Here is a 72,089-nt window from a genome sequence, read left to right as displayed (position 1 = left end):
CGAGAAGATCCCTTCAGTTCTTTCTTAGAAAAAGTGATATCAAACTTCAATTGTCAAAATCAAAGATGGCCGCTTTTCGGCCAAATTGTTTTCCAATCCGTCCAAAAATGCAATATGCATAACTTGGGACCTATGACCATCTGATGATTGTGGGCTAAAAACTTCAATGACCATGTCGATTGGATTAACCCTGTAGAACTTCAAATAAAGGAGACTCGCCCACATCAGCCGTTTACCTCGACCTTTATCTACAATCGTAACCAACAGGGACAACATACGATTTCCAAACTGTTCCCTTTTATAGATAGTAACATCCCTGCTTCCCCTATTTTCGTGATAGATGTCGACTGGTGACAGAAAAAAAAACCCACAAGAGCACCGTCATCGGTACAAAGTTCGCCTCATATGAAATATCACTATTCCTCACACAAGAATTAGGGGGCGAATTCACCAACTGGAATCTATATTGTATATCACTATACCTCACACCAGCATTAGGGGATGCGTTCACCAACTGGAACTATATTTTAAATCTCTATACCTCACACCAGTATTTTGGGGCGAGTTCCTCAAATGGAATCTATATCGTATATCACTATACCTCACACTTACATTAGGGGTTGGGTTCACCAACTGGAATCTATTTTGTTAATCACTTTACTTCAAACTAGTATTAGGGGTTGGGTTCACAAACTGCGATCTATATTGTTTATCAAAATACCTCACACCAGCATTAGAAGGTTGGTTTACCAACTGGAATCTATATTGCATAACACTATACTTCCCACCAGTATTTTGGGGTGAGTTCATCAACTGGAATTTATATGGTTTACCACGTTACCTCACACGTCACTACATAATTGTATAACTTCTCATCAGTCACCACAGAATTGTATAACTTCTCATCAGTCACTGCTTAATTGTTAAGCTTCTCATCAGCCACTACAGAATTGTATAACTTCTCATCAGTCACTACAGAATTGTATAACTTCTCATCAGTCACCACAGAATTGTTAAGCTTCTCATCAGCCACTACATAATTGTATAACTTCTCATCAGTCACTACAGAATTGTATAACTTCTCATCAGTCACCACAGAATTGTATAACTTCTCATCAGTCACCACATAATTGTATAACTTCTCATCAGTAACTACATAGTTGTTAAGCTTCTCATCAGTAACTACATAATTGTACAGCTTCTCATCAGTCACTACATAATTGTATAACTTCTCATCAGCCACTACATAATTGTATAACTTCTCATCAGTCACTACTTAATTGTTAAGCTTCTCATCAGCCACTACAGAATTGTATAACTTCTCATCAGTCACTACAGAATTGTATAACTTCTCATCAGTCACTACATAATTGTATAACTTCTCATCAGTCACTACATAATTGTATAACTTCTCATCAGCCACTACATAATTGTATAACTTCTCATCAGTAACTACATAGTTGTTAAGCTTCTCATCAGTAACTACATAATTGTATAACTTCTCATCAGTCACTACATAATTGTATAACTTCTCATCAGTAACTACATAGTTGTTAAGCTTCTCATCAGTAACTACATAATTGTATAACTTCTCATCAGTAACTACATAGTTGTTAAGCTTCTCATCAGTAACTACATAATTGTATAACTTCTCATCAGTAACTACATAGTTGTTAAGCTTCTCATCAGTAACTAAATAATTGTATAACTTCTCATCAGTCACTACATAATTTTTAAGCTTCTCATCAGTAACTACATAATTGTATAACTTCTCATCAGTAACTACATAGTTGTTAAGCTTCTCATCAGTAACTAAATAATTGTATAACTTCTCATCAGTGACTACATAATTTTTAAGCTTCTCATCAGTAACTACATAATTGTATAACTTCTCATCAGCCACTACATAATTGTATAACTTCTCATCAGTCACTACATAATTGTATAACTTCTCATCAAGCACTACATAATTGTATAACTTCTCATCAGTCACTACAGAATTGTATAGATTCTCATCAGTCACTACAGAATTGTAACGCTTCTCATTCAGCTGATTAACACTTGTCAATATTTAAGCACACGAATGTTATTTAACACTAGTCAATATTTCAGTACATGAATGCTATATAACACTAGACAATATTTCAGTACATGAATGCTAATTAACACTAGTCAATATTTCAGTACATGAATGTTATATAACACTAGACAATCTTTCAGAACATGAATGTTTTTTTTAACACTGGTCAATATTTAAGCACACGAATGTTATTTAGCCCTCATCAATATTTCAGTACATGAATGCTAATTAACACTTGTCACTATTTCAATACATGAATGATATTGAACACCATTCAATTTTCAGTATACATGAATGCTATTAACACTTGTCAATATTTCAGAACATGAATGATATTGAACACCATTCAATGTTCAGTATTCATGAATGCTTATTTAACACTTGTCAATATTTTAGTACATGAATGCTATTTAATATCAGTCAATATTTCAGCATAGAAATGCTTACAAATTGTCTGTGAACGTACCTGTTACGCTGTGACAGTTATCTTCTGTGTCAACATTACATGTTCTACAGCGATAAGCATTATGTGTCCTAGGACTGTCCACACACTGTTTTATCTTACCACTAACTAAATCCAGCTTACTAATGATAATACATTTTTATTGTTACTACGTTAATGCATTAAAGGATCAACTCGTATTGAATCGAGTGTATTCACATTACGTAATACAATATCATATAACACCAACAAAAAAATAAGCACAGATGTCATATAAACAGATCATGAATTGTAGAGGCTGTGTTCACTGCAGTATATCGCTGATTTTCAGGCTAAACAAATTTGCAGTATCTTTTCCATTTCAAACTGTTCTATTAATTAACAAAACTTAATTGGAATGTGTCATCAGGCTATTTGTTAATACTGTCCTCACTGCATTATATATCAATGATTAATCGTTGAATTATATCAATGATAATTGCTGCATTACCGAAGTACAAGAAATGATATATGCTTGATCAACCTAGCTCACCGTAGACCTAGTAGTTTATATACCATTACTTTATATTACCTATACAAAGTGTAAAGCGCACTTCTATAAGTAAAATATATTATGACTTACCGGGTTCAGCGTCAGATACCGTCCGGATCGTACCACAGGTGTACACGCAGTGTCTCAGTTAGATATACACCTGGAATGACATAACTTTTCATACCACATCGCTCTATCGGACAATTGCTGCACCAAAATCGGTTGCAGTGCACACAAATCTTGCACAGGTCGATTCTGGGGAACATATAGTTTACATATGAAAGCATCGTTTGTTTTCTTCGCGAGGTGTCATCTGACACTGACCAATCCTTGTATTTACAATTGGTAACCTAGACATTTCATAAAACATCTCAAACATAAATAACCTTATACACATCGTTTAAACAGCGGTGAGTGTATAAGAACAGCCAAACTTGACCGGAAACATGAGGTGGCTCTGCTTGGGTGTCGACAATAGATCGAAAAGGAAATAGTACATGTATGTAATGTAATGTATATAGCAGGTTTCTGTGTTTCCGATACCGAGTCTATTTCGAGGCGAAGTTATCGGTGTCGGTGGTACCTACATTGTAAGATGGGAAAGGTCTAGGGAAATCGACCTTTCCCAAAAAATGTTGTCTTTTAGAAGACCAAAAATATAGAGAAAATCACTTTTAAACCTTGAACGTGCAATATCTACCTATAATAATGAATATGAAAAATAAACAGTACAATCAGACCAAAAGCAATATACAGTACAGATTTTCAAACTATTTAGGTGTGGTATTATTTGAAAATATTTGTGTTATATTTTTAAATGTTGAAAATATTCATAACTAATATCAAATTTATCAGAGCAAAACGACTCTATATTTAGCGAAAAATATGGCATATGCATCGCTTATATGAAATACCAATTTTGATAAGATCAGTTTACAGATCCATCGAATGTTAGGCAGTGACAAAATCATTACCTGTATAGGGAAAATGTCCACGGTTCTGACCAACGAAAATCTTTCTGGAACAAGTTATATCCGATTATCTGATGACAGCATGAAAGTCATCATAAATGGTGCTTTCATGAAATAGATTTGAAGTTCAACATTCATTAGAACGACAAGAACAACATTGTCGAGATGAGGAGGCGGCAGGGAATGGATGCAGGCAGTTGACTACCAGGGACGACAGGTCATTATGATGCGGGACAGCGCAGACAAAAAGGGTAGTCAAAAAGACAAGAAGGATGTGGGACGCCAAACAGGCATTGAAAGAAAGAGCAGAGTCAAGACTCCAGCGATGACATTGTTGGGACCGACACCAGGGCGCCTTGTTCGGGGAACCATCAAGGTGGTACGATGCTAACCAGCGGGAACGGAGGGACATGATTCATGCAGAAATAAGAGCGATTGATGAGTAGGCTAGGTAGGTAAGGGCGTCAGCATCAGGTAGAAGGGAAGCTGCGTCCACTGGGACGGTGAAGATATCCTAGGGTGACATCTGAATTTGTCACTTTCCTGAAGTCTGCAACAGAAGAGAATTGCAGCTTGGAAGCAGACGGGATACACGTGACAGCAAAAGAAAGGGAAATGAGGGCACACATTCCTTAAAGGAGTTAAGGTGGCCTCAACGCCACTCTATCCAGACATTGTGTCTTGCACGACTTACGACTATTAGGAGCAGATCGGAGGAACTTGATAAGAGTGGCAGAAATTGCTCCCATATGGATATGGAAAAAGTGGATAGAAAGTGGGTATCTGATACAGTGCTAGCCACAAGGTGACGAGAGGTAGGTAGGCATCGCTGCCTGAGGTGGTGCAGCAGGTGGTGAAAGAAAGAGCGCAACACACTGCAGTAAAAGGAAGCGGCAGCGAAAGCCTGGTCAACTGAGCCGGCGCTATGTCATATTGGCCATAATAGAGGGAAAGGAAAAACCAAGAGATATCATTTTAACCTCATTTCCCATTAATCATAAGGACCATATTATCGTGGTTATTCATTCAAAACTATTTAACAATTGGGATAAAACAGTTTATATATACCAATCTTTGTTGTTCAGAATGATGAACTTTGACATTTTTGGCATTTAAGTCAAATTTACACAAAAGAAGCATTGTCAACCTGACATCCAGATATGGTAGCAGAATTACTATTTCTGCTTAGGAGAGCATGCAAAGAAATCGCTTTTATGAGCTTTTTTTGCCTTTCATATCATTGAAACAAGTTGCATACATCCCTTATGGACTTTTAAACAGTTTCGAATCTGCCCAATAGGTCAACATGCAAGGTAATAAATGTCCATTGCATAAAGATAAACCCTTTTATTTAAGAAAATTACACACATATGCTCTATTTCAGTGCATTTATTCTAAGCTAGTATAGATATCAATAATACAATGTAATTAGGTTTTCATTAAAATGGAATGAAAGCCAATATGTTCAACATTTTTTATCAACAATTTATTTATTTATTTTGATGCAATAATGCATATTGCTTTTATATATATAGTCATATACTCCATATCCAGCATATCATGCAAGAATTAAGTATAACATTTCAAAGTTTGTTTTACACAAAGCAATGCTATTTATTTTCTCGACCCCCACTGAAAGTTGATTTTGGTAGACTTACAACATATTCACCAATAATGAAAAACAAAATTATGTCCATGTTAAACCCTGAATTGACTGGACTTTTCTCAGTATATAATTTTTATGAAGAGTTATACCAGTTCAGTAAACATGTATTTTCTTAAAAACTCATGATCAATACATCACAGCCTATTTTCCCATGGTCGATGTTGTACAAATGTTGCAAATTGGTCTCCGTACCTGTTGAATAATGTTTAAGTGTATGTTACCTGGGGGAAAAGTGTGCAAATGTCTTTGTTTTGGCAATGCTTTTATTCTAGTAAACTGATGTAGTGTAGGACTCTAGGTAAGTATAATTGTATATACATGTACATGATCTAAGTGTACCGCCATACCTGTGTCAGTTTTAGCTTTGATCTGCGTGTAGTCTTACCTGTGTCGATTCGAGCTTTGATCTACGTGTACAGCCTTACCTGTGTCAATTCTAGCTTTGATCTACGTGTACAGCCTTACCTGTGTCAATTCTAGCTTTGATCTGCGTGTACAGCCTTACTTTGTAACATTGGCTCCAAAAAGAAGCTTCATATCGTCAGAAGGCATGCAGACGTCACCATCTTAAGGAGGGTAATCAGGGTCATAACTCTTAGTTCTTGTTTCTTACTTTCTAATTTCTAATGCTTAAATTTTAATTTAAAATTGCTATAATAATATCTTGTAATTACCCTCCATACCATCTTACATGTAGTAACATGTAGCATGTACATGTAGCACTAAGGAGGGATTTCAAAACTGGCCTACTTTTTCTATGCTTGGTATCATAGTTCAATACTGGACAATACATCTAATGTAATAGTATTTGAACTCTTGTATATCGACGGCAATCCTCTCGTGTACTGATGATAAAGGCGTCACAGTACGCCATCATCTTGGACTTAATCTGGGTATCTGTCATTGTGACACAACTACTGTTCCCTATATGCTTGTTTTGCATTTGGATGAAATAAAAACTAAAAATAACAATATCCCAAAAAGTAGATGAGAGATTCCCGATTGTTGCATATGAACACCAGTGGCGGCGAATGATACTGAAAAACGTGGTTATGAAATTTAATATCAGCGGGGTTTAGCCATTTCAGCAGAATGTCTGACAGATATGTCTGCCTATCAATTAAAATGGAAAAGATGGTTATCAGGAATTTCAGCCTATGTGAACACAGCCAAGGCGTTGTTTTATGTCGATACTCTGATTAGTTTCTTGACGCGCAAATTACATGCTACGGCCCACCTGGGCTGTTCCTTACATCCCAAAAAGCATTGCCTACTAGGCTAAACTCGTTTAAAACATTAAAGACCTGTATAACATCTTGTCCCCTATATGTTAATCACAGAATCTGCACGCCTATATTGGCGAAGCCATATTGTTACATGTATTTTTTTTTTTAATATTTCCCCTCTAAACTGAAGAGTTCATATTCTGGAAGGATTATGTTGATCACGTGGTTTTTCTTTATAGAACGACGTCATTGAAAGGATGATTTTTTTTCACCGAGTTGGTCCACGGAAGATAACCGTGGGTATCCGACGATGTGGCTATAGCTAATCGTCGGGATACCCGACATAAGTCCTCTTATCAGAAGGGACAGGATTTAACAGTATCAATAATAACAGCAGATAAGCCGACAGGTGCCCCATACAGGTAAGAAAATTTTGAATATAAACAAAACAGGCATTACACTTCTTAAATATCTAACATAACAAACCTCAGTCACCGTAACGTATAACCCTCCTGATGTTAGAAAAATCGGCTAGACTCTTGTGTTTCTGGATTGGTGTCACTTTTTATATAAGATCAAGAGGCCAGGAGCTGATTCAGAGAGAAACAAACCACTAAATAACAACGAGAGAAAATGTAGACATGATGACACATTGTTTAATATCATGTAATCAGTAGAGTTTTTATCTTATGTATTTATGTAAAGAAGAAACGTATCGCTCGCTCTAATGTTACATTACCCTACTAACCTGGTGACAGCGGAGCTTACTGGGTCAGTGATAATGATACTCAAAAATGTTTACCGAGGCCTCTCCTCAGATTTCAGCATGTTTGTCCTATAACAGAAAATATCAAAAAAACTTTACTGATCTTCATATTATTTAGCGGCCGTTTGAAATAATCCAAATGTTTTATATACCATCGAGATCACTACACTTGTTTAAATCCAAGATGGCGGCAATACATCAATTAAGAGAGACATTGATATAGGGATATTGATCTAGACAAACGAAAATCATAAATCTGTGGAAACAATCATACATCTGTCAAAACAACCATAATTCTGGGGAAACAATCATACGTCTATGGAAACAATAATAAATCTTCATATCGCTTGTCCCTAGTCTCGAATCCAGGCAGACTTCAATTAAAATGATGCAACTTCGTTGGAAACGGTGACCGGAAGATATATTTTTATCACAGGGAAGATCTCCAAACTATTCAAAGATTTTTTTTTTTTTCGAAACGAAAGCTTTTAAACCTTGTCAGCTTTAAGACAAACTTATCTGGAAAATACACAAAAATCAGGAAAATAGTCAGGTGATATACATCAGAAATTTGGAGGGGAGGAATATCAAAACATTGAGAGAATTATCAATACATCATAATCCATGGAAAATAATCACAATTTAAATGAAATACGAAGAAATAACAGGAAATAGTCATATTTTATGGAATATGTTTAGAAATAACAGAAACAATAAGTAGTCACGGTAAAAAATAAGAAACCATGGGAAACAATCGGACACTTGGAGAAATAACAAGGGAAGCAATCGGGAAATTTATCAGAGATAATGAGAAAAATGTTGGATATCAATCGGGCGGGGTAATGAAATAAAACACCATGTCCGTCCGTAGTTATACGACTCCGACTTATTATCATTTGTTCCATATCAACATTTAATAAAGCACTAATTCAAGACGTGGTTTATACCTATTGTAGCAACAGGCAAGTAATCGTCACTTTCCGTCAATCAACTGCGTGGAGGACGTAAATATGACTGTGGAGGTAGCTATCCCGACTGTGAACAACATCCTTGGGGAGGGACCACACTGGGACGATCAGGAACAGAAACTCCTTTTCGTGGACATACTGGCCAACAAAGTGTACAAATGGGATCCTGTCACAAACAAACTGGACAGCATCACTTTAGGTGAGTCATAGATGACACGTCATAGACAAAACGCCACATTCTCTGTTAGGACAAGCGGTGTAACCGGTACAATGTCCCATCCTCTGTTAGGACAAGCGGTGTAACCAGTACAATGCCACATCCTCTGTTAGGACAAGCGGTGTAACCGGTACAATGTCCGTCCTCTATTAGGACAAGCGGTGTAACCGGTTTGCCGTGCAGGAAGGGTGTAAGAATTGTACCTGCTGCCCCCATTGCATGGCCGTAAGAGGCGACTAAACTTGGGATCTTATCTTTTCTCTTCTTTCTTAACAACTTTCTCCTTCCTAATGTCTCCCTTGACAATGCCTCACTTTTGGCCTTTAGTTGAGCGTTCGCCCCTGTGAGGAAGGCTTTGGGTTCTGTCCCATGGCTGAGACATACCAGAGTCTTTAAAAATGGTAGTTGCTGCTCCTGCTTAGCGCTCAGCATATTTCGAGTGGAACGACTGGTTCGCCTGTTGTCAGTATAATGTGACCGGGTGGGGTGTGCTGCTGGTTGTCTTCGGCAGTATGCTTCAGTGAGGTAGCACTATTAATCGGCAAAAGTTCCGGCCTATCACAAGAAGACTTAACACGAACATACCGCAGCCTCCCAAAACACACATACGCACTCACCACACGCATGCATGTCGCACTCACGGGAGGTCGTCCTTAAATGACCTTAGCTGTTAATAAGACGTTAAACAAAATAAACCAAACCAAACCAAAGTGTAACCGGTACAATGTCACATCCTGTGTTGTTACACGTGGTATACCTGGTTTAATCTCACATCCTCTGTTGGTACACGTGGTATAGCTGGTATAATGTCATATCCTCTGTTGGTACACGTGGTGTACCTGGTATTATCTCACATTCTCTGTTGGTACACGTGGTATACCTGGTACAATGTCACATCCTCTGTTGGTACACGTGGTGTGTCGGGTATTATCTCACATTCTCTGTTGGTACACGTGGTGTACCCGGTATTATCTCACATTCTCTGTTGGAACACGTGGTATACCCGGTACAATGTCACATTAGAGGGCTAGCGTTAAAGTGTCGGGACACCTGAACCACTCGGCCACCGCGGCCCCCTGTTGGTACAAGAGGTGTGCCAGGTATTACCCGGGACTGTAGTGGATTGATGAGAAGCATTGTGTTTCACGTTCCCATATCGCGGATAACAACGCCATACATGAAAATGAATGATCATTTCTGTCTGTCGTGTTTCAGAGGACACAATTGGAGCCGTAGTTCCGTGTAAGAAGGGTGGCTACTTGGTGGGGCTTGGTCGGACAGTAGCCCATTTGGATTGGTCATCTCAGAAAGTGACAAAGTTACAAGAAATACCACTCAATGGTACCAAAAATAGGTTTAACGACGCCAAGTGTGACCCGGTTGGAAGGTTCTGGACAGGTAAGACCACAGTTCTGATCAGCGATAGTTTGTATCTTTTGTCTTCTTAAATATAATCATCATCATTGGATGTCCTCAAAAATATCAATTACTTTCCATCCATATAGTAATGAGAGTCCAGAATGCAGTTTGATGTAAAAAAAAAATGGCGTTATGACATAGGTGGACTATCATATAAATTGTTTTATACACTAAAATCATTTTCTAGTCTGTCTGGTGTATGCCTTCATCTTCTTCCAGTGGTTAAATTATATTTAACAGGTAGTATGGGCCACCAGATCTCACAGAACCCTAACGTGTTTGAGCCTGAGAAAGGGGAGCTATACTGCTATGACACTGACGGGACCCTCCACAAACGAGTGGAGAAAGTGGGGATCTCGAACGGCCTGGTATGGACACAGGACAATCGCACTATGTATTACATAGACACGGTACCAGCCCAGGTCTACGGCTTCGACTACGACGTCCACAATGGAACCATCAGTACGTTTATATCAAAGTTTTATAAAATCAAAGTGCGCATAATTGCATAAACCAAATTGAAAGGATGGTTCAATGTTTTCATGCTTACTATAGCTACGTTAGTCACTGGTGATGGGGAGTCACAGCGGTAAGAAGTCGACAACATTGACGGTCATTAAAATATCCCTTTTATGCTACTATCTGTCTTACATACATTGCATGATGTACATTGTATATAACAGAATATCCAAACAAGGTCACGTATATACTTCCCTGTCATTATTCAGTCATGTTACAGCTTAATTGTCTAGCGTTCTATTAGTCTGTAGGAAATGATATGTTTACCAGAGACGTATATATCACATTACTAAGGATATACGGAGTAATACATTATTGTAAAAACTTTGTCAATACTCAATATGAAGTTAAAGTTTACACTGTAGTCTTCACCTGACTGTTAACCGATTGATGAGCAAGCCAAATCTACGCCATATGAATGTACAGTATGCATGTAGATTAATTCGTTAATTTATCGAAGCACCTCAATATATCAAAGATGTTTTTTCTTGCTATAACTTTGTATGACCTAAGTGAATGTTTTCTGGACATTCTATCTAAGTATTGTATCTGTTTTTCAGCAAAGTCCAATAGTCCTGTTATATAAGACATCTTAGGTTTCTTTCGCGATTTTTAACGTTTATTATCGGATATTTACATTGTTGTTACTTGTCGTATCTCAAAGTCTTATCCATAGTTGCAAAAAACACATAGCGAATCCCTAGAGATATCCGCCGGAATTTCCATGGTGGATAATTCAAATACACATACACTGTCAGCAAATGAATGATGCCAGCAAAGATGAATCTTTTATGAACGAAACTATTAACATACCTTTATTATTTGAAGTGAATTGATGAACTTTTAATGGTTCATATAAATAGCAAATACAGAGATATTTTACAAACCTATAAATCGTTGTTCTGATGCAGTTAAGCAAAACTAGCTTGACCAATTGTTAATATGCATCATAGCTAACCAATGGTTTTGCTGTTGACATTTAACTTGTTAGGCTGCTTGTTGATTTCGGCCAAACATGCTTAAAATGCAAGTTTCATGAGAACACATCAATCTCATGTGGATCAGCCATACTGCACAAAACCACCATGCCGTTACAGTCACTTTAGCAGGTAGTGCGAGTGTTTGTTTGACTAGATTTGACCTCATAAAAGCATAAGCATAGATTATCTTTCGATCCTGATATGCAAATGGCGGCTGTGAATTATATTGCACACAAATGGCATGTAGGGAGTCATTTCAATAACTAAAAATGCCCATATTGGATATTATTATGGAATCTGAGCACTGTAAGAGGAATGTTTTCGAGACAATATTAAGTTAAACAGTGGAGTTTAGGGGCTATTTTCAGAAATATGAATATTTTACCTCAAACTATGCGGTTGACCTATTTTCCTAAAGATTGGCTTCTTGCATTTCAAAGTCAAAGGAGAATCTATGTTGATGCTTTTATAAAGTCAAAGCTAGTCAAACAAACCCTCGCACTACCTGTTATAGACAATTGTGAGCATAAAAGTATGGTTGTTTTGTTCAATATGGCTGATCCACATGAACTTTCTGTGTACTCCAGAAACATTTTACGCATGCTTAGCCGAAATTAACAAGCAGCCAAACACATCAAATGTCAACAGCAAGACCAATGGTTAGCCATGATACATAATAACAATTGGTCATGTTACTTATGTTTAACTGCACCAGAAGTGATCAACAAGCTTGTAAAATATCACTGGAATTGCTATTTACATGACCCTTAACAATTTTCGAGTGGCATGTCCTCTCGCTAGTGTATTTATATGATTTTCAAACAACATATAGTGGCACAGTGAATGCTTTTGTTTATGACTCGCACAACTAAATCAGCCAATCAGCTGCTGTTACCCCCCTTAACCAAGTCCCTTATGAAAATGTGTTTCTGAGGTGTGAAGCTGTATTTTGAGTAATTAACATATGGACAAGGTACTTCCTATATACGAGAATAAAAAGCAATGGCTGAAAGACAAAAACATGAACTCCTACTAGGAAAAGAATGACGTGGGACTACGAGTGGGAAAAGGAAGTCGGGGATTCCCCATATGGGGGTTCCCCGTCCAATGTAAAATATGTGCTCTTATGTGCCATTAAACCTATTTAATAACATCATTTTTCAAGTAGCGAAAACTTCAAGCTTTAATTTGATGTTTTCACATCATTTGAACGAATGAGGGGGATAGAGTTACTAGTAATATAGTAAAGTATTCAGTTATGTGAGTCCATTACCGAGGGTTAAGTACAGATAGATTTTACTGCTACATGCTTACAAAAGTTAGGGAATGCGCTTAAAGATACTTAGTATGTCTCCTTAAAGTGTGTTATACAGGACGAATTACCATGCGATACAGGTTATTGATTTTGAGATTTGCTCTGTGTTTTGGTAGCTATCGATAAGACTTCGAGGTTCGACAAATAACAAAAATGTGAAAACTGACTTAAACAATCCACCTTTAAACGGGGGACTTGAATAGAAATTAGTTATTTTAATTTCCAAAACTTTTCTAATGCATATTATTTTCATACTAACACGCCTGAGATCATTTAACTTAAACCCTTCTGATAAACTGGTGTTCCTGTTTATCACACTTACATTATATAAAATTACGTCTGCAGCAAACAGACGTGTTGTCATTGACTACGAGAATTATGACGACGCTGACTCTATGGGACACCCGGATGGAATGACAAGTGATGTCGATGGAAACCTTTGGATCGCCAACTGGGGATTCGGGAAAATCATTTGTTTTGATCCTAATTCAGGTAATTGAGTGTGATTATCATTAAATACCTTAACACTGCGGTTTTAACAGGTCCAGTACGACCTGCCCATTGACCTTTATAGTTCGAAAATGTATACAGTATATTTCCATAAGTTACATTTTATTGTCGATAACGATAAATAGTTACTTCGCGATACACGTGCAGTTTTTGGTGTGCCACCACGACAGTCGCAGGATGGTAAATAGAAATATATTTTGTTTACATTTCGCAGTGTCTGTCATAGCCCGAGTTTCCTCTGGCCCTGACACCATATGTATGTCTGGTATAACATCTAGGTGCTTTATTACGTCCGTATAGACCCTCGCTTTACGCTAGTGAAAATTTCATACTTGACTCAACGCCATATTGCTAACTATGTAGGTCGCGGGCGGCCTAATTACCCTAACCAGACGCGAGGCAGCGAGAGAAAAAAATACATATATTTTTCCGCTTATAATTTATAAATAATGAATTTCTGAATAAAATATAACAGCTTTGGGAATTAATAAGCTTAGTTTTCTTGATTTGAACTATGTAAGAAGAAAAACACAATCTTGTCGGTCCACTGCGTTCTGCTTCGGGTGGTTAATCACATAAAATGGCGGGTCAACAGTATGAAATTTTGACTAGCGTAAAGCGAGGGTCTCCGGGGTAAATAAACATCTCTCATTTATGCATACATGTAATGGTAGGTGTTGTGTTACACCCGATTTTATTGTATTTGCACCAAATTCTTAGTGACACCAAACGGTGTCGGATAAACGGTGTCGGATAATTCCACGTTTTCATATTTTAATAGTGCGCTCTAGCCCTACACTAGACCACAGGCGCTTGCATAGAAAATGAGGGGAAAAAAATGATATCAGTGGTATGAGTACTAGGTGCTTAACGATTACACATACCACTGTCATATAATTTTTTTTTTTGGAAAATCACGTTTTCTATGCAAGGGCCTGTGCACCAGACATGGTGTCAGGGCCAGAGGAAACTGGCAATATGCTGTCAGCTAACGTTATACGTAAATTCTCCAACACTGCTACAGAGAATTAAGGGCTTCCCATACAAAATGCCGTTGAGACGAGGGATCCGTGCATGTGTCTTGCATGTGCATGTGTATTGGGAAAATATATACGAAAACTTGTTTGGAAACTTAACAATACACAAACTTCAAACTTAACTACATGTATAGGTCTACTTACAGTTAGTTCACTGCAACCGGATATCATGCATCGTGTCTAACAAACGGGTTTGTAGGCAGAAAGTTTGTCGTTCCCATCTTCCCGGTACATTTCTACGGAAGCACAATCAAAACAAAAAGTGAAAATATTGTAATATTAATTAATGGAAACCAGAATTAATGCACATTTAAAATTAAGTATCCAGAAATATAGATATAACCTACATATATTGTTATCAATCATTTTATAGGAGAAAAGTGTGTCGTTGAACTTTTGTTTCTAAGAGGAAGATCATCAATCCTAGAAAAATCAAAAAGGGCAAAAAGATATGGGAAAACCAGTTCAGAAAGTTTCGAGAACAGTTGGGGTCGTAACCAATGTCAGCAAACGTACACAATCTGTATACAATCACAAGAAAATGAATAAAAAGTTGAGTCGAAATTGTAGCCTCAGAGTTGCCTCAATTGAAGTATGATGTACCGACTGAGTACGCCTGACATGATCTTGAGTGGTACATCCCACCACATTATTGGAGGAAACAAATAATCCTTATTGGACAAGACTTTTGTGACGAGTCATCCGAAATATTCATGACCACATAACAGCACTTTTCGACCGCCCTCTTAATTAATTTTAAATGCTCAAACGATGCTTTTCTATTCAAATACCTTTGAATTACTTAATTATACACTTCGTGTTAATTGATACTATTCCACTCAGGATTATAGAATTCTTATTACACTGGTTGTCACCCGATATCGCCATTGCTACCCGCTGCCCGTATTTGTGGCCGAATTTTGTGCAACAAAAACGTTTGCTTCATGTAGCACGCGCTGTCATCGCGCCATTTTAACGTCCACTGTTACTTTCTTAATATTATATGAGGCTATTTATTTATAACCATCTGTACACCACCTAAGATGATGTTTTCTTATTCATTTTTAACAGGCCTACGGCGAATAACTTATCGACCGAAGGGAGTTTAACACAAACTTTATATGTCTATATGTGATTGTAATTTATTTGTGTCTCGACCAATTAATGTATATATATCCTGGCGCAAGAAATCATAATGCTTCGTAAAGTGAGTATTATAAACATAAAATTATCTATTTTAGGAAAGAAACTGAGGACGGTTCAAATCCCGGCCATGCGAACAACATCATGCTGTTTTGGCGGGAAGAATTTGGATGAATTGTACGTCACGTGTGCTAAACAAGGAGCAACAGACGAAGAACTCGCAGCATATCCAATGACAGGGTCAATATTTAGGGTCACGGGTTTGGGCACCAAAGGGCTTCCAGCCAATGTATATGAAGGATAACAGTTGTGACAAACTTCCATCCACAATCAATCTCAGTTCCTGTTGTTAGAGTAAAACTGCAATCTGATTAAAATAATACTAGTAATTTCCTCTCCTCTACGATACACTACAATAAAAGCAGTGTATCGTAAAGGAGCGGAAATAAAAAAAAAAAGTCTATCTTTAATTAGATTGAGGAAAAACTGGGAAGTGTAAGAAATTTAAATACAATGTACATGTACAAGGTAATAAAAACTATTTCTCGCACACCTATATCGAATTGTTAGCGGTCCTTTCACCAAAATAAAACTTACTTATAAGATATTAGATACAGGCATACTTGTTTATTTGAAATATTTTATTGCCAAAAATGAAAATGGACTAGAGACGAGTTTTTTTTTACAACTTACGAGCTCCTCTCCATAAATACAACATATACAATTACATTCACATTCATTAACATTAACACCGTTAGAGATTTTCGCAAAGTGCAACCTCTAAATCACCCTTTTCAACGGAGTATCTGGAATCATTAGAATGGAGTAAATCATTATTCACCTAAAAAGCCCTATGCATCTGATTGATTTTAACAATTCCTTTAATAAAACGTTGATTTATTGTCGGGGAAAGGCCCAACTACGGCGTTTTTGGCTATATAATCGAACACAGCAAAATCTACATAAATGAGTTAATTTCCTATCCAAAAAGTCTCATTTCATAATTCTTAAGTTGGATACAAGGTCGCACTTTTCGAAAAAAAATACGTGATTTAAGGAGAGATAGGAACGAAAGTAGAGAGAGTACCGATTCGATGCAGAATGTAAAGGGTTCAAAACATCACATAATTATGGTCAAATTTAGGCATTCTTTATCACTCTTATTTCTTTAAAAATGGTGATAAAATGAAAATAATATATTTGAGAACTCGCCCTTCAAATCACTTGGCCGTTCGCCATCTTTGCACGGTCCCAAGATTTTTCGCCTCACAGACTACTGTACAGACTAGTGTACAAGCCCAGTTTCAAATTGGCTTTAGAAGCAAATCGTTTGTAAGTGCTTTTGGTAGCCTCTGTAGTCCTACATTTGCGAATAAGCCAAACATATCCATACACAAGAATATAGCGCCCTTTTTGTGTCAAAAATGAAAAAAAGTAAAATTTTTGGGGAAAAGGCCACAATATCATTTTTAAATCCCCATTGTTACAGAGTCAGCGAGCCCCTAATCGCGGTCAAGACACACATTAACAAACATTTACACTACCATAATTATTATTGACAGATATTTAAAAATAACACAACACTGTGTAAACCAGAAAACAAAAAGAGCAAACAGAAAAACCACGTATAGATATAGGGAATAGGAATAAATCTCCAATACAATGTCATTGTATCTTAATTCATATAAGGTCTCGTATCATTATTTTATACCAAAAATGGGGTTTCGTTCAGCTGAAACTCTTTTAAGTAAGTATTCTTAGTGGAATATATATATATATAAAAAAAGTTGTTTACCCATTTTTTACCTTAAATAATACATTTGTATTTTTAAGAAAACAAATTCTAACTTGCAATATTTATATAAATGTTATCCATACATATTGTAAGCCTATCACCAAACATTTCTAGTTTTTGATCTACATTCGTAATAATTAACTGGCCAATCAGCGGCCGCCCAAAACCATAACCTTGGCTAAATGTTACGTTAACAGGGGACGTCCCAAAAGTCTTATATTCAATTATATTTGGATATATTAAATGGTATTTGTTCCGTTCTTTGTTTCGCTCAGCACAGACAACCATGTTGCATATGATTCCCGCCATTCGACTGACTTTATTTCAGCTCATCATTGATCATGACTCATGTTTATAAACATACCAGTGACTTGGTAAGACTACATTGCAGAATATATCACATCCTTCTCTTTAAAAAAAAAAAAAGAAAAAAAAAGAACATTATTGAATATTTCTTAATGTTATGTAAATTAAAATTATCACAAAGGATCAATGATGGGATAATATGATGTAAGTAAATATCACTGCCTTATAATTTGCATATATTTCAATAATTCAAATCTTCAAAGTTGCAATGAAATAGTCATTTTACGATGTGTTCAAAGATACAAAATGTAATCTGCATTGAATAATCTGCAATTATGAAATAAATTTGGTATGGAATACTCATTATTTTAATAAACTAGGACTATGAGAAAAGTCTCTGGCTAGAAATCTTAATGTGACTTGCTTAAACACACAATTAAATGTTTATGAAATATTGTCATCAAAACAACACTACACTTTGGACAATTAACACATAACAGTTCATTTTGATTGTTTTTAACGCCGAAACAAACACATATATTTACAAGTTCATAGGGTTTCGGGATTTCACAACGCGGCCTGATTTGGTCACCACAGGTGTGCAGGTGTCTCAAGATTGGGAAGGGGTTCCGCCAAGTATGGAGGCGGTGCCACATGTGGTTCCAAATCCTGTCCATAGACTTTGGTGCATGGGACTGGATCCCTCTGGGCAGGGATGTTGGATGAGTTGGTGGGGCGGAGGTGCAATCGATTCCTCCTGAGTCTGCGACAGGACGCGGACTCTATAACATAACCTTGGCGCCACATGTTTTTTACAACCGTTGCGGGAACCCATTGTCCTTGGTGTTTCGCAACCACTTTTTCTCCTGGGAACAAATTTCGAAGATGTGGTCCAGCATGTTGGTCATGTTGTTGTTCTTGGCGAGCCTTTCGCGTCTTCAGGCGTTCGTGGATGTCAATGAATTCAATTAGATCTGCTGATACAGTAGCCCACGGACAGTTTGGGGTCTCGGTTCCTATCAGTGGCTCTTTTGGGGTTATCCTTTAGAGTAGCAGCACATTTGCTACATTTGCTGATGAACTCTTCTATTTCCACAGCCATCCCTGGCCAAAATAGTGCCTCTCTTAGGAGACTTTTGCATTTCCCAATGCCTAGATGCGAGTAGTGAATGCGATCGATCATGCTCTTTCTAAGTGTTGCTGGAACCACAACTTTGTTTCCTTTGAAGACTATTCCATCGTTACATGAGATTTTATCTCTGAATGGCCAGTACTCGTGAAGCTCCTTTAGTGTGTCCTTTTTTAAACTCTGACCAGCCTGAATTCACAACACTTTGAAGTATTGGAAGCATTTCGTCCGATTTTGGTGCATTTTGGAATTCGCTATGCCTATCTGCCGACATCGGTAGATACGTGACAGAGTTAATAGCCAGGTCAGAGATAAGGTCATCACCCGAGTCCTGTACGAATGCTCTGCTGAGTGTGTCAGCCAAATACATAGTCCTGTCTGGTTTATACTACACCACCAGGTCCTTCTGCTGCACAGACAACAGGATTCTCTGTAGACGTGCTGGGGCTTGGTACAGCGGCTTGCGGAAGATTAATTATAGGGGCTTTGGTCACTTTCTACAGTGACTGTCCTTCCAAATATATATTGATGAAACTTTATGCAACCAAATGCAATCGCTAGTGCCTCCTTCTCAATTTTGGCATAGTTCTGCTGACACTTTGTCAGAGCGCGCGACGAGTACGCAATAAGTTGGTCATTTTGAATGACCGCCATTCCCAGACCTTTCGAACTTGCATCCACTGTAAGTGTTTCCGGTTCTTTCGGATTGAAATATCTTAGTACTGGTGCTTTCGACACAAGTTGTTTGAGTTTGTTTGAAGCAAAGTTCTTGTGTTTCATCCTAGTGCCACCGTGTCCTTTGCTAGAAGCTCACGAATTGGGGCACTTATTTCTGATAGATTTGACAGGAATTTGGCCAAATATTGTATGAAACCCATGAAGGTTTGTAGTTCGGTAACATTGCTTGGACGTGCCATTTCGTCAATGGCTTGTCACTTTTTCTTTGTCAGGCTTAACGCCTTCTGATGTCAATATATGTCCAACATAGGTCACGCTTTCTTTTCTGAATTGACATTTTCCTGGGCTGAGTTTGAGGTTATACTCACACACCCTTTCCGGTACACGTTTGACGGCGTTGAGGCATATCTTTTCCCCATACAATGAGATCGTCTATTATGGCTTCGCATCCGTCAATGTCTTGTACCATGTCCGTTATTATTCGCTGGTAGACCTCTGATGCTGATTTAATGCCGAATGGTAATCGCGTGAAGCTATATCTTCCATATAGATTGTTGAACATAGCTTTGAACGTTTGCCACTCAGAGCGATTTGCCAGAATCCTGATGTGACATCAAGCTTGGAAAACACGTTCACATCAGGCATTTGCTGGATCACATCCTCAATGGTCTTCAATGGATAATATTCTCTTCGTATTGGTGTTTTGGGATCTTTAGGATATATGAATATCCTCATACCTCCATTCGGTTTCATTACAGTTACCATTGAGTTTACCCACGGTGTAGGCTCTTTTTGCTTGACAATGACGCCGTTAACAGTTCAACTGCGCCGCTATCTGAGCTGTACTCGTCATCTACCACATGAACCTTCTTTCCATTGTGACATGAAGATTTCTTCTGTTCTCTATTACGACTTTCTTTATTTCGACAAAGTTTTTTCAAAATGGTTAGGCTTACCACAGCTTCTACAGGTTTGTATATATGCTGGGCATTTTTCTGGTGGATGGTTGTACCCACATCTGCTACACAGCTGTTTTGAGGATTTCTCAGGACGGCGACTTTGGTGCGAAGGTTTCCGATTGACGCGTTTTGTTTTAATTGCGTTGACCTTTGGATCTTCATCTACGGATTGTGACATTGAGTTTACCTGTGTCGTTGCGAGTTCATTAAGTCTAACTGTTTCCACCGCTTTTGTTCCGACCCAAGATTGATCAGTTTCTAGCCGATTTTATGACATTATATTCCGATGACAATTCTGTCACGGATTATCATATCTTTCATGTTCTCACAATCTCTCACTAAAAGTTTCAGATCAGTTACAAATTAATTGAAAGTCTCTTTTTTGAGAGTTGAATTTGTATCTGTTGTAGATCGTGTTTGTGCGAGGTTTCAAATAATCACCAAATTTTGTATAATAATTTGCGAGAACTTTCTTATCTGCATCACTAAAGTTCCATGTTTGGTAGATATTTCTGTCCTTTTCGCCGACCCTGATAATTACATAGGAACATGTTTCAACTTCTGACTTACTCTTGAACGGGCCTGTGAATATGAACTCCACATGGTTTTTGAACGAAGTTTTCAACGAATTGTGATTACCTTTATATGATTAATAATTGATATTTATATGTACAAATATCATTAAATTGGAATGGCCATTGTTCATAAGGTTATATTTGTTAAATATGCACGCAATGATATGAAAAAATACAAAATAAAAATTGTTTTACCGTTATATCCCTTTAAATAGAAGGTGCTTCACAATGACATAGGGTTGTAACGACGACATATGGACTGTTGGTTAGTCGTTTACTTATATTTTTAATCAGTGTTCAGTGAGAAAACGTCTTTATACTTGTCACACTATCCAATACACAGAAGTTTTCTGAAAAGTATTGCTCAGAAACGTTGGCTTAACCATATATATATATCTATATATATATAAGGGTCAAAGAAGTAATATGAACAGTATAATCCAGATAACACTGGATCCTCACATAAATGTATGGAGGATACGAATTACTTGTAATGATTATATGGGGCAAAGAAGTAATTCAAACAGTGTAAACAATAAGGTTTGTTAAATTTTCGAGGCAATCCGCCCCTTTATCAAAACACAAAAAAATTACCAAAATACAATCACATAATATATATAAGAAGTACTGGAAATACAATAAAATACAATAAGAATAATGTTTTAGTAACTGGAGAAACCACAATGAACCCTTCGGCAAAAGTGGGCCGAAGGCGGATACTAGCGTGACTGCATCATGTTCAACACTAAAACGCTATGCGACCAACGGCAGAGATATTTTGAATTACCCCGCACGTAAAGTATATCGAAGAGTTCAAAGACGATTCGTCCCTAAATACTGCTAGTGGACGACATTGCATTCATATAAAAAATGTTGCATTATCGTCTCTACAGTGATTGATTAAATATCGTGTACAAAGTCTGAAAAACTTTAGAAAAATATGTTTTAGATCATTAGAATTATAGAGAGTGGTGTGAAAAAACTACTACAAATATTTATCAAGACTGAAAATATAAGAAATACGATGCCCTGGTAAATGGCATCTTTGTTTTAAAACCAAGTGATTCCAAATCTTGCACACCGTCCCTAAACCCTCGATGAACAATGGCATTGTCATCTTTCACTAGTCAGGAGAGACTATCCCTGATAATTCCGCTTCTGCTGGCCTTAGTCGGAGACTCTTTGGTGCATGTGATCAGAACTCTTAGGAATAAAGACATTTCGGAGAACACTGTGTTGTACTTCAAAATGTTTTCTCTTGTAAGATGTTCACGTACAAGGAACAATGGAATAATAGTTATCTATAATGTTTTTACTACAGAACGAAATGTTTTCGATATATTGGAAACTGACATGTTAAACAGTGTTTCCATGATTTGTCTGTCTCCACTTTTACCCAAAACAATTCCATGGTTGCAAAATTCCCAATGATTATTTTTTTCTATCACTGTACCTTTAAAATTCCCCAATGTTTCACAAACACAGTCATATAAAAGATAAACAGGTTATGTAGGTTAAACAGTTATTATGTGCAGGTCTTTTAGATATCGCTACAGACTAGTAGTTGTCAGGTACGCATCATAACAGTAGTGACCAGGTACGGATTATAACAGTCGTGACTAGGTACGGATCATAACAGTAGTTGTCAGGTACGGATCATAACAGTAGTGGTCAGGTACGGATCATAACAGTAGTAGACCAGGTACGGATCATAACAGTAATGGTCAGGTACGGATCATAACAGTAGTGACCAGGTACGGATCATAACAGTAGTGACCAGGTACGGATCATAACAGTAGTGACCAGGTACGGATCATAACAGTAGTGGTCAGGTACGGATCATAACAGTAGTGACCAGGTATGGATCATAAAAGTAGTTGTCAGGTACGGATCATAACAGTAGTGACCAGGTATGGATCATAACAGTAGTGAACAGGTACGGATCATAACAGTAGTGGTCAGGTACGGATCATAACAGTAGTGACCAGGTACGGATCATAACAGTAGTGACCAGGTACGGATCATAACAGTAGTGGTCAGGTACGGATCATAACAGTAGTGGTCAGGTACGGATCATAACAGTAGTGACCAGGTACGGATCGTAACAGTAGTGACCAGGTACGGATCATAACAGTAGTGACCAGGTACGGATCACAACAGTAGTGGTCAGGTACGGATTATAACAGTAGTGACCAGGTACGGATCATAACAGTAGTGGTCAGGTACGGATCATAACAGTAGTGACCAGGTACGGATCATAACAGTAGTGACCAGGTACGGATCATAACAGTAGCGGTCAGGTACGGATCATAACAGTAGTGGTCAGGTACGGATCATAACAGTAGTGGTCAGGTACGGATCATAACAGTAGTGGTCAGGTATGGATCATAACAGTAGTGACCAGGTACGGATCATAACAGTAGTGACCAGGTACGGATCATAACAGTAGTGACCAGGTACGGATCATAACAGTAGTGGTCAGGTACGGATCATAACAGTAGTGACCAGGTACGGATCATAACAGTAGTGACCAGGTACGGATCATAGCAGTAGTGGTCAGGTACGGATCACAACAGCAGTGGCCAGGTACGGACCATAACAGTAGTGGTCAGGTACGGATCATAACAGTAGTGGTCAGGTACGGATCATAACAGTAGTGACCAGGTACGGATCATAACAGTAGTGACCAGGTACGGATCATAGCAGTAGTGGTCAGGTACGGATCACAACAGCAGTGGCCAGGTACGGACCATAACAGTAGTGGTCAGGTACGGATCATAACAGCAGTGGCCAGGTACGGATCATAGCAGTAGTGGCCAGGTACAGATCATAACAGTAGTGGTCAGGTACGGATCATAACAGTAGTGGTCAGGTACGGACCATAACAGTAGTGGTCAGGTACGGATCATAACAGTAGTGACCAGGTACGGATCATGACAGTAGTGGTCAGGTACGGATCATAACAGTAGTGGTGAGGTACGGATCATGACAGTAGTGACCAGGTACGGATCATAACAGTAGTGGTCAGGTACGGATCATAACAGTAGTGACCAGGTACGGATCATAACAGTAGTGGTCAGGTACGGATTATAACAGTAGTGACCAGGTACGGATCATAACAGTAGTGACCAGGTACGGATCATGACAGTAGTGATCAGGTACGGATCCATAACAGTAGTGGTCAGGTATGGATCATAACAGTAGTGACCAGGTACGGATCATGACAGTAGTGACCAGGTACGGATCATAACAGTAGTGGTCAGGTATGGATCATAACAGTAGTGGTCAGGTATGGATCATAACAGTAGTGACCAGGTACGGATCATGACAGTAGTGGTCAGGTACGGACCATAACAGTAGTGACCAGTTACGCAAAAACCTTGCGTAACTTTACGCCATATCAACCCTGTCGTAACTTACGAAAACAATTTAAAATCGTGCGCAGGCATGCCCTTTTGAAAATGACGTCGTACTCATTTACAAATTAGCATAAGAGAACGACTATGCCTTGTGAGCGATTGTTTCGAGGTGGAAACCGGGATTTGAAAGTCGAGGAGGGATGCTGGTGTAACGTTGAAAATCTTCCCCCGTGGAAAATGGAACCCGGTTCCATTTTCAACGTTGAAAATGGAACCGGAATGCCGTGGAAACTGAACCTCCTGTTGAAAATGTACCCCATCAGGTCTCTCTTTTCCACGTGTAGCCTGTTGAAAACGGAACCCATTGAAAAGTGAGCCACATGTACATGTTGCTCTGAATAACAGCACTGTTATATAAAATACAAGTCTGTATACAATTAAACAAGCATACAATTTTGATCGATATTGATTAACAATATCGATCTTTGGTGACCCATATAATGACCTTTGGTATATCTTCAAACTGTAGTATAATATGCATATAAAATGTATACAATATTGATTAACATTGATAAAACATTTGGCCTTTGACCTTTGGTGACCCATATTATGACCTTTGGCATAACTTATCACTATGATAAATTATTCATCTAACACGTACACGATATTGATCGACACAGATTGACAATTGACCTGTGACCTTTAATGACCAATATTATGACCTTTGGCATAACGTATCACTGTTATCAGATATGCATATGACATGTAAACGATATCGATCGGCATTGGTTGATAATTTGACCTTTGACCTTTGACCTTTGACCTTTGGTGAGCCCATATAATGACCTTTGGTATATCTTCAAACTGTAATAGGATATGCATATAAAATGTACACAATATTGATCAGCATTTTAACTTTGACCTTGTGTGACCTATATTATGACCTTTGGTATAACTTATCACTATGATAAGATATTCATCTAACACGTACACGATATTGCTCGACACTGATTGACAATTTGACCTTTGACCCTTGGTGACCCATATAATGACCTTTGGTATATCTTCAAACTGTAGTATAATATGCATATAAATGTATACAATATTGATCAACATTGGTAAACAATTTAACCTTTGACCTTTGGTGACCCATATAATGACCTTTGGTATATCTTTAAACTGTAGTATAATATGCATATAAAATGTATACAATATTGATCAACATTGATTAACAATTTGACATGTGACCTTTGGTGACCGGTATAATGACATTTGGTATAAATTATGACTGATATAAGTTATGCATATATGTAACATGTACAAGATATTGATCGACATTGATTGACGATGTGACCTGTGACCTTTGGTTACCTATATAGTAGCCTTTGGTTTATCTTCAAACTGTAATAAGATATGCATATAAAATGTATACGATATTGATCGATATTTACCTTTGACCTTGGTTGACCCATATAATGACCTTTCGTACAAATTCAAACAATAATAAGATAATCATGTGTATTATATTCATCGACATGAATAAACAATTTCTCCTATTAAGCGTTCGTTTTTTTGTTTGTTTTTGTTTAGTTTTTTGTTGTTTTTAGTTGTTTTTTTTTTCATAAACCGAGATCCGCTGTAACATTTGAATATGAAGCCGGTGTCATTTTAAACATATGATATGGAAATGGGTCAGTATGTTATGAGGTCCATTTTCAACGTTTAACATGGAACCGGGGTCATTTTCAGCAAATGATATGCAAATGGGTCAGTATGTTGTGGGGTCCATTTTCAACGCTAAATATGGAACTGGGGTCATTTAAAAAAAATGATATGGAAATGGGTCAGTATGTCGTGGGGTCCATTTTTAACGTTGAATATGGCACACGTTCAATTTCCCTTCGGGCAGGTGAGCTAAAAACGTTTAATACAATGGAAATATTGAAACATACTATTGATAGTATTAAGTTTTAAACGTTTAGATGTGAATCAACATTGCATATAAAACAAAAAAATAAGAAAGAAAGACTATCATCAGGTTATATAAAAGTAAACATTGTATATAATCACATCATTGACATCACTCTATATTTCTCTATATCAAGTCTTTTCTAACCAGGAAAAATAATGTTAACTTTAAAAACTTTTAATTCAAAAGGAGTACATTTAAATGGTAAAAGACTCTTAGAAGGTGTGAACTTTAAATTACTCCCTCTGTTCCAATAGTGTGGGGACTGATAATCCATCAACTTCGCTAGCCAAGGGTGTTCAATACGATACTCTCCTTTTCAGTGAAAAGGAGAGTATCGTATTGAACACCCTTGGTTAGCGAAGTTGATAATCCATATGCCGTCAAGAACAATATGATAATGATTGAATAGAAGTAAAACCCCACTTACTCGAACCCGGTTTACTCGAATACCCTCAATCGTCGAACATTTCCTTTTGTCCCGACAGAGTTCATACGTATTAAATCTACCTCGAATTACTCGAATACTATGTATTCCCCGAACCACGATCAGGTCCGCACGAATTCGAGTAAGTGGGGGTTTACTATGGGGCGCCGTTTTACTATTTATTAACAAAACTGGATATCCATAATTCGAATTTTTGATATCCATAATTCATTTTTGGATATCCAAAATTCGAATTTATGATATCATTTAATAATTTTGGATATCCAATATTAACTTTGGATATCCAAAATTCGAATTATGGATATCCAAAAATGAATTATGGATATCCAAAATTCGAATTATGGATATCCTAAATTCAAAGCATTTTAAGATATCATAAATTCGAATTATGGATATCCAAAATTCATTTATGGATATCCAAAATATCCAAATATCATTTCTTGATATCATTAAATCGAATTTTGGATATCTTAAAATGCTTTGAATTTAGGATATCCATAATTCGAATTTTGAATATCCATAAATCGGGGAAATGTTAATATTTTACTGTCTAATGATTTCTCCCTGCTACATCCAGTTCCCGCGGGCGCGTTTTTTCGTAGGATCGGAAGTCCTCGGACTTCACTATACGAATCAATGCGAATCCAAGATGGAGCGAATGGTGTCAAGTGCTTTAAGAGCATTAGACAGTGAAATCGACAGAGAACCTATAGCTAGCAGTAGCACCCTAAGTAGTAACTTTTGGTAAATGTTGTATGTAAGGGCCTAACTGTCTGGGGAAGTTTGTCCTTTGGAACTCCTCTGCTGTATTCTATTTCGTAAACGTTGTTTCCGGTCCATTACGCGTATTTACAAGTTCGTAACAAGGGTCGGTTTTGACCGGTAGTAGTGCCGGGAGCAATCCAATTTGATAACACTGAGCATTTTTGGATATCACAAAATCGAATTATGGATATCAAAAAATGCATGGAATTTAGGATATCCATAATTCGAATTTTGGATATCCAAAAATGAATTATGGATATCCTAAATTCGAATTATGGATATATCCAAAAATGAATTAAGGATATCCAAAATTCGAATTATGGATATCCTAAATTCAAAACATTTTAAGATATCCTAAATTCGAATTATGGATATCCAGAAATGAATTATGGATATCCTAAATTCGAATTATAGATATCCAGTTTTGTTAATAAATAGTAAAACGGCGCCCCATAGTTTACTGTATATCAATGTGCATTATAGATACACTTTGCAACAGAAGCTTTCATAAACTTTTGCATCAAATAAATTTAAACTGTCATGACATTATTGCTCAATAAGAAATAACCATTTCTCTTTTTTTTTAGTCCAAGCACCAAAAAACCACAAGAAATATATAATGGGCAATATCATAGATTTAGAATATGAGACATTGCGTCAGCAGTGGCGTCATTGGTAACTACAGTATACATTGTATACATGTCTGGTAAATGAGATATGAAGTCATCGTTACATTCATTAAGTATGGAAAATGATGTCATAAGTAATTATATATATACATTGTATAACATGGGACATATCAACATCGATAACTGTGTAGCATAATTATGCTATGTTAAATCACCAGGAAACAACAATGCTCAAGAACTGGCATTGTCGTCTACGAAGATATGGCGACGGTTATCAGTAATTATGCACAATTTGAGACCTGATGTCATTGGTTACTACAAAGCATGCGAGACATGATGTCAAAAGTAATAGAAATAAACTGAGCAGGAGCTCTGATAGATATACCCCATACCCCCACAAAGTGGTCTTGAGTGATCTGTGGTCCTATAATGGACCCCACAACATATTGACCCATTTCCATATCATTTTTAAAAAGTAACCCCGGTTCCATATTCAACGTTGAAAATGGACCCTACAACAAACTGACAAATTTCCATATATATTTTTTTTAAATTGACCCCGGGTCCATATTCAACGTTGAAAATGGACCCCGCGACATACTAACCCATTTCTATATCATTTGCTGAAAATGACCCCGGTTCCATATTCAACGTTGAAAATGGACCCCACGACATACTGGCCAATTTCCATATTATTTACTGAAAATGACCCCGGTTCCATATTCAACGTTGAAAATGGACCCCACGACATACTGACCCATTTCAATATACATATATGTTTTAAATGACGCGGTTCCATATCAACGTTGAAAATGGACCCCACAACATACTGACCCATTTCCATATTATTTACTGAAAAATGACCCCGGTTCCATATTCAACGTTGAAAATGGACCCCACAATAAACTGACCCATTTCCATATCATTAGTTTAAAATGACCCCGGTTCCATATTCAACGTTGAAAGTGGACCCCACGACATACTGACCAACTTCCATATTATTCACTGAAAATGACCCCGGGTCCATATTCAACGTTGAAAATGGACCCCACGATATACTGACCCATTTCCATATCATTTCCTGAAAATTACCCCGGTTATTAGATTTTCAAAATGACACCAGTTCCATATTCAAACGTAACAGTGGATCTTGGTTAATGAATAAATTACCGAAAACATAATTGGACAAATCTATGTTGATCAATATCGTATACAGGTTTTATGTAGCTTATGATAGTTAATATTTATACAATATGTCATTATATATGTCACCAAACTTCAAAGGTCAATGTCGATTAACATCGTATACGTAAGAGTATGCATATCAAATAACGGTTTGAAGTTTATACCAAACGTCATTAAAATTGACACCAAAGGTCACAAATCAGATTCTTCAAAAATATGTACCAACGTCGTGAACATGCCATATGCGTATATAGTTAAAAATTACACAATAGGTCATTTTATGGGTCACAAAAGATCATAAGTAAAAATGTTTATCAATGTCGATCTATATCGTTTTCATGCTATGTGAATATTATATAGCAGTGATAAGTTATACCAAAGTTTATTAAATGGCTTACCGAAGGTCAAAGGTCAAATTGTGTTTCAATGTTGATCAATATCATATACATTTCATATGTATAACCTATTACAGATTGAATGTATACCAAAGGTCATTATATGGCTCACCAAAGGTCAAAGTTCAAAGTGTGTATCAATGTCGATCAATATCGTGTACATATTAAATGAATATCATATAACAGTAATGAGTTATAGCAAAGGTCATTATATGGGTCACAATAGGTCACAGGTCAAATTGTTAATCAATGTCGATCAATATCGTGTTCATGTTACATGAATATCTTATAACAGTGTTAAGTCATTTCAAAGGTCATTTTATGGGTCACCAAGGGTCAAAGGTCAAATTATTAATCAATGTCGATCGATATCGTATACATCCCATATACATATTATATTTCAGTTTGAATATATACAAAAGGTCATTATATGGGTCACCAAAGGTCACAGGTCACATGATTAATTAATTTGGACCAATGTCGTATACATTTCATATGCATAACTTATAACGGTGATGAGTTATACGAAAGGTCATTATCTGGGTCACCAAAGGTCAAAGGTTGAATTATGTACCAATGTCGATCAATATCGTGTACATGTTAAATGAATATCTTATAACAGTAATGAGTTATAGCAAAGGTCATTATATGGGTCATAAGAGGTCTCAGGTCAAATTGTTAATCAATGTCGATCAAAATCGTGTTCATGTTACATGAATATCTTGTAACAGTGTTAAATTATTTAAAAGGTCATTTTATGGGTCACCAAGGGTCAAAGGTCAAATTATAAATCAATGTCGATCAATATCGTATACATCCCATATACATATTATATTTCAGTTTGAATATATACAAAAGGTCATTATATGGGTCACCAAAGGTCACAGGTCAAATTATTAATTAATGTGGACCAATGTCGTATACATTTCATATGCATAACTTATAACCAAAGGTCAAAGGTTGAATTGTGTACCAATGTCGATCAATATCGTGTACATGTTAAATGAATATCTTATAACGGTAATGAGTTATAGCAAAGGTCATTATATGGGTCACTAGAGGTCACAGGTCAAATTGTTAATCAATGTCGATCAATATCGTATACATGCACTATGCATATCATAATTTAGTTTGAATATATACCAAAGGTCATTATATGGGTCACCAAAGGTCACAGGTAAAATTCTTAATTAAAGTGGACCAATGTCGTATACATTTCATATGCATATTTTATGACGGTGATAAGTTATACCAAAGGTCATTATCTGGGTCACCAAAGGTCACAGGTCAAATTGTTAATTAATGTCGACCAATGTCGTATACATTTTATATGCCTATTTTAAAACAGTGTAAAGTTATACGAAAGGTCATTATCAGGTTCAATTAAGGTCACGGGTCAAATTATCAATCAATGTCGATAAATGGTATACATGTATAGGGACATCTTATTTAAAGCGATGCTTATGGTCATTATCTGGGTCACCAGATGTCACGAGTTAAAGTGTTAATCAATGTACATAATTATTATATACATTTTATATACACTTCTCATAACAGCCTAATGTGATATCAAAGGTCACCTAAGGTCACGGGCCATTTTTATTTTACCATTGCCCTTCAATATCGTTTATACATTGTAGCATGTAAGCATATCTTATCGCAACGTCTATGACAATATTAACTGGTACGATATTCATCGGGGTCCATTTTCAACGGGTATGTAAAGAAAATTTAATATTTGGTTCCATTTTCCACGGCATCCCGGTTCCATTTTCCACGGGGGTCCATTTTCAACGTTACACCGGCAAAATGCACATTGTCATAAAACTAAATGTACGCATATTCGCAGACTGTGCCAACATATGGTCTATTTTAAGAACATTATGTATGACTTTGGGCATTGAGCAAAATCTGTGAAAATTGCGTTGTTACTGTTTGTTTTAACGCATGATAAACAATAAGAATTGGAATTTTATAGAAAAAATTATCTTCTCTCAATAATAGGATTGTTTTGATAGAACAAATTAAAGTTCATACTCTGCGTACGTGACCCGGGAATTGGACCGGCGTACAATTTTCACCCCAGGAGTGTCGTCCTTTTTTACTTCCAAGTTAGAGAGTGGTATATTTTTACCGGGAGAACGTACGATTTTGACGTAAGATACGAAAAAAGTTACGAACACCTTTGTGAAACGCACTTACGAAATTCGTAAGTTTTGCGTAACTTTTTCGTCAATATTTACGAACGTTCGTAAGTTACGAAGCTTTGTGAAACGATACCCAGGTACAGATCCTAACAGTAGTGACCAGGTACGGATCATAACAGTAGTGACCAGGTACGGATCATAACAGTAGTGACCAGGTACGGATCATAACAGTAGTGACCAGGTACGGATCATAACAGTAGTGACCAGGTACGGATCATAACAGTAGTGACCAGGTACGGATCATAACAGTGGTGGCCAGGTACGGATTATAACAGTAGTGACCAGGTACGGATCATAACAGTGGTGACCAGGTACGGCTCATAACAGTAGTGACCAGGTACGGATCATAACAGTAGTGATCAGGTATGGATCATAACAGTAGTGGTCAGGTATGGATCATAACAGTAGTGACCAGGTACGGATCATTACAGTAGTGACCAGGTACGGATCATAACAGTGGTGACCAGGTACGGATTATAACAGTAGTGACCAGGTACGGATCATAACAGTGGTGACCAGGTACGGCTCATAACAGTAGTGACCAGGTACGGATCATAACAGTAGTGGTCAGGTATGGATCATAACAGTAGTGGTCAGGTATGGATCATAACAGTGGTGACCAGGTACGGCTCATAACAGTAGTGACCAGGTACGGATCATAACAGTAGTGGTCAGGTATGGATCATAACAGTAGTGGTCAGGTATGGATCATAACAGTAGTGACCAGGTACGGATTATAACAGTAGTGGTCAGGTATGGATCATAACGGTAGTGACCAGGTACGGATCATAACAGTAGTGACCAGGTACGGATCATAACAGTAGTGGTCAGGTATGGATCATAACAGTAGTGACCAGGTACGGATCATAACAGTAGTGGTCAGGTACGGATCATAACAGTAGTGGTCAGGTATGGATCATAACAGTAGTGGTCAGGTACGGATCATAACAGTAGTGACCAGGTACGGATCATAACAGTAGTGGTCAGGTACGGATCATAACAGTAGTGACCAGGTACGCATCATAACAGTAGTGGTCAGGTACGGATCATAACAGTAGTGACCAGGTACGGATCATAACAGTAGTGGTCAGGTATGGATCATAACAGTAGTGACCAGGTACGGATCATAATAGTAGTGGTCAGGTACGGATCATAACAGTAGTGACCAGGTACGGATCATAACAGTAGTGGCCAGGTACGGACCATAACAGTAGTGGTCAGGTACGGATCATAACAGTAGTTGTCAGGTATGGATCATAACAGTAGTGGTCAGGTATGGATCATAACAGTAGTGACCAGGTACGGATCATAACAGTAGTGACCAGGTACGGATCATAACAGTAGTGGTCAGGTACGGATCATAACAGTAGTGACCAGGTACGGATCATAACAGTAGTGGTCAGGTACGGATCATAACAGTAGTGACCAGGTACGGATCATAACAGTAGTGGTCAGGTATGGATCATAACAGTAGTGACCAGGTACGGATCATGATAGTAGTGGTCAGGTACGGATCATAACAGTAGTGACCAGGTACGGATCATAACAGTAGTGGCCAGGTACGGACCATAACAGTAGTGGTCAGGTACGGATCATAACAGTAGTTGTCAGGTATGGATCATAACAGTAGTGGTCAGGTATGGATCATAACAGTAGTGACCAGGTACGGATTATAACAGTAGTGGTCAGGTATGGATCATAACAGTAGTGACCAGGTACGGATCATAACAGTAGTGACCGGGTACGGATTATAACAGTAGTGGTCAGGTATGGATCATAACAGTAGTGACCAGGTACGGATCATAACAGTAGTGACCAGGTACGGATCATAATAGTAGTGGTCAGGTACGGATCATAACAGTAGTGACCAGGTACGGATCATAACAGTAGTGACCGGGTATGGATCATAACAGTAGTGAACAGGTACGGATCATAACAGTAGTGACCAGGTACGGATCATAACAGTAGTGGTCAGGTACGGATCATCACAGTAGTGACCAGGTACGGATCATAACAGTAGTGACCAGGTACGGATCATAACAGTAGTGACCAGGTACGGATCATAACAGTGGTGACCAGGTACGGATGATAACAGTAGTGGTCAGGTACGGATCATAACAGTAGTGACCAGGTACGGATCATAACAGTAGTGGTCAGGTACGGATCATAACAGTGGTGACCAGGTACGGATTATAACAGTAGTGGTCAGGTATGGATCATAACAGTAGTGGTCAGGTACGGATCATAACAGTAGTGGTCAGGTACGGATCATAACAGTAGTGACCAGGTACGGATCATAACAGTAGTGGTCAGGTACGGATCATAACAGTAGTGGCCAGGTACGGACCATAACAGTAGTGGTCAGGTACGGATCATAACAGTAGTTGTCAGGTATGGATCATAACAGTAGTGGTCAGGTATGGATCATAACAGTAGTGACCAGGTACGGATTATAACAGTAGTGGTCAGGTATGGATCATAACAGTAGTGACCAGGTACGGATCATAACAGTAGTGGTCAGGTACGGATCATAACAGTAGTGGTCAGGTATGGATCATAACAGTAGTGACCAGGTACGGATCATAACAGTAGTGACAAGGTACGGATCATAACAGTAGTGGTCAGGTATGGATCATAACAGTAGTGACCAGGTACGGATCATAACAGTAGTGACCAGGTACGGATCATAACAGTAGTGGTCAGGTACGGATCATAACAGTAGTGACCAGGTACGGATCATAACAGTAGTGACCAGGTACGGACCATAACAGTAGTGGTCAGGTACGGATCATAACAGTAGTGGTCAGGTACGGATCATAACAGTAGTGACCAGGTACGGATCATAACAGTAGTGGTCAGGTACGGATCATAACAGTAGTGGTCAGGTACGGATCATAACAGTAGTGGTCAGGTACGGATCATAACAGTAGTGGTCAGGTACGGATCATAACAGTAGTGGTCAGGTACGGATCATAACAGTAGTGACCAGGTACGGATCATAACAGTAGTGGTCAGGTACGGATCATAACAGTAGTGACCAGGTACGGATCATAACAGTAGTGGCCAGGTACGGACCATAACAGTAGTGGTCAGGTACGGATCATAACAGTAGTTGTCAGGTATGGATCATAACAGTAGTGGTCAGGTATGGATCATAACAGTAGTGACCAGGTACGGATCATAACAGTAGTGACCAGGTACGGATCATAACAGTAGTGGTCAGGTACGGATCATAACAGTAGTGACCAGGTACGGATCATAACAGTAGTGGTCAGGTACGGATCATAACAGTAGTGACCAGGTACGGATCATAACAGTAGTGACCAGGTACGGATCATAACAGTAGTGACCAGGTACGGATCATAACAGTAGTGGTCAGGTATGGATCATAACAGTAGTGACCAGGTACGGATCATAACAGTAGTGGTCAGGTATGGATCATAACAGTAGTGGTCAGGTACGGATCATAACAGTAGTGGTCAGGTATGGATCATAACAGTAGTGGTCAGGTACGGATCATAACAGTAGTGGTAAGGTACGGATCATAACAGTAGTGACCAGGTACGGATCATAACAGTAGTGACCAGGTACGGATCATAACAGTAGTGGTCAGGTACGGATCATAACAGTAGTGGTCAGGTACGGATCATAACAGTAGTGGTCAGGTACGGATCAAAACAGTAGTGACCAGGTACGGATCATTACAGTAGTGGCCAGGTACGGATCATAACAGTAGTGACCAGGTACGGATCATAACAGTAGTGACCAGGTACGGATCATAACAGTAGTGGTCAGGTACGGATCATAACAGTAGTGGTCAGGTACGGATCATAACAGTAGTGGCCAGGTACGGACCATAACAGTAGTGGTCAGGTACGGATCATAACAGTAGTTGTCAGGTATGGATCATAACAGTAGTGGTCAGGTATGGATCATAACAGTAGTGACCAGGTACGGATTATAACAGTAGTGGTCAGGTATGGATCATAACAGTAGTGACCAGGTACGGATCATAACAGTAGTGGTCAGGTACGGATCATAACAGTAGTGGTCAGGTATGGATCATAACAGTAGTGACCAGGTACGGATCATAACAGTAGTGACAAGGTACGGATCATAACAGTAGTGGTCAGGTATGGATCATAACAGTAGTGACCAGGTACGGATCATAACAGTAGTGACCAGGTACGGATCATAATAGTAGTGGTCAGGTACGGATCATAACAGTAGTGACCAGGTACGGATCATAACAGTAGTGACCAGGTACGGACCATAACAGTAGTGGTCAGGTACGGATCATAACAGTAGTGGTCAGGTACGGATCATAACAGTAGTGACCAGGTACGGATCATAACAGTAGTGGTCAGGTACGGATCATAACAGTAGTGGTCAGGTACGGATCATAACAGTAGTGGTCAGGTACGGATCATAACAGTAGTGGTCAGGTACGGATCATAACAGTAGTGGTCAGGTACGGATCATAACAGTAGTGACCAGGTACGGATCATAACAGTAGTGGTCAGGTACGGATCATAACAGTAGTGACCAGGTACGGATCATAACAGTAGTGGCCAGGTACGGACCATAACAGTAGTGGTCAGGTACGGATCATAACAGTAGTTGTCAGGTATGGATCATAACAGTAGTGGTCAGGTATGGATCATAACAGTAGTGACCAGGTACGGATCATAACAGTAGTGACCAGGTACGGATCATAACAGTAGTGGTCAGGTACGGATCATAACAGTAGTGACCAGGTACGGATCATAACAGTAGTGGTCAGGTACGGATCATAACAGTAGTGACCAGGTACGGATCATAACAGTAGTGACCAGGTACGGATCATAACAGTAGTGACCAGGTACGGATCATAACAGTAGTGGTCAGGTATGGATCATAACAGTAGTGACCAGGTACGGATCATAACAGTAGTGGTCAGGTATGGATCATAACAGTAGTGGTCAGGTACGGATCATAACAGTAGTGGTCAGGTATGGATCATAACAGTAGTGGTCAGGTACGGATCATAACAGTAGTGGTAAGGTACGGATCATAACAGTAGTGACCAGGTACGGATCATAACAGTAGTGACCAGGTACGGATCATAACAGTAGTGGTCAGGTACGGATCATAACAGTAGTGGTCAGGTACGGATCATAACAGTAGTGGTCAGGTACGGATCAAAACAGTAGTGACCAGGTACGGATCATTACAGTAGTGGCCAGGTACGGATCATAACAGTAGTGACCAGGTACGGATCATAACAGTAGTGACCAGGTACGGATCATAACAGTAGTGACCAGGTACGGATCATAACAGTAGTGGTCAGGTACGGATCATAACAGTAGTGGTCAGGTATGGATCATAACAGTAGTTGTCAGGTGTGGATCATAACAGTAGTGGTCAGGTATGGATCATAACAGTAGTGACCAGGTACGGATCATGACAGTAGTGACCAGATACGGATCATAACAGTAGTGGTCAGGTATGGATCATAACAGTAGTGACCAGGTACGGATTATAACAGTAGTGGTCAGGTATGGATCATAACAGTAGTGACCAGGTACGGATCATAACAGTAGTGACCAGGTACGGATCATAACAGTAGTGGTCAGGAATGGATCATAACAGTAGTGACCAGGTACGGATCATAACAGTAGTGACCAGGTACGGATCATAACAGTAGTGACCAGGTACGGATCATAACAGTAGTGGTCAGGTACGGATCATAACAGTAGTGACCAGGTACGGATCATAACAGTAGTGGTCAGGTACGGATCATTACAGTAGTGACCAGGTACGGATTATAACAGTAGTGACCAGGTACGGATCATAACAATAGTGGTCAGGTACGGATCATAACAGTAGTGGTCAGGTACGGATTATAACAGTAGTGGTCAGGTACGGATCAAAACAGTAGTGACCAGGTACGGATCATTACAGTAGTGGCCAGGTACGGATCATAACAGTAGTGACCAGGTACGGATCATAACAGTAGTGACCAGGTACGGATCATAACAGTAGTGACCAGGTACGGATCATAACAGTAGTGGTCAGGTACGGATCATAACAGTAGTGGTCAGGTATGGATCATAACAGTAGTGACTAGGTACGGATCATAACAGTAGTGACCAGGTACGGATCATAACAGTAGTGACCAGGTACGGATCATGACAGTAGTGACCAGGTACGGATCATAACAGTAGTGGTCAGGTATGGATCATAACAGTAGTGACCAGGTACGGATTATAACAGTAGTGACCAGGTATGGATCATAACAGTAGTGACCAGGTATGGATCATAACAGTAGTGACCAGGTATGGATCATAACAGTAGTGACCAGGTATGGATCATAACAGTAGTAGTCAGGTACGGATCATAACAGTAGTGACCAGGTACGGATCATAACAGTAGTGGTCAGGTACGGATCATAACAGTAGTGACCAGGTACGGATCATAACAGTAGTGACCAGGTACGGATCATAACAGTAGTGACCAGGTACGGATCATAACAGTAGTGGTCAGGTACGGATCATAACAGTAGTGACTACGTACGGATCATAACAGTAGTGACCAGGTACGGATCATGACAGTAGTGACCAGGTACGGATCATAACAGTAGTGGTCAGGTATGGATCATAACAGTAGTGACCAGGTACGGATTATAACAGTAGTGGCCAGGTACGGATCATAACCGTAGTGACCAGGTACGGGTCATAACAGTAGTGACCAGGTACGGATCATAACAGTAGTGGTCAGGTATGGATCATAACAGTAGTGACTAGGTACGGATCATAACAGTAGTGACCAGGTACGGATCATAACAGTAGTGACCAGGTACGGATCATGACAGTAGTGACCAGGTACGGATCATAACAGTAGTGGTCAGGTATGGATCATAACAGTAGTGACCAGGTACGGATTATAACAGTAGTGACCAGGTATGGATCATAACAGTAGTGACCAGGTATGGATCATAACAGTAGTGACCAGGTATGGATCATAACAGTAGTGACCAGGTATGGATCATAACAGTAGTAGTCAGGTACGGATCATAACAGTAGTGACCAGGTACGGATCATAACAGTAGTGGTCAGGTACGGATCATAACAGTAGTGACCAGGTACGGATCCTAACAGTAGTGTTCAGGTACGGTTCATAACAGTGGTGACCAGGTACGGATCATAACAGTAGTGGTCAGGTACGGATCATAACAGTAGTGACCAGGTACGGATCATAACAGTAGTGGCCAGGTACGGATCATAACAGTAGTGACCAGGTACGGATCATAACAGTAGTGACCAGGTACGGATCATAACAGTAGTGACCAGGTACGGATCATAACAGTAGTGGTCAGGTACGGATCATAACAGTAGTGGTCAGGTATGGATCATAACAGTAGTGGTCAGGTACGGATCATAACAGTAGTGACTAGGTACGGATCATAACAGTAGTGACCAGGTACGGATCATAACAGTAGTGACCAGGTACGGATCATGACAGTAGTGACCAGGTACGGATCATAACAGTAGTGGTCAGGTATGGATCATAACAGTAGTGACCAGGTACGGATTATAACAGTAGTGACCAGGTATGGATCATAACAGTAGTGACCAGGTATGGATCATAACAGTAGTGACCAGGTATGGATCATAACAGTAGTGGTCAGGTACGGATCATAACAGTAGTGACCAGGTACGGATCATAACAGTAGTGGTCAGGTACGGATCATAACAGTAGTGACCAGGTACGGATCATAACAGTAGTGACCAGGTACGGATCATAACAGTAGTGACCAGGTACGGATCATAACAGTAGTGACCAGGTACGGATCATAACAGTAGTGACCAGGTACGGATCATAACAGTAGTGGTCAGGTACGGATCACAACAGTAGTGGTCAGGTATGGATCATAACAGTAGTGGTCAGGTACGGATCATAACAGTAGTGACTAGGTACGGATCATAACAGTAGTGACCAGGTACGGATCATAACAGTAGTGACCAGGTATGGATCATAACAGTAGTGACCAGGTATGGATCATAACAGTAGTGACCAGGTATGGATCATAACAGTAGTGACCAGGTACGGATCATAACAGTAGTGGTCAGGTACGGATCATAACAGTAGTGACCAGGTACGGATCATAACAGTAGTGGTCAGGTACGGATCAAAACAGTAGTGACCAGGTACGGATCATTACAGTAGTGGCCAGGTACGGATCATAACAGTAGTGACCAGGTACGGATCATAACAGTAGTGACCAGGTACGGATCATAACAGTAGTGACCAGGTACGGATCATAACAGTAGTGGTCAGGTACGGATCATAACAGTAGTGGTCAGGTATGGATCATAACAGTAGTGGTCAGGTACGGATCATAACAGTAGTGACTAGGTACGGATCATAACAGTAGTGACCAGGTACGGATCATAACAGTAGTGACCAGGTACGGATCATGACAGTAGTGACCAGGTACGGATCATAACAGTAGTGGTCAGGTATGGATCATAACAGTAGTGACCAGGTACGGATTATAACAGTAGTGACCAGGTATGGATCATAACAGTAGTGACCAGGTATGGATCATAACAGTAGTGACCAGGTATGGATCATAACAGTAGTGACCAGGTATGGATCATAACAGTGGTGGTCAGGTACGGATCATAACAGTAGTGACCAGGTACGGATCATAACAGTAGTGGTCAGGTACGGATCATAACAGTAGTGACCAGGTACGGATCATAACAGTAGTGGTCAGGTACGGATCATAACAGTAGTGGTCAGGTACGGATCATAACAGTAGTGACCAGGTACGGATCATAACAGTAGTGGTCAGGTACGGATTATAACAGTAGTGGTCAGGTACGGATCATAACAGTAGTGACCAGGTACGGATTATAACAGTAGTGACCAGGTACGGATCATAACAATGGTGACCAGGTACGGATCCTAACAGTAGTATTCAGGTACGGTTCATAACAGTGGTGACCAGGTACGGATCATAACAGTAGTGGTCAGGTACGGATCATAACAGTAGTGACCAGGTACGGATCATAACAGTAGTGGTCAGGTACGGATCATAACAGTAGTGACCAGGTACGGATCATAACAGTAGTGGTCAGGTACGGATCATAACAGTAGTGACCAGGTACGGATCATAACAGTAGTGGTCAGGTACGGATCATAACAGTAGTGGTCAGGTACGGATCATAACAGTAGTGGCCAGGTACGGATCATAACAGTAGTGGTCAGGTACGGATCATAACAGTAGTGACCAGGTACGGATCATAACAGTAGTGACCAGGTACGGATCATAACAGTAGTGGTCAGGTACGGATCATAACAGTAGTGACCAGGTACGGATCATAACAGTAGTGACCAGGTACGGATCATAACAGTAGTGGTCAGGTACGGATCATAACAGTAGTGGCCAGGTAGGGAACACAGACTAGAAGCGACCAGGTAAGGTTCGAAGCTGTGACAGCTGACCTTGTCATCTCCTGAGGTCAAGGACATTGATAAAGGTACTTGTATACATAAGAGAACTCAGCTTTAGTCTATTTGTGCTGATTAAAGACATCAAAACCCAATGCATTACAATCGCTATACAAAGTAGTCTCCCTATAAATCTCACATAAGTAAAAATAATAGATTTTCTTTTTTTTTGTGAGATTATAAAATTAATGATTCGGCATGAATGGCCAAAAATGTCAATTTTTTTTCTTTATTAACGCACTGATAATGATAACAATAAGAATAATCAGTGTTGTGTGATACAGAGAGTCATGTCCGTGTCCGTCGCCATACCCCACGTGACAACAGAGCTAGGGGAGGGGCCCCACTGGGAGGATGACAAACAGACGCTCCTGTTTCTTGACCATGTGAAATGCGAGCTGTTCCGGTGGTGCCCTGTCACAAATGAGCTGAAATCTCTAAAGCTAGGTGTGTATTAAACAAGAAGTCCATGGGGCCTGTATCGCTCACATGGATATTTCAGTAAGTTATATAATTGGTTATATTATCAATACTCTTACCATTTTTCGGATCTGCCTCTCAGTACCATGTGTTTCTGTCAACTTAAACTTTAAACTTTAACAAAATTTAGCGTTCTGGGTATAAAGAAAATTAAAAGAAAGTTAAAATACTGACAGGTCAGCAAGGGCCCGAAGTGTGGCTATATACCCCACAAACAACAAGAACCCACCTGCCCATATCGCTGAGGTTCCTCCATATAACGATGTAATACTCATTTGTAAATTTTGATTTGCTATTGCCACAGGTCAAATTTGCCCTTTACATATAACCCAAATTGCCTTGTACTTTGACCCAATGACCTTGATTTTTTGTCAATTGATATCTTGTTTAATCCCAACCAACTATTCAATTGGAAAATTTGACCTTGCCCTTTAACCTTTGTACCCAGTTACCTTGACCTTTAACGGGATATTTAGTCAGTTGATTCATGGATTAATTCTAAGAAAAGGACCTGTTACAGGTTACATTGATTTTTTCCCAAGAGCCAATTTAATAATTACCGGGTGATATTTGTAGTACTATATGAGACAACCCGTGAAATATGTTTAAATAATTCAAAAGGTCCCAGGGGCCTGTTCTATGACTATTTTAATATCACCCTACATGGGAGTGTGACAGGGTTCCATTTTTAGTCAAAATAACGCACATTTAACTTTTTTTGCTTCAAAAAGCTATCATTTTCTTCAGAGTGATATTTACTGCAAATCATAGATGCATTTATGCAACAAAAAATATCTATTAAAAAAATTACACAATCTTAAGCCCCAAAAATACCTATATTTCTAAGCCAATTTTAAGCTATGTTCACTTTTTACGGAATCGGTACAAATTCTTCCGGTTCTTGTACACCCAAAATATTTGGCAATTATTTGGACCATTATGTTAGATATCTATGGTGAGAATTATAGAATAATTGAAAACCGGTAAAGTTGTCATATATACAATAATCTGCAGGGAGATACTTTTCAAAATAGCCCTTCAGGTAGGGCGTAAGAATTGTACCTGCTGCTTCCATTGCATGATCGTAAGAGGCGACTAAATTTGGGATCTTATATTTTCTCTTCTTTCTTAGCATCTTTCTTCTTCCTAATGTCTCCCTTGACAATGCCTCACTTTTGGCCTTTAGTTGAGCGTTCGCCCCTGTGAGGAAGGCTTTGAGTTCTGTCCCCTGGCCGAGACATACCAGAGTCTTTAAAAATGGTAGTTGCTACTCCTGCTAAGTGCTCAGCACATTAGGAGTGGGACGACTGGTTCGCCCGTTGTCAGTATAATGTGACCGGGTGGGTGTCCTGCTGGGTGTCTTCGGCAGCTTCTTCAGTGAGGTAGCACTATAAATCGGCAAAAGTTCCGGCCTATCACAAGGAGACATAACACAAGACATACCGCATCCTCCTAAAACACACATGCGCATTCACCACACGCATGCTTTGAACATCTCCCTTGTGCCAAAACGCCTTGGTATAAATCATATAACAAGTGAGGAAGTAATGTAACATTACACAGTGCTTACAAAAACAAAACCTCAACAAAAGTTCGCACCTGTCACACTCCCATGTAGGGTGATATTAAAATGGTCATAAAACAGGCCCCTGGGACCTTTTGAATTTTTTAAACATATATCATGGGTTGTCTCATATAGTACTACAAATAACAACCGGTAATTATTAAATTGGCTCGTGGGCAAAAATCAATATAACCTGTAACAGGTCCTTTATAACGTCAAAATGCTTGTAAGTGAAAGGATACAAAATTTTTCCTTGGCCTCTGACCCAGTGATTTTGACCTTTAGTCAGTTGACTTTTTATACAATTCCGACCTACTTTGCTTCATAATGTCATTAGAAATGTTCATCAGTAAAAAGATAAAAAAAATGACACTGAACTTTGACCGTATGACCTTGATCATTTGCCTCGTATACCAAAGTGACATATTGACCATGCCCTATGGTCAATTGTTCCTATGTTTGAAATATTTATATGTGAAAAGTATACACATTTTGGCGTTGAGCATTGTTTCAAAGTGACCTTGACCTTTGACGAGTTGACTTTAATTCTGACCATCCTTGCATCAGAATGTCATTACAAAATGTTCACCAGTGAAAAGATACAAAATTTGATTCTGACCATCACCCAAAGATGCTTCAGGTCAAATAGATATGGACCAAATCCTGTCATTCCCACAGAAGCAGATTTTAAAGAATTTGCTATATTTCCCTTATTTGACCCCGCCCCTCAGCACGAATTGGTTCCCCTAATCCGAAGGATGATTCAGACTAGATTTGGTCAAAATCTACGGACTTCATTCATGACTAGTAGGGATTTTAAGGGAAAGTGGACAGACGGACGCCATGTCGTAAACTCGAGATGAGATAAAAAATGAAATAACAAGGAGCACCGACCTGTCAGTCGTACATTGTAATATAAACAGTATATTGGGAATGGAAGCTTTGATGTAACCCAGTAATTGGGGACGTGGTTTACAACATGGTCTGGTCTGATCAATGGTCGTGTTGGTCCGTTTCCAAATTGTGGTCTTGTCTATTTGTTCAAATCTCATATTTTGGTTTGGCATTGTTTGGCCTCATCTCATATTTTGGTTTGGTCTTGTTTGGCCTCATCTCATATTTTGATTTGGTCTTGTTTGGCCTCATCTCATATCTTGGTTTGGTCTTGTTTGGCTTCATCTCATATTTTGGTTTGGTTTTGTTTGGCCTCATCTCATATTTTGGTTTGGTCTTGCTTTGTCCGGTTTTATTGTTCTGGACTCTAAGTCTGGTTTGGCTTATCTTAACGGCATTTGTTTCTTCAAAATAAAACCATTAATTTTCTTTTTCCAACTATCATAAAAAGTTCAATAGACCTTACATACGCCCGTAAAAGCTTTGTCAATTTCTCCGTAGTAAGTGAAATAATATAGCCAATTAAAATGAATGGGGTGCTTTGGAAGAGACTTTTGAGATAGATTTTAACATAATGCTAAGCGGTATTTGTTATCTGTGACTATTGACGCTGTGACCACTACACAAGTGTCCTCCTGGAATGGCAGTGCCCGACGTGGTCTTTGCCCATAGCGATAATATTATGTGCACAAGATAGTAGTTTATACATTGATAGGGGCCGCGATAGATAAGTCGGTTAGAGCGCCGGCCACGTAATCTCAGGTGGTATCACCATAATATACAACATTAAGGTTCATGTAAATAGTAAATCGAATGATATTTTACCAGAACGAAATCACTATTCTGTTAAACAGAAGTGAATTGACCAATTGTTACAATGTAAATATGTATCAAGGCTATGCATGGGTCTTGATTTTAACATCTAATTTGTTAAGCTACCTGTTAATTTCGGCAAAACATTCATAAAATGTAAGTTTTATGAGTACAAAGAAAGCTCTTGTGGATCAGACATATTTCACAAAATAACCATGCCGTTATGTTCACATGTGTCTTTGACAGGTTGTGTGAGGGTTTATTGTACTCTATAAAAGTATAAATTTTGATTCTCTTTTGACCTTGAAATGCCAACGGCGGCTGTAAATTATATAAAACAATAATGGCATTTAGGGAGGCATTTCGATGTTCAAAAACGCTTTTATTAGACACTATATATGAAGAACTCTGATCATAGCAAGTAGCCCGTCTTTAGAAAAATAGTTCCATGTACATGTTTGTAACATATCACTGGATTTGCTATTTATATGAACCGTAATAAAGCACACTATCTAATCTGTAGAAAATTCTCAAATGCCCTTCACATTACATAATATGATAATACATTTTATTTCAAGTGTTACACAATGTACAGTTTGACCTATACAACCTTTATCGACTCGAGCAGTTAGATGATAATATGTACATGGCCTCAAAATCTTCAAAAACTCCTGTGCAACTCATCTTTGGTTGTTGGTTTGAACCGTGTCAAAGGTTTGCAATTAAACTGGAGGTTAGCAGCCATGACACAGATATTGGTGTCAAAAGTTGAATTCACACCATCAATCTTTTGTCTGATTTTGTGGATTTCGACGCTCCCTACCCGGTGTCGGTTTCTCGGAAAGCTGAGAAACGGACCGGCCTGTGCTGTCGTAGCTGTGTCCATGGGCAAGACACATCACTGTAATTACTTTTGATAGCATGCGACGGGCCTCCCGTATGTTGTTAAGTGAGGTAGTCACCAACTACTACCAGGAGACTCCGCCTCAAAATGACCCTTTCTGTTCACGGGGCGATAGAGCAAGCCAAAATATACAAATACATGTATAGCGGTTGAAATGCTTAAACTTATTAAAAGCTCTACAAAAGAATTGTGTGTTATGTACAACGGCACAAACAAGGAACTCTGATAACTTATGTACGGTCAAAGGTTAGTTGTATAAACTATTATGGGATATTTTCTCGTTATTGGCGTGGTCGTGATTCGTTTGGTTTGGTTTGGTTTGTTTTTGGTTAACGTCCTATTAACAGCTAGGGTCATTTAAGGACGTGCCAGGTTTTGGAGGTGGAGGAAAGCCGGAGTACCCGGAGAAAAACCACCGGCCTACGGTCAGTACCTGGCAACTGCCCCACGTAGGTTTCGAACTCGCAACCCAGAGGTGGAGGGCTAGTGATAAAGTGTCGGGGACACCTTAACCACTCGGCCACCGCGGCCCCATTTCGACACGATTATTTATCTACGACCCAACTGGTATTAATAACGACTCCCGCTTACAAAATACTGACTTCATAGTTCAATTCTCAGAACCAAAAAAAATCTGGGAAAGATAATACAGTTCTTCGTCGTGTTACATTACACACAGATCAAGCTTGAGTGAAAATGTTTACATTACAGACAAAAAATTTGGAGAGCAAATTGAATTTTTGTTATTTCTATTCAAAATTGTTAATTTATTGCAGAATTGATTAAAACAAGTTTTGGGTTTTTTTTGCTGTTAATCGCGCATTAATATAATTAAGAAGTGCTGTGGCGTTTTAACATATGACGCAGTTGGTAACAAAAATCAGAAAGTATTTAATGCGGTCACATTGAGAAAAAAATCAGACGAATCAGAAGCAGCACCGAGGCGTTGTATTGCGAGTGATTTGAGGTGGTAAATTAAACAATATTACCAGTAGGTTCATTTGGCGGTCATGATTTACACTGAATACACCACTTGCTGTATTCCTACACTGACCGAATCACCGTCATATTGTAGTACACAGCCTCATAATCATACATGTACTACAAACCGGGTTACTACCGACATAAACAAAATGAAGTGGTTTATAATTAAATATCGAAACGAAAAAAGATGTGAATTGATTGATATCATCACCTTTCTTTCCCAGGGAAATCGTGTGTGGGTGCTGTGGTGCCATGTCGTAGGGGAGGGTACCTAGTGGGGATGGAGCGGACTCTCTCACATCTGGACTGGGACTCAGGGGTCACTACCGTATTACAGGAGATAGAAACTGTAGGCACTGACGACAGATTTAACGACGGAAAGTGTGATCCCGCCGGGAGATACTGGACAGGTACGTCACAGATCTAAAAATGGTAAGTGTGATCCCGCCGGGAGGTACCGGACAGGTACGTCACAGATCTAAAAATGGTAAGTGTGATCCCGCCGGGAGATACTGGACAGGTACGTCACAGATCTAAAAATGGTAAGTGTGATCCCGCCGGGAGGTACCGGACAGGTACGTCACAGATCTAACGAAGTAAGTGTGATCCCGCCGGGAGATACTGGACAGATACGTCACAGATCTAACGACGGAAAATGTGACCCCGCCGGGAGGTACCGGACAGGTACGTCACAAATCTAACGACGGTACTTGTGATCCCGCCGGGAGGTACTGGACAGGTACGTCACAGATCTAAAAATGGTAAGTGTGATCCCGCCGGGAGGTACCGGGTAGGTACGTCACAGATCTAACGACGGTAAGTGTTGTCCCGCCGGGAGGTACCGGATAGGTACGTCACAGATCTAACGACGGTAAGTGTGATCCCGCCGGGAGGTTAAAGTACAAGGCATGCAAAGTAATTGCTGGAAAGACTTGCCTAAAGGAAGCAAAGTTCGATACTGATGTAAAATGATATTGGACAATGTTCCCATTGTAGGTACAATGGGTGCCCGGGTAAATCAAGCGCCCGGATTCGAACTGGAAACATCGAGCCTGTACAGTTTTGACACGGCCGGAAAACTGGTCAAACATGTGGATAAAATTTCAATTTCCAACGGTATGGCGTGGTCATCTGACAACCGGACGATGTTTTACATCGACTCCATTCCAGCCAAAGTGGAGGCATTCGATTACGACATCTCCTCAGGAACAATCAGTAAGTCGACCGCTGCGTTTTAATTAGAATACTGGATATTGTATATTGGCTAAATATCCCCAGGATAAACTACACAATATATGATATTGGTGCTATATAATGAGCTTTAAGTGGACCAAGAGACACTGGCCTTAAATTCTTGGTACAACGATTTATCAAAAATAAATCATTATCTTCTCCAAACTGTACCATCATGCATGAAATTCTCCAAAATGTATTATCGTGCATGACATTATCCAGAATGTATTACCGCGCACGTTATTCTACAAAATGTATTATCGTCATGATATTTTCCAAAATGTAATTTTATGCATGGTATACTCCAAAATGTATTATCGAACATGATATTCTCTGAATAATAGCGCATGCAAAGTGTACAATAACACATGCTATTATCCAAAGTGAACTATCGTAATCTTATTCTCCAAAGTGAACTATCGAAAATCTTATTCTCCAAAGTGAACTATCGTACATCTTATTCTCCAAAGTGAACTATCGTACATCTTATTATCCAAAGTGAACTATCGTACATCTTATTCTCCAAAGTGAACTATCGTACATTTTATTATCCAAAGTGTACCATCACGCTGTATTGATGCCCTGTGTAGCGTTATGTACACTATCTAATCACTACCCTTCTCTAAACTAAACAATAATTTGATTCTTCCTAGGTAACCGTCGGGACGCTGTGAACTTTAACCTTTTGCCAGACAAAGATACGATGGGCGTACCTGACGGAATGACCATAGATAATGACGGACACTTGTGGGTCGCGTGCTACAACGGGGGCAAGGTCGCTTGCTTCGATCCTGTCACCGGTACGTAAAGAAAGTCAATGTTAACTCGGTACGCAGAAATTTAGCGAGAACTCGATATGGATAGAAAGTCGACAAGATCTCGAAATAATGTTCAGATAGTACAGCATATTCTTTGTACACAAAATAATGTTAGTGATGACTCTAGGATTTATTTCTGTATCCAGGAACAAAACTCCGAGAGGTGTTGATTCCCGCTCCCTAGAACAACTTCATGTTGCTTTGGTGGTAAAAACCTGGATGAGTTGTATGTCACTACGGCGCCATATCTTGCATCGGAAGAGGAACTCAAATTATATCCAATGCATGGATCAGTTTTCAAGGTCACGGGACTCGGGGTCAGAGGTCAGCCTGCCAACGTTTACCTAGGATGACCTTGACCAATGATCGTTATACTGGATTTTGAGTCCTAGTATAACTTGTGTAATTAAAGAGGTGATTGATTTCACACTCGTCCTAATGTATCGTTTTGTTATGCTTTATAAACTAGAATTACCGACAACACTCTAATCCTCATGTGGAGGATGACCTATTTGACTAATTGAGCCATGGTTGTAAATCTAATGACCCGGTGTTTCCGGTGTAACATGAAAAAATGACCTGGTGTCATTATTCTACGAGCTAAAAGCTTCCCGGGGTCTTTATTCTACAGTAGAAATCATACCCAGTTTCCCATAGAAAAATGACCCGCCTCAATAATTCCGATAACTCAACGTTTACCCGGTTCTGCTGACTTGATGGGGATTTTTTCTCTCTCGTTCAGTTGTGGGATCGCACAACGTGACACGACGTTCTGTGTGCACACGACGTATGCACGATAGCAAAAACGAGCGATCTCTATACTACAGGAAAACTAGTCCACGATGAGCGATTTAAATAGTATGTCAAGAGGACTATCAAAATCACAAACATGGCTTTTCTTGTTGGATTTCGTTTTCATTACATAATTTGCTGGGCGTCGTTGAAGACACCTCTAAGGCCGCAGTGGATTGACTCGTAAGCTTTTAAATCAAGCTGTTGAACTCTAAGAAGCACTCTGAATTACGAGGATTGGGTATTGATTATATGATATAGTTATATAGCTACTAAAGAACAGAAATTGGTGTATTGTTTTTATATACCAACCCGATCTTTTAGTGTCTGAATTCGGCAAAATTACATCTGATCTGCATTCAACCAAACTTACCGACATTTGACAAAGGTTATCATCAAAATATGTATATTTATGTAAAACTTAACAGCAATAACTATCATTAAACTAATTGATTTAAAAAGTACAAGGAGAAGGGAACCATGTATTCTGGAAGAGTAAGCGTTATCTGCTTCATCGACGACACTTGCCATACAAATCTAGGTCACGGCGACACGGAGACACAGAGACATACAAGTCTAGGTTAAATCTGTGTCAAGTCACAATCTTAAATGAGAATCGCATGGCGACAAGGGAACCAAAAGGCAAAGATCAAGGTAAGCTGCTGAAACTGAAGGGTCTGTGGTGTCTTCTATTTCAAATTCGACAAGGTATATCAGACCGACATGGTTGATAAGATGCTTACTATTTAAACGTCGCCAATATATCTATGTAAAAATGGAGGACTTTGCAAGGTCACGATTACCTCTTTTATTATAAGCTCTTATATAGTTCAGCTTCAACGACTAGTTTTGCCTATAATACTTACAGCTAGTGTTCCGGAGGCGTATTTTGCTACATCAGTTTTATTTCTACCTCAATTTTTCGATGTGGAAACAAGAATATCGAGAGCTTATACCGAAATACAGGAAAACCAAGTCGAAATTTCGACTTCATAGTCCAAAATTATTTTGAGATAATGACCTTACATTTTCGAAATACTTCCTCCGTTGCAAATATCTTGTGCCCTGTGTGTGAATTCGAATTACATTAAAAACATATTTTGGCCCTAATATGAGTTGACAAGCTATTCCAGTGCTCAGATTTACTCCGCAACGGATATCCATACATACATGATACTTTCAAAGTTGATCCGATAATAAAAGCCATTTCATTCCTGTGGTTACTTACATCAGTCAAGGAAACAAAACATGTCTATCAAGGACACCCAATTAAAAGGACAGCAAAAGAGCCAGTTGGACAGGTAACCTTTATAAAGAGATAGATTATATAATGAATTGTAATAAATAGGTTTGATTTCAATCTGTCCTTTATATAGAGATGTCCTTTACACATTTTTTGACTTCATATAAAAGACTCAAAATTGGTTAAAAACAGTTATTCATTTATTTAACCGCATGGGTAAATTCGCTATTGTTACCTGTATGTATTGTTCTACTAACGGGGTTTATTCATTAACGGACAGATCATTGACGGTGTTTCTCATTAGGATTTGATGCTTCTTGATTGTATCTAGTTGGTTTAAGAAGCGCTTCGTCAAAGGCTTCCTCTATGTAGAGCACGCTGAACACATTTGAAACAATATTGTTGATACTGACTCCTCCGCCAATATTGTATTGGACATCTGTAAAACCATGGACGAAGATCGCGTGGTCACATGTTCGTGTGTGTTCACTAAAGCGGCATCTAAAGACGTTTGTGACAGAAGAGAGTAAACTTTGGGGATGTAATTTCCCAGACCTCCCTCGAATACAAATGGTTAGACTTCACCGAGAGAACAGGTTCATGGCGTGCACAAACATTTTACAGATAAATGTACCTGTCAGAAACATGGTCACTGTCGCGTTTGTTGCGTTCTTGTTTTCTGTACTGAGAATACACGCATGTAATGGTTTCCAATTGACTGGCCATGGCATCAATCTCAATGTCAGTTCCTCACGTGCCTACGACTTGCATCCTTGGGCTATTGACTTATGCTTTTATCGGTTGATTTTCATCATGTTACACGGTTAATTGTGTTTCAAAACTCGCCACCTTGGTCAGTAATAATTGTGTTGGGACACCATGCGTACAAGTGACCTCCACAACATGCTGGGGGACAGTTTCGGATGATTTGTCCTTGATGGATTTTACATCAATCCACTTAGTTAAATACTCTGTTAATGTAAGCAAATAACGATTTCCTGAAAACTTAAAGAAAAATAGAGTAAATGCTGTTTATTTTGTAGCACAAGTCAAACTAAAATCACGTGTCTCGTCTCTATATTGAACACGAGTATCGAATGCATCGTGTGCAGCTTTACAATTGGGATGCGGTATTGTGGGATATGGGATGTCGGCACCGACGCGACAGGGTGATATATTTTTTCTAAACTATCTATTTCACTTAAAATAATGTACACGGGTTAAGGGAATGTTTCGGTGACTTAACTGTCTGAAATATTTAGTGCAATTCCCTTCTGAATACATATGCTGAATTCGCTATGCCTGCTCGCAATTTCTTCAAATATATCTGTATTTCATGTTTGTAGAATATGATTTCCACATCTTTATAAGAGTTGCGCGATATAATTCAAGTAATGGTTTTATGATAGTGTCGGTATTAAGCGGTAAAATGTGATTTTATGGCGACAAATCAATGTAGGTACTGGGTTCTCTGATCTTGTCGACGGGTAGCCTCCTTGTTCCACATACACATTCTTGATAACTTTTGAGATACCCTCCTTATTTACGACTCTCAATCGTTTGCCCTCCGGTATTTTATATAGCGTTTCATTATCGCCTCCTAAACAGTATTTTCTACATTTTCTTCTTTCGGGGTACTTTCCTGTCTTAAGGTAGAGCCTCATTCCATCCATCATGTCATCTTGCTGTCTTAAATCGTACAATTTCGCGCCAATAAGATAGATGTATTCGTGTCCTGTCGTTCAGCACGTGCAGTCGGTGCGTATTCACATTCCAATAGGGAGCTCGACCATACACTTGTAAATATCTGGATGGGAAGCATTTTGACCATGAGGAGTGTTTATATCGCCGAGGCCTATGTCTATGAACGCTACCATTATATAAATCGTTGCGGAATTGTAAGTGTCGCACTCACTCCCCGAAGATTTCCGAAGATTACCGAAATGTCCCGAAGTTGTTGCGAGTGATGATCAATAATCCAAAATTGTCCTTGATGCACGTTCTTTTACTCGCACTGGTTGATAATATGATATTCTGAAGAAAAAAACCAAAAAAAAACCCACACCAACAAACAAACAAAAAAAAACAAAAAAAAAACAAATGTGTCATTTTTGAACAACCATGGGCCATTTTTCTACAGCTTCCCGGGTACGTTCTCTGCGTAGAAAAATGACCCTGCGTACTTTTTCTACCCGGGTCATTTTTTTTACGTTATACCGGCTTAAATTTCTACGTTTTTTTCTTAGAAAGTACAGTATTTCACAATTTCACAAGTTGATACAAGGATTTATCAAACCCGCAAAAATGATATTAACCGGTTACCTTTTTTTTGTTGATTTCTTTTTTCGTTTTACATGCCATAAGTGTACTAGTAAATGTTTTAAACCAATTTATGGTTCTAATGTGAAGTTTGTTTGTTTCCACAATGTCACTAACTCATTTCTAAACAATACTGGACTTTCATACAACTTTCTGTATATTTCTGTTATTGACGAATATATGTCACTCTCCTACAAGAATTGATGTTTATGGCAGTATATGTTAGTTAACAAGATGACTGCCAACACTCGACTCCATTGTGTCCTAGCCGACGTTAACACACATCTGTTACACATCTAACAATAGCTATACATGTAGTTAATCTATGTATCTCGAACAGTTCATTCCTAACTCTGTTAATGGTTTTAGAACTGTCCTTACATCTAACTAATGCAGATCTCATAAACAGGTGTCTACATGTATACCATCGATACAAAATAGGTACTTAAAACACATTTTTAATGCAATTTCAGACATAACAGAAGCATCACGTTTCTATGATAACCAGTGGTGTGGAAAACATCACTGTATATAAGACTAAGTGTGACACTGTAATGTCCGACATGTTTACTAGCGTGGAGTTTGTACCAAGGCAGTGTACTAAGTAGTCGTTATCTCGCGACGGTGACCTATTACCTCCGACTAGGGTGGTGAAGTCTGTTTGACATAGTACATCTCTTCCTGCTAAATACGGTAAGGTCATTGTTTTCCATGAGGACGATCAAGGTAATAAGCATTGGTAATAGTAAATCTAATGTTTTATGCTCATAGTAAGTGACGTGATGAAAATCAACCATAATTAATTTGTGTTCCATAATGTATCGGGCATGTAGTGAATAGATAGAAGACCGGGGCTGAAAAGGCCAGATTAGCACACTATCCAACAAAACCATATCGATCGATTATTGACACCATATGCACATTTTGTAGCTGACGAACAAAACTCGAGATGTCAGTTGAAGTGGTCATCAAGAACGGCGCCAAGACAACCGGGGAGGGTCCCCACTGGGACGACACGACTCGCAGCCTTCTTTACGTCGACATACTGAACGGTGGCGTTATCCGCTGGAACTCAGTAACAGGACAACAGGAGGCCAAACATTTCGGTACGTTAACACTTCCGGGTTGAGAAATCTGTAAAATGGCAACAGGAAGCCAAACATTTCGGAACGTAAACGCTTCCGGTTTGAGAAATCTGTAACAGGACAACAGGAGGCCAGACATTTCGGTACGTAAATACTTCCGGTTTGAGAAATCTGTAACAGGACAACAGGAGGCCAAACATTTCGGTACGTAAACGCTTCCGGTTTGAGAAATATGTAACAGGACAACAGGAGGCCAAACATTTCGGTACGTAAACGCTTCCGGTTTGAGAAATCTGTAACAGGACAACAGGAGGCCAAACATTTCGGTACGTAAACGCTTCCGGTTTGAGAAATATGTAACAGGACAACATGAGGCCAAACATTTCGGTACGTTAGCACTTCCGGTTTGAGAAATCTGTAACAGGACAACATGAGGCCAAACATTTCGGTTCGTAAACGCTTCCGGTTTGAGAAATCTGTAACAGGACAACAGGAGGCCAAACATTTCGGTACGTTAACACTTCTGTAGCCAGGCAACATGAGGCCAGGCATTTCGGTATGATATGGTGATTATGGCCAGTGAAGAATGTACAATAGATAAGAAAGTATCACTTGACCACAGGCGTCTGCTTCTGGTTGGCATTAATAGATTTTTTCTTCTTCAATTAATTCTAACCAGATGCAGACGCCTGTGACACTGACAAGCAGTTTTTTTCTATAATTTAAATCCTGGGCCGTCGTGGCAAGCTGTCCTTCCGTTAATGCCGACCTTAGGCAGTTAGGTAGCTTGATTTACATTCAGTTATAACAAAACGTACAATATATGTGTTATGTGATTCAGATGAGCCGGTCAGCCTCGTGGTACCATGTCGGAAAGGCGGTTACATCATAGGAATGGGCCGCAAGCTTGCCCATCTTGATTGGGACAGTGGAAAGGTGACAGTCCTTCACGAAGTGGCTCCGAACGGCTCAAATGACAGGTTCAATGATGGCAAATGTGACTCAAAAGGCAGGCTGTGGGCAGGTAATGTCACGAACGGCATTAGTTTGGTATTAAATGGCTTCCTTTGAAATGTCCATTTCAAAGCAGGAAGTCGCCTTTTCATCTATTTTGAAAATAAATACGCAGAATATGTAACGTACGGCTTTGTAATGTAAACTACATGTAAGTTTCTTAACTGTGATGTACCTAAATCCTCTGGACTCGAGAAATATATTTCACTTTGGTGTCTGCATTATCCGCTCATTATAATCCTGAAACCATTACTTGATACGATAGGTACGATGGGACACGAGACTGTACCGGCTAACCCCGAGAGGGAGAAGGGCGCCCTTTTCTGTCTAGGTCTGGATGGACAGTTGGTTAGACATGTTGAGAAGATTGATATCTCTAACGGACTTGCGTGGACGGAGGATAACCGTACCATGTACTACATTGACTCGCTTCCCAGAAAGGTGTACGGGTTTGACTACGATATCAACACCGGCAATATCAGTAAGTCCCACAAACCTATAAGGATCAGTAGGTCCCAAAAACCTATTAGGGTCAGTAAGTCCCACAAACCTATAAGGATCAGCTGGCCCACAAACCTATTAGGATCAGTAGGTCCCACAAACCTATTAGGATCAGTAGGTCCCACAAAACTATTAGGATCAGTAGGTCCGACAAACCTATAAGGATCAGTAGGTCCTACAAAACTATTAGGATCAGTAGGTCCCACAAACCCATTGTCTGTAGGTCCCACAAACCTATTAGGGTCGGTAGGTCCCACAAACTTATAAGGATCAGTAGGTCCCACAAACCTATTAGGATCAGTAGGTCCCACAAACCTATTAGGGTCAGTAGGTCCCACAAACCTATTAGGGTTTGTAGGTCCCACAAACCTATAAGGATCAGTAGGTCCCACAAACCTATTAGGATCAGTAGGTCCTACAAACTTATTAGGATCAGTAGGTCCCACAAACCTAATAGGGTCAGTAGCTCCCACAAACCTATTGTCTGTATGTCCTTCAAACCTATTAGGATTAGTATGTCCCACAAACTTATTAGGATCAGTAGGTCCCACAAACCTAATAGGATCAGTAGGTCCCACAAACCTATTAGGGTCAGTAGGTCCCACAAACCTATTAGGATCAGTAGGTCCCACAAACCTATTAGGATCAGTATGCCCCACAAACCTATTGGGATCAGTAGGTCCCACAAACCTATAAGGGGCAGTAGGTCCCACAAACCTATTAGGATCAGTAGGTCCCACAAATCTATTAGGGTCAGTAGGTCCCACAAACCTATTGTCTGTATGTCCCACAAACCTATTAGGATTAGTATGTCCCACAAACATATCAGGATCAGTAGGTCCCACAAACCTATTAGGGTAAGTAGGTCCCACAAACCTATTAGGATCAGTAGGTCCCACAAACCTATTAGGATCAGTATATCCCACAAACCTATTAGGATCAGTAGGTCCCACAAACCTATTAGGGTCAGTAGGTCCCACAAACTTATAAGGGTCAGTATGTCCCACAAACCTATTAGGATCAGTAGGTCCCACAAACCTATTAGGATCAGTAGGTCCCACAAACCTATTAGGGTCAGTAGGTCCCACAAACCTATTAGGATCAGTAGGTCCCACAAACCTATTAGGATCAGTAGGTCCCACAAACCTATTAGGGTCAGTAGGTCCCACAAACCTATTAGGATCAGTATATCCCACAAACCTATTAGGATCAGTAGGTCCCACAAACCTATTAGGGTAAGTAGGTCCCACAAACCTATTAGGATCAGTAGGTCCCAGAAACCTATTAGGGTAAGTAGGTCCCACAAACCTATTAGGACCAGTAGGTCTCACAAACCTATTAGGACCAGTAGGTCCCACAAACTTATTAGGACCAGTAGGTCCCATAAACATATTAGGATCAGTAGGTCCCACAAACCTATTAGGGTCAGTAGGTCCCACAAACCTATTAGGGTCAGTAGGTCCCACAAACCTATTAGGATCAGTAGGTCCCACAAACCTATTAGGATCAGTAGGTCCCACAAACCTATTGGGATCCTTAGGTCCCACAAACCTATTAGGACCAGTAGGCCCCACAAACCTATTAGGACCAGTAGGTCCCATAAACATATTAGGATCAGTAGGTCCCACAAACCTATTAGAATCAGTAGGTCTCACAAACCTATTGGGATCCTTAGGTCCCACAAACCTATTAGGATCAGTAGGCCCCACAAACCTATTAGGGTCAGTAGGTCCCACAAACCTATAAGGATCAGTAGGTCCCACAAACCTATTAGGGTCAGTAGGTCCCACAAACCTATTAGGGTCAGTAGGTCCCACAAACCTATTAGGATCAGTAGGTCCCATAAACATATTAGGATCAGTAGGTCCCACAAACCTATTAGAATCAGTAGGTCTCACAAACCTATTGGGATCCTTAGGTCCCACAAACCTATTAGGATCAGTAGGTCCCACAAACCTATTAGGGTCAGTAGGTCCCACAAACCTATAAGGATCAGTAGGTCCCACAAACCTATTAGGGTCAGTAGGTCCCACAAACCTATTAGGGTCAGTAGGTCCCACAAACCTATTAGGATCAGTAGGTCCCATAAACTTACCAAGCCAAGAAGGTCTCACAAACTCATAAGGGTCAGTAGTCCCACAAACTAACTTAACCCAGAAGGTCCCTTACTCTCATTAGGATCAGTAGGTCCCACAAACCTATTTAAGTCAATAGGTCTCACTAACTAACCAAGCCCAGTAGATCCCAAAAACGTACCAGGCTCTGAAGGTCCCACAATCTCATTAGGGTCGGTAGGTCCCACTATCAATGTGACCTTAAATGTAACTCCAGGTCATTGATTTGTTACTTGTTAGCCATTCACCACAGCATGCTACAGGCACAAGGTCATGTCTTTGGGCCGCCTCTCGATCTCACTTGTCCTTCCGGCAGGTGAGCTAAAAAACAATCTTATCCATGCACCAGGTTGTGTACATGATATATCTCATGAACACCTCATCAGATTTTATATGTATTCAGACCACACGATTGAAGTGACAAAGGTCATATATTTTATTTGAAATAAAACGTTTGTGTACAAGATACATGTACTATGCATGTATCACCAAATCCCACAACTGATTTAGCTCATATTTACACAATAGTATGGCAAAATACAGTCCTTTCTCTGCTGATTATATTTTGATGGTCATCAGTAAGAAAAAGATCAAACCTGACCACTTTGCAAAAATAATTTATATAATGTAAATGAAAAAATATTAATCATGAAAAATGTATAGTATCTCGGTCCCCACTTGTATTTCGTAAATAATATTGTTAGGTAACCAGCGGACCGTGGTGGATTTTGGAGAGGGAACAATCGACCGACTTGGGTTCCCCGATGGAATGGCTATAGACACAGAGGGTAAAATCTGGGTGGCCTGCTACAGAGTTGGGAAAGTGGTTCGATTCGACCCTCAGACTGGTAAGTAGGTACACAAGTACTGGCCTAGCTTACTTCCCAAATCATAGTAAGATATCATGTCACTTAACCAGGATCACTTTCACATTTTTGTTTTTCCAGAGCATTCAATTTGCAACACCCAAGTACAAAATTATTTCAATTTCACAAGATTAGTATAGTGTCATTTTTATATGAGTGGTACATTTTGGAACAGATCAAGGAAAATTTGTATATAAGCATTGAGCATATTAAGAATTCTCCCAAGGCCTGCTGATAGTTTCCATTGGGCGTACATGTATATCCCCAGGCAAGAAATGGCCAATGGGACAGACCCATAAAGACGTTACAATGTCTACAGTGTCTCTGCTTCACACAAAAATGAAATGGCAACCACAATATAGCAATATACATGTATCTACATTAATTTTGTAATAATGATAGCGTATAAGACCGATAATTACATACAAAACAGAGAGAGTGCAGATTAAAATTTCATCATGATGCAGTTTATTATTTGCCCATTTTAAATTGAAAAGGAGAGAAGCTAAAACTCTTGGAAGGTGTTAATAGGGTGTTACTTTTTGATCTTGTACACAAATATAACAGTCAATTTTTGGTAACTCATCATCATTGCTTTGTCAGAGATGTACATAGTGAAGTACCTTTAAAAGTTATTGATATGTATATAATGTTGTTCATTTTTTGTTAAAATATTATAATGCTGGTCTACTGCTTCCATCTAATTACAGGGGAAGAACTGAGAACGATTGAATTCCCGGCACTAAGGACGACGTCATGCTGCTTCGGTGGGAAAAACCTGGATGAACTGTATGTCACCTGTGGACGTACGGGCGCGTCTGAGGAGGAACTGGAGAAATATCCTCTGTCTGGTTCAATTTTTAAGGTCACAGGGTTAGGGGTCAAAGGTTATCCTGCATCTGTATATGAAGGTTAATAATGTCAGAATAAAATGGATTGTCACTTAATTCTTTAAATTTAATTTCAATAATAATGTGTATCCAAGTTAAAGACAATGCTGTACAATGTGTAATAACTAAATAATCAATTAAATTAAAAAGAAAACCAACAAGTCATCCTATCAATTGTAAACCGATAAATCACTGCCAGTAAATGACATTAGTTTTAAGAAATAAGAAATGAACTTTAGAAACATACACAATGCTACAAACAATGCTATAAGCTATGTACACTAGCAATATGTGTTGAAATTAAATTTTACTTGTACCTGTCCACTGTTGTATTATTTTTTCATATTAAGCTTTATCCTTGTGTGAAAGGCTTACCTTTAGTCTAAATAATAATCAATATCCATATACATGTTACTTAATTGTTTAATCAATAATATATCCACAAGTACAGTGTACAATATATACATTGATAAACAACTTGCAGAAAACAGCACAGAAACACCTGCAGTATATATATATATATACAGATATTGTATTGTAAACTTGTACAATTGTTGTAATCACTGGTATCCATGTCAATTATAAAGATTAAACATGTTCAATAGACTTATGTGAAATGGCAAATATATTTACAAACACATACACGATAACCGGACTAGACCAAGAAAGCAGCTCCCCATCCGGAGTGTCCTTACCAATATCAGTTGGCAGGAATATATATTGGTTTATGAGATACAAATTGTGATTATCTGCTGGTTTGATTTTTTGTTTTGTTTATATATTTATGGTCTAGTAAGTAATACCGACAGTATGGTCCAATATAGGTACTTTATTCTAACAATGATTGCTGGATGTACTATTAAAAATAGATAGTTGGTCATGTAGTAATGACTACAGTACAGACATGTAAATTGTTTGTACTTGTCTTACTGATATTACTACACGATGTATATCTATATTTATAACAAACAGAGAGCAAATCTCTTAAATGCAGCTAATACGTTTTTCCTGATTAAAGGAGTGAGATTGTAGTTAGGTCTTGAGAGCCATGTTCTTGGGTTTGTAATGAAAATACTTGGAATTCTCAGTTTTACAGATCATACAACATATCATTCAGCTTCTAAAATTTCTGTAAATAGCACAATATAATTTAAAATACCAAAGTTATGAAGCTTCTAGAGTACAAACAACAAGAATTACAGGTAATCTTATGCTTTGCCTGTCCTGCTTTGTCAGTATTAAAAGTAAACTCCAAAATTCACTAAAATTTCTTGATTATTTCCAAAACCAAAAAAAAATGAAATTCACATTTTAAATATATTGGGAATGTTGACCCATACTACAATACAACTATATTCAAAGTTTGGTTGAAATGAAACTGACAGTAATTATACAGTTACTGTGCTCAACACAAACTAAGTCTACATTCCCAGCATCACTCATTTTCAGAGTCACTGGACCATATATTTTGGATGATACTCAGTAAATGTGATTGAACTATATACCAAGTTTGGGTAAAGTTGGACATAAACTTTTCAGCAAGGGATCTAAATACAAGACTTCACAGTGAAATACAAATTGTATTGACAATGCTTACACCTTTGTTGCCAAAAATTAACATCATAATCTCATTTTTAGAAATTAATCACAGGCAAGACAAAAATGACATTTATTAAACAAATGTTGTTTTTTTTGTGCTCCTATATGTATTGCATTGGTTTTTTTCTGTGACGAATATAGCGAGTGATTTTTACAATTTTAACAGATAATTTACCAAAGAATTCATATTCATGATGCTTTCAAAAAGAATAATTGAAAAGTAAATCTGGAAATTCCATTCACATATACCAGGTATATACATACAAAAGTACATACATGTACATACAAATCATAATGTCTGCACAACAGCACTTCGTAAAATTTAAATCCTTAATGAAGTGTCTTTATGCCAACAAATGTCAAGGTTTCATTTACTTCATACACAATTATCCTTATGATTTCTTCATGCTGGGCTTAAGGTCATCAAATCCTGGCCGCAAAAAGATATGAGGTTTCTTCTGTGGATCAAATCCCTCATGGCCCTGGAAATAAACAAGAGACATACCAGTATGACTAGACGCATTCACAGGGGACTTGGAGCAAAGTCAATTGCTTAGAAATTATGTACTATAGGGTTATTAAGCTATGAAAAAAATTCTGAATTACAACTTATTACTTATTGTATATATTGTATATTTATCAATTTTTTTTAATCAAAAGGTGAAATCACATATTAAACTGAATAGTTCATAAAAATTAACGCTTCTTGATTAGGGCTTAAAAATATTTATAAATTAGTTCTCAGGCCTGCGCACATCCCAAAAAATGTATCCGCATTACCAATTTTATTGCAAAAACAATAAAATAAAATTGCCCTAATGCATCCCTTAACTCTGGAAAAATTGTTCTGCATTCTGGTTCATACTTTAGTTGCCAATATTTTGAGCGTTTGAACGAAAAGCAGTTACAAGAGATGAATAGGCCTAGCTAGTTGATACAAATAGCTGACTATCTCCACGCGGACGATGGCTTTGATATCTGTGCACACACAGCGTGCAGATTCAGAAAGGATCAACAATATTACTGCCATGGAAATACTTGGTGACACATTGGATAGAAGATGGGACATAGACATTTCCAGACAAACTGAAAGAATGCCATGTTTCGTTTTTGTGAAAATTTTGCAGTTTTTTGATGAAATTGATGACCACAGAAGTTGCGTCAAAGCATTTTTGATAAAACATTTCATTTGGTGTGAATGAAAAAAAAAAAAACAACACCCTTTTGATAAAACATTTCATTTGGTGTGAATGAAAAAAAAAAAAAACACCCTTATCTGTTTTGTGTCCAATAAAATGATTAAAAATAATACCTCACTCCCTCCTCTATATTTTTTCAAAAATTGGCCTGAGAACCAAATAATTTATATTATATGGCATTAAAGTGACTAGAGTTATACCCCTTGATTAAAGTAACTAGAGCGAGAATGGAGCTGTACCTTTGACCAGTCGTAACTTGTTGCATAGGCAAACACATTCCCCTGTGCATTGAAGTTACAAGCAGTTAATGGCTGATCAAACTGTTCAGAAGTCTTGAGTTTTGTACGTGCATCTTTGTCCCAGAAACTAAATCTACAATCGGATCCAACCGTCGCCAGTGTGCCGTGGGTAGGATGGAATGAAATGTCATTCACCTGAAACAATAAAAACATTTAAAAGAGAATATTGATAATAAATATGAAGTTCAACTTTAAATTCAGATTAACACTAGTACTGTAGTTTGACAGAGCCTGTTAGACTGTACCATAGTTAACTCCACACTGTTTCTCTGTACTGTAGCTTTTCCTTTGACTACATACATTTTGTGACAGCTGTCCTTACCGTGTAAATATCCTGCATGCCGTTGGTGGTTCCATTGGACCGGTGACATTTGAAGGTGAAGTTATCTTTAGGACTTGTCGGGTTGATGTAATGTATTGCTACCCTTCCCTCAATGCTTCCCAAGGCAAATCCTGTAGGAGCATTTGTTTTCTTGTCGGCAAAAATACTCAAACATCGATGCTATAAAGAAAGCAAAATATTTTGAACTGTCTGTTACAGCCAATTACACAACGTATATGTATCAGTAAAACTTAGTTCTGTACTGATTTTTATAAGAATTTTAATCTATTGTGTGGATAATTCAATAAATCATTGATCAATACATTCAACACAATACAACTTCATGATAGAACTTAAGATTTAAAAATAAAAATGTATGTCTGTTTACAATAAGATTTCTAGCTGGAGTAAAACACAGGTGAATGAAGAGTTCAAAAGTGCAAAAAAAAAATTGACAAGTCCCTATGGGACACGATTAAACATTTCTATGCCCTCTAAATAAGGTAGGGACATGATTATAATTTCTATACCCTCTAAATATGGTGTGGAAATAATTATAATTTCTATGCCCTCCAAATATGGTGTGGACATAATTATAATTTCTATGCCCTCAACTAAATGAGGTAGGGACATGATTATACATGTCTGTGCCCTCTAAATATGGTAGGGACATAATTATAAATTTCTTTGCCCTCCATTAAATGAGGTAGGGACATGATTATAAATTTCTATGCCCTCTAAATATGGTAGGAACATATTATAAACTCCTTTGCCCTCTACTAAATGAGGAAGGGTTAGGATTAAAAACTTCTTTGCCCTCCACTTAAAGAGGCAGGGACATGATTATAAATTTCTTTGTCCTCTACTAAATGAGGAAGGGACATGAATCATGACTACCTGAAATTTCAATGGTGACTCGATGCGGCTGAATTCTTGAGGTCTGTTCTCTAGCTGGTAAACAATAAGCCCTCTCTCAGCAGTTCCAACCACAGCCATTGGGTATTTCTGTTGGAAAAGATCAGACTCTGTTAGCTCCAAATCATCAAACTTAGTTTTAAAATGTCTTCTTAATAGTCAGGACTACCTAATGACTTCATTTGTTGGAGTTTAAGACAAATGAGAATTTGTGAATAATTACCAAATGATGAAAAACAAATAATCATGTTTTTGCTACTGCCTTTTGTGTCACAGTGTAATTTATATAAAGGTTGGCACCAGTGTTAGATAACTTACCACATCAGCACAGTAGCATCTCTCTGGTAACTGTATCGAGTCAATAGGAGTAGGCTGTCGGGTGTCCCAAAACTGCAGGAGTAAAATGTTTTAATATAATAATCATATACATGTATATGATACTAGAAAAGATTTCACATGTAACTAATGACACACAGCATATGAACTCTCTGTCAGTATCAGATTTTACTGCAAACACTGTCAACCAGGAATTACATACATATTTACACTGTCAACCAGGAATTACATACATATTTAATCTTAAATAAAATAGGAAATTCAGTCTGATTCTTCAACATATCTTATCATTTAAAATTACATGAATCACAATTTCACACAACCCAAACTTCAGCCTTATTCTTCGTATATTGTACATGCTGACAAAATTTCACCAAAATCGGAGTTAAATCTTTTACCTTGAGAGGTTTGTCCCAGCTGTCAATCAATACACAGGTTAGTTGGGTGTATGTTTGAGTTTAATGTTTTACCTTGAGAGGTTTGTTCTAGCTTGGGTGTATGTTTGAGTTTAATGTTTTACCTTGAGAGGTTTGTTCTAGCTGTCCAACAATACACAGGTTAGTTGGGTGTATGTTTGAGTTTAATGTTTTACCTTGAGAGGTTTGTTCCAGCTGTCCAACAATACACAGGTTAGTTGGGTGTATGTTTGAGTTTAATGTTTTACCTTTAGAGTTTTGTCCCAGCTGCCTGTCATTACACAGCTGTAGTTGGGTGCCTTGATGTGATGGATAGTTTTGATGGGGGCATCATGCTGCAAGAGAATAATTTATCAATGATGGGAAAACTGGTTTAAATAAGCCATCAAATTAAATCAGTCCAGTCTTAAGAAAGTTTATTTTGCTTCATATAATTGTACAAAGTAGAGAGATAATTCAATAAGACATCTTTTTTTAAAACTTATTTCTAATGCAGTAAGAAATATCAAAACAACAGTAATCTTTACTCAGATTCAAATCAAGAACTGCCTTGGCTTTAAACATAGAAATATTAAAACTATACTAACACCAATGAACGAAATAACCTGTACATAACAACACTGAAATAATCAGGAAGTAGGGAAAGTTAGGCAGTACATGTATACTGAAATAAACAGAAAATAGGGAAATCTGAAAATGACTTGTACAGAGAACAGTCTAATACCTGTGCAATCTGTATGGCCTGGTTACTATTCAAATCCCACATTTTTGCTGTCTTGTCACATGAAGCTGTGAATACTTTTGTTCCATCCTGTAAATCAATTAATATCAGTTTAAATCACATCCTGTAAATTAATTAATATCAGTTTAAATCAAAAGAAGTTCTGCTGTTTACAAATGTCCACAGTGTGGTACCAAGATGTAGCTTTCAGTTTAACAAATGTTAATAACATGATCCTAATTTCCAGCAATCTGTCTGCATGAAAAACACTAAATAATATTTAATAGCAGATACTGCTAAAGCATGCCCATTTATCATATCCAAATCAGCTGTACTGCTCCAAGGTAACCTGTATGTACAGGTATGGAGTCACTTACATCACTCCAGTCACAGTCAAGGATTGGTCCCTGGTGTGTCTGCTGGGCCTTAGGGACTGTCTGTCCGGTCTGCTGCACCTCCCAACACCGAATCTAATAACCCAGAGAAATTACATGGACCAATTAAATAAAGCACATAAATCACACAAATATGCATATGGACCAATTAAATAACCCACAGAAATCACATGGACCAATTAAATAACCCACAGAAATCACATGGACCAATTAAATAACCCACAGAAATCACATGTACCAATTAAATAACCCACAGAAATCACACAAATATGGACCAATTAAATTAAAAAAAAATATATAGGCCAAAAATAGAACTCCACTATTGAACTTCAATGAATATAAATAATCATCCTTACATTGTTATCCCAGCTACCTGCTACAAGGAAGGTCTGAACCATTGTCCCTGGACTGAACTTAAGACAGCTGACGCTGTCATCAGGAGGTGATGCGACCTGTAAAATAAATGGTTGTGATTTAGATTTTTCTTTGTCTGTATTCCTCTCAAAGATTTTGGAAATTTGAACGTTGATTAATAGCAGTGGAGTAGTAAGGTGGATATTGTAGCCTATACCTATTGCCAAGACAACAGGGGTTTGATTCTCCTATCAGACATATATAGGTACACTAGCTATAGATAGGACATCACCAAGACGACAGGGATTTGATTCTCCTATCAGACATATATAGGTACACTAGACAGGACATCACCAAGACAACAGGGGTTTGATTCTCCTATCAGACATATATAGGTACACTAGACAGGACATCACCAAGACAACAGGGGTTTGATTCTCCTATCAGACATATATAGGTACACTAGATAGGACATCACCAAGACAACAGGGGTTTGATTCTCCTATCAGACATATATAGGCACACTAGATAGGACATCACCAAGACAACAGGGGTTTGATTCTCCTATCAGACATATATAGGTACACTAGCTATAGATAGGAAATCACCAAGACGACAGGGGTTTGATTATCCTATCAGACATATATAGGTACACTAGACAGGACATCACCAAGATGACAGGGGTTTGATTCTCCTATCGGACATATATAGGTAGTAGGTACAGTAGATAGGACATCACCAAGATGACAGGGTTTGATTCTCCTATCAGACATACATAGGTACACTAGCTATAGATAGGACATCACCAAGACGACAGGGGTTTGATTATCCTATCAGACATATATAGGTACACTAGACAGGACATCACCAAGATGACAGGGGTTTGATTCTCCTATCAGACATATATAGGTACACTAGATAGGACATCACCAAGACAACAGGGGTTTGATTCTCCTATCAGACATATATAGGTACACTAGATAGGACATCACCAAGATGACAGGGTTTGATTCTCCTATCAGACATACATAGGTACACTAGCTATAGATAGGACATCACCAAGACGACAGGGGTTTGATTATCCTATCAGACATATATAGGTACACTAGACAGGACATCACCAAGATGACAGGGGTTTGATTCTCCTATCAGACATATATAAGCACACTAGATAGGACATCACCAAGACAACAGGGGTTTGATTCTCCTATCAGACATATATAAGCACACTAGACAGGACATCACCAAGATGACAGGGGTTTGATTCTCCTATCAGACATATATAGGTAGTAGGTACAGTAGATAGGACATCACCAAGATGACAGGGTTTGATTCTCCTATCAGACATATATAGGTACACTAGATAGGACATCACCAAGACGACAGGGGTTTGATTCTCCTATCAGACATATATAGGTACACTAGAGAGCTGGATATCACCAAGACGACAGGGGTTTGATTCTCAGTCCTATCAGATACATTAGCCAGGGCAACAGGTTTGCTTCTCCTTGATAAGGTACACTAGATAGGGAATCCTACATCAGGACCATCTGTCCAAGAATATCTGTAGAAACAAGTACTGTAAATCCCTTATATTTCATGGGGAATTTATTTTCGTATCATTATGTTAAATGAGAGTAATTATAAATCTTCAAATTAATTTCTGTATGAAAATAACACCTTTGTATATATGGCAGCCAAGATATTGCTACCGATATAAGCGTCTTTCCTGCAGAGTCAATGACTATTACAGCTAATCATTTGTGATTTAAAAGTAATTTATAGATCAGCACTTGCGAAATCATGTATTTGTAATCTTTGAAAAGGTAAGTGTAAGTTCGCAAAATAAAACTTTGTGAAATTGAAGTGATTTACAGTAATCAGCAGATAGAACTTAAGTATGAATGTAAAATAAATAAGTGTGAATAATCCTTGCCAGAAGATACATTACCTTATAAGGAGTAAGAAATCAATTTTGTTTACAGTGGCATATTCTTCTTGTTGTTATAAGATTTTATTTGAAGGACACATATTCTTGTGTCTCTTATTCCTTTCAAGTTTCTGTGTAGTGTTGATGGAACAATGTTATTCTTTAGTTTTAATATCAATTTCTGATGTTACTTCAACCATGTAAATGTAACAAAACAAAACCTGAATAATAATTCAGACACGCTGTAGAGTGTACTACCATACATACATGTATGAAGCATCATGTAATACACAACATGCAATTAATAATAATGTCTAATCCTATACAAAACAATCCCTGTACCATTATGTATACCGCATGTTCTTTTATTATACTGACCTCAATATCCTTCATTGCATTGGAATTGGTGGAAGCTGTATTGCCAAATGAATTATTTGCCCCAAATATGCTCATTTTCAGGTTTTACTCAGGTCAATTACTGAAAATAAAAAAATCATAATTGATTATTATTGTACGGGTACTTGCCTGTCCATACTGGCACTTAAGTACCTGCTATCACAACATGACTTGCACTTAATTAATTGTGCCTTTAATTTTATGACCACATGACTTGCACTTACACAATTTGTAGTAATAACATAACAAAAGATATTGAAGCTGAAAATCTTGTTAAGATGCATCAGACCAAATCCTTCTGTTCCTAGAGAAGAATGATTTTAGTTTAAGGAAATAATTGCTATATTTCCCCGATTGTGTCTGGCCTCTCAGGCCCCTAGGGGCCAACCCACTATTTATACAAATTTGGTTCTTCTTCACCCAAAGATGCTTCAGACCAAATATATGTTCCTTTCATTCACAGAAAGGTAAAAGGATTTTAATAAATTTGATGCATTTCCCCTGGCAAGCCCCACCCTTCAGGTACCAGGCCCACTAGTACCCATTAACACGGAATTGGTTCCCCTTCACCCAAGGATGCTCCACATCAAATTTGGCTTAAACCTGTGCATGCTCAGAAGTTCATGACAAGTAGAAAAAAAATTACGGATGATGGACACTGTGCCACGGCATAAGCCGCGTGGGTCTTTGGACCAGTAGAGCTTATTACTAAATATTTGTTCTCCAGTTTGATTTCAATTTGATATTATATTAGTCTACAAGCATTTGCAGTCCACATTGGATAATAATATTTATGAAAAGTAACTTATTATAGGTCTATATACATTCAATAAAAAAAATACAATGTCTGTTATAAGCCCCTTGAAAGTTAATCGAAAAGGATTTGTGAAAATCAATCTTAAACTAAAGATTTTATGCAATGAAAAGTTTGGTTTGGTTTATTTTGTTTAACGTCCTATTAATAGCTAAGGTCATTTAAGATGGCCTCGAGCTCCTGTGCATGCGACATGCATGCGTGTGTTGAGCGCATATGTGTGTTTTGGGAGGCTGCGGTATTTTCTTGTTAAGTCTCCTTGTGATAGGCCGGAACTTTTGCCGATTTATAGTTTATTATGCAATGGAAAAGTTGTTTTTTTTTACAAAAAAACAATTTGATTTTTAAGCATTTTTTCAAAGTAACAATAAAATTCAAAATGGAGAACCTATATTACAAGTCCCAAATGTTATCAAACAATTTACTTATATCAATTCTTGGCAATATATGAACACGAGACCTCAGAGTAATAGAAATGGTAGTTAGAAGAATTGCAGCACTATTCCTTTAAAAGTAGGCCTAAAAAGACTTGTTAAAATAAACTAACTACATGTACTGCAGTGGCGTGATGGACGCAATCAGAGTAAAACTTTATACCCCAACACAGTTGTGCGCTGATAAGCCCAGTCATATTTGACTTCCTGCAGCTGGCTATCAGTGGGACCACAGGGTTAATTATAAATGATGTGATATATGAGATGGGACATAGGCTAGACTACATATTTACCGGTGTATTGCACGCATATCATGCATGTACGACCGATCTCATTTATTAATCATCACACCATAATCATTTATGTTATTCCCACAATCTCATGATAATAGTTAGGTCACTGTTGTACTCTGACATAAAAATTTACATAAACACGAGTTTGTCTACATTTACAAGTGAATCTACGCACTTAAAAACAAAAAGACAGGAGACAGAAATAGACAAGGGGATTTCCGTTCTCAGAATAAACTCAATATAGACTTGGTTCCTGTTAAAATGGATATAACAACAAACATGTACAGTACACAGAAAGTTAATTGCATTCGACAATCTTACTGGCAGTGGTAATACGAACATCGTTACTAATTTAAATGTGATCATGCAAGAATTGAAATGCGTGTCTCACTTTTTCTTCCCTCGGCAAATATTGTAAACGCAATTAATATTACCATTTCGCGCACTGTAACACTTCGGCTATATGAAGACGATTACGACTGCATTCATTAGGCTTAATCTCTATCTCAGAAATGTTTGAAACGTCATAGTCAGTACAACGCTTAACTACATAATTTTTAAGGATGCAAGACCATCAGCGGCTATCATTAAAGAGGCAAGGGCAGTAAAATATGAAAGCAGACAATGCCTGAAACAAGCGCAGAGTCAACAGTATTTAAAAAAAGCCTATTTCCCAAATGACAATGTTGAAATATTATTATTTATACATATTAGTAAAATGTAATCAATTGAATAAATAAGTAAATTGAAATTATTTGAATCACTATATGCAGTTCAGAGGAAATGATAAAAAAAATCTATAGGTACAATTATTGGTATTACATTTCAATTGTCCTCGACTGTGGCCTCGGCCGACCGTTGTAATATTGCGGGAATAGTGAATATAGAGACACAGCAAAGGATATATATATATAAATAAAAACTAATTATGGCCATACGCAAAATCTAAAACCTCAACAAAGGCAATCATTTATAATCTTTACGCTGAACCAAATAAGGAAGACATAACTGTATCTGATCTTGAAAAGCCTAATGTTCTCGCGGTCTACTTTCCAGTTTTAATACCTGAGAATCAGACAAAGCAATGCTCGATATGGAGAAACTAAATGTGGAACCTTTTACCAGACTCGATATTTCTCCGGAAAAAGTGCGAACAAAACTATTTAAGTCGAAAACCTCAAAATCTCCAGGACCAGATATGATTCGCCCAAGAGTTTTAAAAGAAACAAGCGATGTCATATATAAGCCGCTATTATTGATATTTCAAAATCATTAAGTACCAGGCAATTTTAAAAAAAAAGGGGAGACCGTAAGGAAACGCCTACAAACGTGGTTCGATGTCTGGCAACTCCGTTTTCACCAGAAAAATGCGAAATGATGCGCGTGGGGAATTCAAATATAGATAAAATGAACCACACCCTCATGGAAGACGTAGGAGTTTGTGAACTTGAAAAAAGACATCAG

The 72,089-nt window shown here is 38.5% G+C and overlaps 5 protein-coding genes across 13 annotated transcripts in view; 3 read left to right on the top strand and 2 right to left on the bottom strand.

The window, feature by feature from the left end:
- The window catches only part of LOC117325359 (regucalcin-like), a 23,407-nt gene extending 8,597 nt beyond the window's left edge, over positions 1–14,810 (bottom strand). The window contains exons 1-3 of one of the 4 annotated variants that reach the window (XM_033881519.1): positions 14,793–14,810; positions 7,666–7,752; positions 3,145–3,214 (exon numbers count right to left, since the gene is read on the bottom strand). The gene's annotated coding sequence lies outside the window, so the exon portion shown is untranslated. Of the gene's footprint in view, positions 1–2,546; positions 2,573–3,144; positions 3,215–7,403; positions 7,422–7,665; positions 7,753–14,792 lie in introns of those variants that run through there. The other 3 variants (XM_033881520.1, XM_033881522.1, XM_033881523.1) reach the window with 3 other exon arrangements.
- Positions 7,023–16,401, top strand: LOC117325360 (regucalcin-like). Its single transcript, XM_033881524.1, has 6 exons — positions 7,023–7,339; positions 8,640–8,850; positions 10,084–10,266; positions 10,528–10,749; positions 13,447–13,593; positions 15,890–16,401. Exons 2-6 carry the CDS (start codon positions 8,694–8,696, stop codon positions 16,093–16,095), a joined length of 915 nt encoding a protein of 304 aa, XP_033737415.1. The 5' UTR covers positions 7,023–7,339; positions 8,640–8,693; the 3' UTR covers positions 16,096–16,401.
- A 15,687-nt stretch (positions 16,402–32,088) lies between these two features.
- Positions 32,089–49,817, top strand: LOC117325361 (regucalcin-like). 3 transcript variants are annotated; one of them, XM_033881525.1, is made up of 6 exons: positions 32,089–32,293; positions 41,973–42,135; positions 47,552–47,737; positions 48,324–48,542; positions 49,214–49,360; positions 49,525–49,817. In XM_033881525.1, the coding sequence occupies exons 2-6, from the start codon at positions 41,979–41,981 to the stop codon at positions 49,560–49,562; spliced, it is 747 nt and encodes a 248-aa protein (XP_033737416.1). In that variant the 5' UTR covers positions 32,089–32,293; positions 41,973–41,978; the 3' UTR covers positions 49,563–49,817. The 3 variants fall into 3 exon arrangements, with proteins under 3 accessions (XP_033737416.1, XP_033737418.1, XP_033737417.1); XM_033881527.1 differs by lacking the exon at positions 32,089–32,293 and adding an exon at positions 32,481–32,501; XM_033881526.1 differs by lacking the exon at positions 32,089–32,293 and adding an exon at positions 40,594–40,613.
- A 4,461-nt stretch (positions 49,818–54,278) lies between these two features.
- LOC117325358 (regucalcin-like) lies at positions 54,279–60,524 on the top strand. Of its 2 annotated transcripts, none has more exons than XM_033881518.1 (6): positions 54,279–54,458; positions 54,663–54,838; positions 55,659–55,841; positions 56,097–56,312; positions 59,151–59,294; positions 60,023–60,524. In XM_033881518.1, exons 2-6 carry the CDS (start codon positions 54,682–54,684, stop codon positions 60,226–60,228), a joined length of 906 nt encoding a protein of 301 aa, XP_033737409.1. In that variant the 5' UTR covers positions 54,279–54,458; positions 54,663–54,681; the 3' UTR covers positions 60,229–60,524. The 2 variants fall into 2 exon arrangements, with proteins under 2 accessions (XP_033737409.1, XP_033737408.1); XM_033881517.1 differs by having other exon boundaries at positions 54,280–54,425.
- Positions 60,525–60,609: 85 nt separating this feature from the next.
- Positions 60,610–71,084, bottom strand: LOC117325356 (mRNA export factor-like). 3 transcript variants are annotated; one of them, XM_033881516.1, is made up of 11 exons: positions 71,060–71,084; positions 69,067–69,166; positions 66,761–66,856; positions 66,387–66,479; positions 66,013–66,099; positions 65,537–65,623; positions 64,855–64,926; positions 64,519–64,626; positions 63,622–63,801; positions 63,240–63,434; positions 60,610–62,283 (listed from the first exon to the last, which is right to left on the bottom strand). In XM_033881516.1, the coding sequence occupies exons 2-11, from the start codon at positions 69,139–69,141 to the stop codon at positions 62,194–62,196; spliced, it is 1,083 nt and encodes a 360-aa protein (XP_033737407.1). In that variant the 5' UTR covers positions 69,142–69,166; positions 71,060–71,084; the 3' UTR covers positions 60,610–62,193. The 3 variants fall into 3 exon arrangements, with proteins under 3 accessions (XP_033737407.1, XP_033737405.1, XP_033737406.1); XM_033881514.1 differs by having other exon boundaries at positions 71,017–71,073; XM_033881515.1 differs by lacking the exon at positions 71,060–71,084 and adding an exon at positions 70,966–70,990.
- Positions 71,085–72,089: the final 1,005 nt, after the last annotated feature.

Source organism: Pecten maximus, chromosome 4 (assembly GCF_902652985.1).
Source record: "Pecten maximus chromosome 4, xPecMax1.1, whole genome shotgun sequence".
NCBI lineage: Eukaryota > Metazoa > Mollusca > Bivalvia > Pectinida > Pectinidae > Pecten > Pecten maximus.
Note: the sequence above shows the minus strand (reverse complement) of the source record. Positions and strands in the feature narration are given on the sequence as shown.

Excerpts from the sequence above, each read along its gene's own strand:
- LOC117325358 (XM_033881518.1), top strand. The coding sequence starts at position 54,682 with ATGTCAGTTGAAGTGGTCATCAAGAACGGCGCCAAGACAACCGGGGAG. Across the intron at positions 56,313-59,150 it reads TATCAACACCGGCAATATCA|GTAACCAGCGGACCGTGGTG; the intron begins GTAAGTCCCACA and ends TAATATTGTTAG. Across the intron at positions 59,295-60,022 it reads TCGATTCGACCCTCAGACTG|GGGAAGAACTGAGAACGATT; the intron begins GTAAGTAGGTAC and ends ATCTAATTACAG.
- LOC117325360 (XM_033881524.1), top strand. The coding sequence starts at position 8,694 with ATGACTGTGGAGGTAGCTATCCCGACTGTGAACAACATCCTTGGGGAG. Across the intron at positions 10,750-13,446 it reads CGTCCACAATGGAACCATCA|CAAACAGACGTGTTGTCATT; the intron begins GTACGTTTATAT and ends TTACGTCTGCAG. Across the intron at positions 13,594-15,889 it reads TTGTTTTGATCCTAATTCAG|GAAAGAAACTGAGGACGGTT; the intron begins GTAATTGAGTGT and ends TATCTATTTTAG.
- LOC117325361 (XM_033881525.1), top strand. The coding sequence starts at position 41,979 with ATGTCCGTGTCCGTCGCCATACCCCACGTGACAACAGAGCTAGGGGAG. Across the intron at positions 42,136-47,551 it reads GCTGAAATCTCTAAAGCTAG|GGAAATCGTGTGTGGGTGCT; the intron begins GTGTGTATTAAA and ends TTTCTTTCCCAG. Across the intron at positions 47,738-48,323 it reads CGCCGGGAGATACTGGACAG|GTACAATGGGTGCCCGGGTA; the intron begins GTACGTCACAGA and ends TTCCCATTGTAG.
- LOC117325356 (XM_033881516.1), bottom strand. The coding sequence starts at position 69,141 with ATGAGCATATTTGGGGCAAATAATTCATTTGGCAATACAGCTTCCACC. Across the intron at positions 65,624-66,012 it reads AGGCCATACAGATTGCACAG|CATGATGCCCCCATCAAAAC; the intron begins GTATTAGACTGT and ends ATTCTCTTGCAG. Across the intron at positions 63,435-63,621 it reads GCATGCAGGATATTTACACG|GTGAATGACATTTCATTCCA; the intron begins GTAAGGACAGCT and ends TTATTGTTTCAG.